Here is a 72,089-nt window from a genome sequence, read left to right as displayed (position 1 = left end):
TACAAGATGCATGAGTGTGCATAAAATAAGTTAGTTAGAATTTACTTTTTGTGGGTATGATTTGGTTAGAACCTATTTTTTGTGTCATTTAGATAGGGCATTTGTTTTGTCTGTTTGCTTTAGAAAAGGAAATTTGTAACTTTGGATATGAGGGAGTGAATGAAGCAGGGAATGGACTAACCAAACATATTCTCTTCAAACGTTTTAACAATGTGCCCAACAAACAGCTGTTAAAACACTATTTGATCTTTCACTTTTCAATGAAGAAAAAAGACTCTGGAAAATCTGATCCAGATGCCATTATAATTTAAGAGAGAGCAAAAGGGAAAAAGGGGTATGATTAATTTTAAAAGGAGGAACAGTCAGTACAATAGTATTTGTGTCATCATGGTAAAGATATCTTTTCTGAAGATTGTTCATTACATAATGTAGATTATAAGTCTGTACAGAAAAAGTTAAACAGATTTATAAGAAGCACTGATTTAATGTCAGACAAATGATCCCTGTTTTCAGGTTCTTTGAAATTACACTTGCATGATCATCAGTTAAACTGGTAGCCAATGTGGAATCTAAGCTGAATGAGGGAAATGTTCATCAACATATAGCACTGGATTTTTTATACCTCTTATATTACTGTTTCTTTTTCCTTAACATGGCATGGGTAATACCCTAGGGGACAGAATTTGGCTGTTTATAAAGGAAGTATTATTTAATATGCAAAACTGCTTTGTTAATCTAATATGCTGCTATAGAATTCTGTTGAGAGACACCTAATTTTTTTTTTCCCCTTCAAAGGCAAACACAATGATCCTAAAAGTCTATACAAGCCTTTTGCTTTTGTTCTTGGCCAATTCTGTATGGACTCGAACTGTGAGACAAGTTTATGATGATCTGGATCCTGAGCATTGGTCTCACTACACTTCTGAGTGTCCACAAGAGTGCTTTTGTCCTCCTAGTTTCCCCAATGCATTGTACTGTGATAACAAAGGACTTAAAGAAATACCTGCAATTCCAGCAAGAATTTGGTACCTCTATCTTCAAAACAATCTAATTGAAACACTTTCAGAGAAGCCTTTTGTGAATGCCACTCATCTGAGATGGATAAATCTGAACAAGAATAAGATCACAAACAATGGAATTGAGAGTGGTGCACTGAGCAAGCTGAAAAGACTGCTTTACTTATTCCTTGAAGATAATGAATTGGAAGAGGTGCCTGCCCCATTACCAGTGAGCCTGGAACAGCTAAGACTAGCTAGAAACAAAATCTCCAAAATACCAGAAGGAGTCTTCAGCAACTTGGAAAACCTTACTATGTTAGATCTCCACCAGAACAGTTTGCTGGACAGCGCTCTTCAAAGTGACACCTTCCAAGGACTCAACAATCTTATGCAACTCAACATAGCAAAAAATTCACTCAAGAAAATGCCTTTAAGCATTCCAGCTAATACACTACAGCTGTTTTTGGACAACAACTCCATTGAAGTTATACCAGAAAACTACTTCAGTGCAATACCCAAAGTCACTTTTCTTAGGCTGAACTACAATAAATTATCTGATGATGGTATCCCTCCAAATGGGTTTAATGTTTCATCTATTCTAGATCTACAGCTGTCTCACAATCAACTCACTAAAATTCCAGCAATCAATGCTCACCTCGAGCACCTTCATCTCGATCACAACAAAATCAAAAGTAAGTGCATATTGTTGGTGTGGGACCCTACCAAGACACAATTATTTTCAAGTGCCTACTTAACTACTGAAAATACTCTATGAAATAAAGTGATTAAAATCATAGAATCATTGAATAATTTGGGTTGGAAGGGATCTTTAAAGGTCATTTAGTCCAATCCTCCTACAATAAGCAGGAATGTCTTCAATAGATGAGGTTTCTCAGAGCCCTGTCCAACCTGACCTTGAAAGTTTTCAGGGGTGGGGCATCTACCAACTCACTGGGCAACATGTTTCAGGGTTTTACTGATTTTACAGAAGCTTTGTTCTGTGAATACGTGTCTCCTCAAATGTCTTCCAACATCTTCCACTTTGTGTAAATAAGGCAAGGTTTTGTAGCCAAGACAGCAGAAGCCTGTTGTCATGCTATAGTTCCATTCCTAGCACTGCTTCTGAATTCATCCAGGTATAGTGGGGATATGCTGGTTAGGAACATCACATATTTTATATATCAGAATTATCTGCTTAGTAAATCCTTTGTTTCATACCAAAAGCCAAAATAAAAGTGATGACTTTCTATTTATTACTTCACAGAAGGATGTAAAGCATTTATATTTATCTTCCTGTCATGGTGATTTAGTTGATTACACAGTCCCTTACCACTTCTTAGTGCCACTGTAGTTCACAAATATACTAAAAATTATGGTTTGGCTTTTGTATGAAACAAGGACCCATGAAAGGAGGATACTTATTCATAATTTAGGTTAATTTGCTGCATTTTACAAAATAAATGTATGAAATCTTGTTAAATTTATTTTTTTTTTTTTGTACAACTGCCATACATTTAAGTGGTCTGAAAGATTTCTAACAGTTAATTAGGAGTTAGGGCTTATGACATATGTTGTTTCTGAACATATTTAATTGCCCTCTGGTTATGAAGGGATTTATTTTCATTGCTTCACTACAGGGCCTCAAGTGCAGGTTTTATCCTGTCACATTAGGTGGACACTAGATTCAAATCATTGGAATGTGGCCTGTCTAGTTTAAGAAGGATTTTGTATCTAGGTAGCATTTAAGGAGCTGCCCAATTATCTTCCTTTGAAGTTTGATAGAGCTTAAAACCATGAAAATCAACTTGTGTAGTATGTGCAAGCTCAAGTCCTGCTTTCCAGTGATACATGGGTACCTGTGAAGCTAAATCACAGCAGCTTTCCACAAGCCTTATATTCCTTAGTGCCTTTGCCACTTCTCAAAATTCATTGTCACCTTAAGCTCAAAACTACTTTTAATTAAAATAATAAAAAAAGTTTTAAGTCTTAGTAAACTGCATATGAAGTAGTAGAAAAAATATTAAAAAAGTTAACTTGATACCTTAAATGAAAATCAGGTATTATGTAAAGCACATTCTACAACATAGCATAATTGTTCAAGAGGTAAGGGTTAATGATGTAGTCTTCATGGGACACTGCTCTAATAGGTGACATCTCAAAGGGCCTTTAATATTGCAAACAAGCAATGTAATTTCATCAGGCTGGAGTAACAAGATGTGTCATTACTGCATATTCATTTTGCCTTCTTAAATGTTGGAACTGATGATCAATCACTCCTTTAAGATAGCCAGTGTAAATTTTTGAAAGAAGAATAACTGTAATATCCTGGATCTGGTTTCTCCACAAAAGAGTCCTTATGAAGGTTTACTTTTATGTGTGCGGTACTAACCCTTTTTGTAATATTAATTCTCATATATTCCTGCACAACGGTAAGTCACTACTTCATTTTCTCTTGGTAATTCATAGTTATAATCCTGGCATTGCAAGAACTCAGTCATCAACATTTCTATGTAAATATAGTTTGCCTGTGTTTTGTTGTATGTTATTGTTTAATATCAGTTCTTCATATAAGTGCAAGGCCTTATTTCTCCAGAGACCATTTATGAAGATATAAGGCCTTCACTGCCATGGCACTCAGTGCCACATCCAGTCTCATCTTAAAAACCGCCAGGGATGGTGAATCCAACACCTCCCTGAGCAGCCCATTCCAATGCCCTCTGTAAAAAATTTCTTCATAATATCCAGCCTAAACCTCCCCTGGCACAGCTCAAGCCCGTGCCCTCTTGTCCTACTGCTGGTTGCCTGGGAGAAGAGACTGACCCCCACCTGGCTACAACCTCCTCTCAGGCAGTTGTAGAGAGTGATGAGGTCACCCCTGAGTGTCCTCTTCAGGTTTAACCCCAGCTCCCTCAGCCTCTCGAATCCCTTCACCATCACTAGTCTCAGTGGAACAAGAATTTCACCTGTGGTCCCTTCCCTAAGGATCTCAACACACAGATAAAAGAAGTACTCAAAAGTTGGAAGTAAAATCAACATAAAATCAAAACTAATTATGGCTCCAACATTTGCACAACTCTTGTTCCACAGTATTTTAAAACACACATGCTTACATATTTATCTAGGAGATACATCTTTGAGGCTCTGGGGAGATGTTAAATAGTGGAAAAGTGAGTGTTAAAAGAAGCAAAGAGAAGGCATGAAATGATGGTGTAGCAAGTGAGCAAGGACTACATGGTGGTATTACAGTGCTATCAAAGGACAGGTAAAAGGAAGTGAATATTAAGTTCTGCAGAAGAACACCAGGAGTTTGGGTGCTAAGCTAATGTTATTCCATATGCAGAGAAAGGGAGAAGTCCTTAGTAGCTAAATTATGAAGTCCAAGTAGCTAAATTATGTTTCTAAATTATGAGTTTTGCTGAAGAAGAAACAGGATCTTCTTCAGTTCTTCATCAGACATACAGCGTTAGACTTTAATAAGAACCTTTCTGCAGTTTTCCCTTACAGCAGCTCCAGAGTCTCTTCTTTAAATATTATACCACATAATAATACTGTTGACAAGCAGTGGAATTAATTTTCTTTAAAATAACTATTCTAGATTTTTATCTAGTTTGGGTTAGTTATACCGACCAGTTGCTCAATTAATGCAAAGAGATACAGAATTGCAGGGGGAAAACCATCCCATCTTAAGGAGCTGTAAATCACCTTTTGGAAACATTCATCTCTCAGTTTAAAAACAGTCCAAATGGTTTAGTTACACTGACAATCTCTACATGGATTAGTTTAGGTAGAGTGAATTGTACTTATGTAGATGCATAGGCCTGTCTCTCCTGCTTAAACAAAATTCAGTAATATACACATGAAGAGGTTTGAAAGAGAGGAAGAGGGAGAGGCTCTTACTCCTCTAATAGTTTGGGTAGGATTTACTGTTAATGGGATGAGAAAAATAAACCAAACCACTTCACATCACATATCATCAAGAAATAACTTCTTCATAGGTGGTCTGTGGTTAGATAACTGTTGTCTCACTTTAAGGCTAGAGTAATTAAACCAGTTAAAATAAGTGCAGTGAGATGATAGTTTCTAGGTCAGAAAAGACAAAGATTTAGAACACACTTGAAGCCTTCTTGTGTTCTACAGACAATAGTGCTGACCAGAAAAGGTGGATATTTTCTGCTACATAATGTTGATCCCTGTAAAACTTGTAATAGCTGCTTTCGTAATGAAAACTCTCAAGCTTTCTGCTTCACAAATAAAAATAAGCTGTAGCTTGTTTCTTCCAAGAATATCAAAAACTTTGCCAACATTAATCAAATTTCACAAGATAGATATCACAGATATGACAAAAGTTTCAGGCTCGGGCCAACTGGATGTATTTAACTAGTTTCCATGAGAAAGATAAAGTCCACTTCCAAGATGTTGCAAAAATCTGGGAAGTTGTTCAAAGTAGAGTGAAGGGTTTTCTTTTGAGAAAAAAAAAAAGTAATTTACATTGTGATATTTTACATCATAACAATTATCTGACTTGGGATACTGTAATCAGAAGACGTGTGCATATTATCGTTGTTAAATATAAAGGGAGACAAATTTTGCTAGAAATCTGAGTTGGTAAAAAAGTATTTTTCAAAAGATCTGTTACATACACATTCTCCATTCATTTTTTTTCATTTGTTTGGGAGCCAGGAAGATCCTCAGGCCATCAGACCAATCACTAAATACCATAATTTGATCAAAGGAATTTGACATCTTTGATAAACAAACACCACTTCAGTATTTTCTAGAATGAGTTCATTTTGAGCTGAAATAGGGCAGCAGCTGCCTGACTATTCAACAACTGAAGACAAAATAAGAAAGGTATCTTAACCAAGTGCAGATGTAACCTAGAGGAGACAATGTAGAGCCCAAGCCATTCAACACTTATGAATATAGGTAATGATTTAAACCACAGTTTCAAATTTTATCTGAACAGAAACAAACTATGTGTGATGTATAAAGAATGTTAAGGATTTGTTGGATTTCAGATTAGAAAGAAAAATAACCCATTGTAAAATTATATTCTTGCAACTGAAACCAACTCTACTGAAGAATGTGAGAGAACAGGAAAGTACAGATGTTAAAAGCTAAAAACACTAAATGAAAATTTCCTCTGATTCAATGCTGCTATTATTTTGAATGAAGGATCTTCATTAGGGAATTTTATCAGCCTAAAATTAATGTACTGTCATTGAAATAAGATGTTCAAAACCTCTCAGCATTAATCTCTTCCTGCTCTCTCAGAGGATAGAGAGCTATTTCTCAATGCTTATCATGTAGTGGCTTAAATTAGTGTACTCTCTGTCCAAGGCAAAATTATGCATCTAGTGACCTTTATTCATAATTGCAGCACAGTAAATATGTGATTCACTGATCAAGATTACATTATATTAAGATTTTTTTTGATTCATCAAAAAAATATTTAATTGTTGGCATTTTACAAATCTGGTAGAAACAACTGTCTCCCATACAAATATCAGTGGAAACCTGCTTTATTTGTTGCCTAAATGAATTTTGTTCTCATGAACCTTCCCCATAGAAATTACCTAAAATGTTGATTTACATTTTCAGGTGTCAATGGTACTCAAATGTGCCCAGTCTCAATTGCCCTAGAAGAAGACTATGGTTATTACGGTAACATCCCTCGCCTCCGATACCTTCGTCTGGATGGAAATGAAATTCAACCTCCAATCCCATTGGACATCATGATATGTTTCCGACTACTTCAAGCTGTTGTCATATAAAGATATTGTAGTGTCACTCTTGTACTGTAAGAGTGCTAAAATACAAGTTTTGCTGGAATGAAACTTGGTCTAACACAGAAATCAAGAAATAACAGCTTTATTGGACTTTAATTTTTTTCTTTGCTTTTATCTTTTCTATGGCTGACAAAGATGTTCTTCTTTCAGAAGAGATTTTGTACAGACCTGAAACATGTGCTTAACACTTTACCCTAGAATTTCTAGTGGGAATATATTGAAAATCATCTGCATAAGATCCCAAATATTCCAAAGAACCTACTACACGGTTCTTATCAAATGCAACATCTACCAAGTTAACATCATTGCTATAAACAAATTATATTTCCTTATTTTGTTATGTAGTAACTAACACAGTGAATTTGGGTGCACTTGGCCAAATACATATACTAGTAAAATCATGAGCTGCATGACTACTAGTAATCAGAACTGTCAGTGTCATTTAAGATAGTGACTAGTGGTGAACAACCACTTAATGTGTACAAAACTCATAAATTGTTGTCATCATTTGAAGATTGATACTTTTAAGGCAGAAAGTACATGAGTCTCAGCATCCAAAGCAATATACTGAATATATATTGTCATAGGGATTCATTCAGTGAGTGATTTCAGAATTGGAATAGACTGATCTAACTTAAATCCAGGTACAAGAGAAAATCCTGTTCTATCAAAGTACCAATTTTCTGCAATTTTGTTCTTCAGTATTCCATTTCTAGTTTTGACACTATTTCTTTCTGTAACTTTGGGATAGTCATTGAACATTTAGTTAATTTTAGTTTCCACAGAGATATAACCAACAGTAATGATTACATATTTCACAGACTAGGTACTTCACAAAAAATTCAATGGTTAGTTAGTGCTATGGTGAGAAATAGAAAATAAATAAGATATACATCTCTTCCGAGTTATTTACTGAACTAGCCAAATATTTGCATAGGAATTGTATCAGTTTAAGCAAATAAAATCAACTTAGGGCAGTATTTAGCTATCTGTTAACTGATATACATGCACAGAGTAAAACTGGATTTTAGAAAAGTCCAGGTATGTAAAACACAGTACATTAACAATTCATTAACAAGGGAGATATCATCAGGCAACTTTTTATGAAATCTGATAGATGTTTTTTCTATTTTATAAAAATGGGATTTCAATAAATTAATAGTAGAATCAGTTATTCAATGTGAAACTATGATATTATTATTTCTGACAATCAGCACAACAAACTATCCAGTCATATTATTTTAATCTTCTTGCATTCGTAGATAGAAGTAATTAGTTGCTCTTTGATATCTTGCACCTATTACTAACATTTTAAGACTGGCCTCAATAGCAAGCATTTAAAGACTATGCATGTGGTATAATTTTTACTTTGAAGGCAAGGTATTTTCTTAAAAATAGATTTTAAAAACAGTTGAGAACTGCAGTTCTAACATTCAATCTTTTTTTAATGTGAAAATCAGGCCTTATTCTGCTTCAGAGTACTTGTAGAAATAACCTAGTATAGAAATCCAGCATACAAATAACCATTTCAGAAATCCTATCACAAAAAAATTTATTTTTGCTCTTCCTTTTATGTGATTGCTGAGAAACCCCTGCCCTTCTAGCAATATATTTTCTGTACATCTGTGTTCACCCAATATGAAAAAATACAGATTTAAAAGGTCTCTGCAATATGTATGCATGTTTAGCTATGTTCTTTACTCAATAATAGCATATTAATTTATTTTTTGAAAAAAAGGTGACAATACTACTAATTAAATTATAACAATAATTATGTTTTTGTACTTGGAAATCAATCTCCACTTTAAACAAAGAACAAATATATGTAGTCCAAAATATTCACAAGCATATATGCATAATATTATCATTATTTATGTTTCTGATCATACAACAAAGTATCTTGAAATTCCTATAAAAAATTATGACTCTTTTAGGTCCCCTAAAGGTTCATATTAAAGGAGAAAAGACTAACCCTTCCGCAAAGAGATGTCTAACTTACATATGAAAAGGGTTCATATGTAAAATCATAAAGAGACACTAGATCATCAAGGTACTCCATTTTCTGGATAGAGGTATTATGCAATGAAATCAGGAGCACATGCAATCATTTTTAACAGTTATTTTCACCCGCTGGCCTGCTATTTTTCCAATACAGTGTAGTGTGGAAATCCTCATAAATTAGTTCTTCAAAGGTCAGTGTTACCTAACGGAACAATCTTAGAACACATGCAGATAGATGCTCAAGATTTATCTCTCTCAAATGCCATTTAATCTGAGTGAAGAGAAACATTCATGATATATCCTTGGACAAACTTCTATTGGGCTGAAGAGCTGCTGCTGCTAAGTGCTTGCTCTACACCTTTGGTTCAACCCATTGACTCCACGTCTGGGAACTATGTAATAAAGAGAAAATCCTAAGTATCTTCACTGAGGGTAATTTGTCCCATCTTGACTTTCTCTACCAGAAACAGCACTATGAATTAGAATACTAAGTAGTTATGTTTCTGTAGTGACTTTCACAAAGTAAAGCAACCCTGATTGAGGGTTGAGCTGCTTTACTGAATACACATCCATTTGCAACAGTCTTAATATTCTTAAACATCCTACTAAAGTTGGTGAAATTTCCCTACAGACTACAAAAGCAGGCCTGAATTTCATTCTTGTGTGGAACTAAACAATGTAGGCTTTCAGCCATTACACATTATTTTCATTCATTGTACCAGAAGACTACAAAGGAATATGTAAAACACAGTGTCTTTTTCCCAATGCAGAGGGTCGTTAATACAATGTAAAAAGCATCACTGTGCTTGCAAGTCTGATGTTAATTCTTCCTAATTCTAGATTGCTCTAAAACTCTCCACTGACTTTTCTTGGTTTAGAAAAAACATGTGGTCTCGTCTGCTGAAAGGAGTGAGGAACACACCTCTCAGCTGTCCTGTCTGAACCCCTAGCTCTGGTCATGAAACAGCCATTTGTTTTGCTTATTTGCCAAAACACATTGCAAACAGTTTTGAATAGAATACCATATACAGAAACAAAAACATTTACAAGTATGAGTAACTGAGAACAAAATAGGTCACCACAAGTGCAATACAGTCATGGTCAATCACTAGCCAAACCACAAACACCTAGTGCTTTTTGCACAAATCCACTTTACATATGAGTTAATTTTGAAATTGTTTGTTAACACAGATGTGCTATCACCTCAGTACAGAGTACACACAGTTGCTATGCAAAGAAAAGCGCTAAAGTGAGAGACTCAAGAACTGAAAAATACCCAGACCTTTCTGACATGTCTTCTGTGACTGGAGGCCGGACACTGGATTTATCAAAAGGCTGTGGGGTTTTATAAACAGGTTTGGCTCTGCAGGAAGAAAGTCCTTAATAGATGCTGCCAGCATAGTTAAAAATTCAGCCATATGCATGAATGCCCCTCCTCCATAATCCTTAGCATTTTCTCTTTCTTTCCCAATATCCAGTTTATTACCACTTTCTTCTTCGATATTTTTAAAGAAAAACATGACCATAACAATCATCTGTAGATACCAGTGACCACTGCAGGCTGTATGACACTTGAAGTAAGAAGTACAAACACTGAGAGGTACAAATTTGGAAGACAAGTAGAAAATCAATTCACATGTTTGCAGTTATAACTCCAACACATATCCTGTGTCATTGAAGGGATTTTCAGTCACCCTTGTTGCACTCAAATAGTTTCCAATGTTGGCCAAAAGTATTTGCTGTCATTTTTCCAGCCTGGGAAAGTTATTTGCTAATATCATATTGCATCTAGTTTCATTACCTACCCAGAATCAGATTATTGTAAACTCTATATTTCTGTGTTGGTTGTTAAACAGTTAATATCTCTATTCTGCCATGTGTGGCTGAGAATCTTTGACATGGTTAAGTCAGCAAATTAACATCCTTCTTTTGATTGAAACCTCCTTAGTAATTGCATTTTTTTACATGGAATTGCTTACCCATTTAAACATGAAGGGAAGCTCTACAGGGCACCCCACTGTCTCTATAGTGGTGTTCAGGAATAGTAGCAAACGTTTCCAGTCAAGTGTATGAAGCAGTATCCATCACTAGCATCATGTTCTGCCCTAGCTAATTTACTGTCTTAGTAGAAGTAATATTGTTTCCGAGTCCTGTGCTTGCTCTATCAGTGTTAGTTCCAACAATCCTATACTGTAATGAATTTCAAACCTTTGCCTGCACTGTTGCCTGAATGTTCTTCTTACTGTTTTTGTCTCAGTTTCTGTTGCATTAGAGTGCAGAGGGCCACTAAGTTGATCAGAAAGTTGGAATGTCTCTCCTACGAAGTCAGCCTTAGACAATTGGGTCATTCAGCCTGGAGAAGAGAAGGCTTCAGAGAAGCTGTGGATGCTTCATCCCTATAATTGCTCAAGGCCAGATTAGGTGGGGCTCTGAGACACCTGGTCTAGTAGGAGGTTCACTGTCTATGGCAGGGCAATTGAAACTAGATGATCTTCAAGGTCCCTTCCAATCTAAACCACTCTATTATTCTATATCTGTTTGATCAACCTGTCTGGCTATCAGTTTGATTTAGTTTTGCTTCTTCGGTATTTATTAGCTTATGCATGTTAGAATACACAGTGCTAATGTCTGCTTTGATGTCAACCCTTTTCTGGTAGTTCACCTACATATGGGTTTCTCTGGGGGACATTCTGACTGCCACACTTACTGCAACAAACAGCATGCCCACCTCCTCCCATGTATGTGCTCACACCCAGGCTGATGTTGTCACATAGGTAGAGTATAAGTGGAAATCTCTTCTCCAAGGCTTTCTCTCCCCACTCTCAGTCTTTTTTGTAGGGAAGTTGGCAAAGAATCTGGAATCACATCTTCCACAAAAAAAGCTGTTCTTAATTAGGATCTGGGGCAATGAAAGTGGCGTGGAATCAGTAACACTCAGTAAAGCTAGGGTTTTTCAATAAATCATTTATTCATTAAAATAGTCTATCACCATTTTTATTAAATGTTAGTGAAGCCAGAAAAAAAAAAATAAAAAGCAAATAATTTCAACTGCAGGAAAGGAAAGAAAAAAAATTAAAACAGTGTTCATCCTTCCTATTTCATGTTCTTGTTGCTAAGATGTCCATATAGCATGTAGTAAAATCCTGGAATTTGTCTGAAATCATGTTCCTACTACTAGGAAGCCTATTTCAAGGAGAGTAATCTCCTTCTGATGCTTTACTTTGTAACAGGACTTGAAATAATCACCAATTCTCCATCCTGGCAGTGAGGATAGGCTTCATGGTATTATAGGATCTAGGTCCAAATCCTTTTCTGAATCAGAAGCAGATTGAATTGGAGCGGAGATGTTTTTTTCTCTGAGGAAGCTGGTTTGAGCACCAAACTAAAGGTTCACTCTATTTTGTGAATCTTAAGATTTATTTTTTTTAATGACTGGAACTGCTTCCAGTGAAAAAGGTTGATGACAACTATTCCCAACACTGCTTATCAGCAGAATAGGTGGGAGTTACATCTTAAATATCTTCACTAAGAAAGCTGCCAGGTACAGGGCTCCCAAACTGCTTGTTTCTGAATTACTGGCCAAATGGGGAAGAGAAAGCTCTGTGTGAAGATTTTCTCTAACGGTCATGGTGTGAATCTTTTAAAAAGCTAGTTATTTATGTGTTTGATTTGGTTTGATGCAAGTTCATTACCATTCAATTTAAAATACAATATATAAACATGGTGTGAGGTTTATTTTCCATTACACTATAAGGAAGATTAAAATAATTAATTTTAACTCAAATAAATATAAATATTTTTATAATATTCTGACCATCAAATAAACAAACAGAAAAACCAGTTTTCTGTTCTCAAGCCAAGATTTCCATGCTTTCCCTTTTTCTCCATTGTTCTTTCTATACATCTGCATTTTGTCTGGGGTCAAGGTAGAAGACTTATCAGGTCCTGAAGAACATTGAGAATTATTTCAGCTGCAGTATTATTCATGCTTACCATTCTCCTCAAAGTGTTAATAAGACGTGCCTGTATTTTCCTACTTTTGTAGGGTCTGCATACAGGCCCTCTTTTTTTGTACTGTTTCAACCACAGTGGTGGTCAGTGCTTGTGCAAGATCTTTGTTCAGGAAAAAAAGTGCTCCCAGGGATTTAAGGTCTTCTGTGGTGCCTGCTTTCCCCGTATTTAGACATCCTTTTCTTATCTCCTGACACTCATGTGGGTTTTATTTCTGGTGGTTTAACACTACCTCCATACCATCATTTTTCCCAACGTTAGTACTGTGAGGCATGGAGTGGGATAAGTCCTGTTTCTGCTGGGCTGCTTTTGACATGGCCCATCTGGGCCTGATGGAGGAATGACAGCTGGTGTGTGTTGTGTCTGAGGAGCTGAAGCAAGTGACCAGCAGCTCAGGCTTATGAAGGCATTGAATTATGTAGTAGGAATCAATGCAAGAATGGGATACAATAACTAAAAGATGTCTGTTTTACCACAAACATGCAGAGCATAAAATCATCCAGTGCAAGAGAGATGGAGGAGGAAATGTAATCGAGGCAAACTGTCAGACTTAAAATTACATGCAACTACTTGTAGAGGTGAGAAAGAGAGAGAGAGGGAGAAACAGAACAATTAGTTCTGTCTGGCCAAGGATTAACAATGATGAGAAATAACACTATTTCTTGAAATTTGTTTCAAGCCTGAAGGATCCTAATACTGACTGAAGACCAAAAGCCCACCTGATGTATTCTACTTGACACATTAGCCCTATGCTGCTTCTGGTTTGGGTGGAGTTAATTTTCTTCACAGCAGCTACTATAGGATGTGTTTTGGATTTGTGTTGGAAACAGCATTGATAAGATAGAGATATTTCTGTTATTGCTGAGCAGTGCTTGCACAGCATCAAGGCCTTTTCTGCTTCCCAGCCCACCCCACCAGTGAGGAGGTTGGGGATGAGCAGGGAGCTGGGAGGGGACATGGCTGGGACAGCTGACCCTACTGACCAAAGGGACATTCCAGACCATGTGGTATCATACTCAGGATATGAAGCTGGATGAAGAAGAAGAAGGAGTGATAGTGTTTGTCTTCCCAAGTCACCATTACATGTGGTGAAACTCTGCATTCCTGGAGGTGGCTGAACACCTTCCTGTCCATGGGATTCCTTATATTCTTTCATAGAAAGAATATTGCTTTGCTTTCACATTGATCTGCTAAAAGACACATTTTGTATGGAATGTTTGTCTCCCACTGAAGTGAAACACTTGATATTTCTAAATTGTCCCTGCTTTGTTTGTGTGTAGAGACACATATAATAATTTTAAGAGTGTTTTTAAATTCAACAAAATGTCTAAAGAACTGGGAACCACCTGAGCTGCTATTCCAGTTTGTTTTCTTTCAAGGGTCTAAGCCCTTGGACTTAGGCCTTTTAACTTGTCTAAAGATGAGTTGAACATACTGAGGCCTTATGTTTTCTACAGCTGGAAAAAAAGCTGAAAGCAAATTATAGAGATCATGGAGATCTGTTGTCAGTGGCTGAACTGGGACCAGATACAAAGTATGCAGAAAGGGAAATGGTGTAGTATGAAAAAAATGAGAAATTAGTCAATAGATTACAGTCAAAATGGTTGTGGACTATATTTTTTACTTAGAAAAGTATATTAGCTTTATCCACATTGATGATCTTTTCCTCTTAAAAAAAAAAACCCTTTCCCATCATTATAATTGTGGAAAAATTGCCTGATTAGGAAGGAATTCTTAGAGATCTCAAAAATCCGTGCAGGAGCTTTAGTTGGTATCAATTTCACTCAGTACTTCCAGACATATGGAAAGGCTCTCATTGTAGCAAATATCTGAATAAGTAAAAAAATGACTTTATTTGGCATTTGTTGTCTCACCAATATAACCATAATTTGATAAGCAAGGAGAAAAACGAAGTCAAATACTAGAAGAGAGAAGATGAGAGATGTGAAAAAGATGACTAGGAAGGGGAGAGAAGAAATTTGGTCTGAAGGAATAAAGGAGAAAGAAGGAAAGATGTTTGGAAAACAAGGAAGATTGAGAGATGTCTTTTTGAGCATCCCTTTGCATGACAGTAAAAGAAGAGAGGATACACAAGGAGCTTAGATGCTTTTTGGGAGGAAAACTGAGAGCCTTGGAAACTACTGGTCCTCAATGCCTCTTATAGCACTGCTGTGGTCTTTCCTAAAGCCTGTGACTTATAATGCTTCAGCCTAATCTACTGTTACTTCTTTTGAGAACTGGCAGGACAACAAGTGTTCAGTATTTTTAATTCTGTCCAAAGTGCTGTGATTAATACAGAGTCCAAACACAAAGAAACTGTGCAGATGTGTGAATAACAATCATGAGCTTTCTTGAAATCATGCATTATTCTATTCTGCGCACAGTTCCATGCTGATGGGGAGTTGTCTTTTAGAATGAATTCCAGAGGGAATATGGTAATATACCACAACCATCAATTTTGTTAGTTGGAAACCACATGAAGGGGCAATGTCAGCTGGCAAATCAACTCTTGCAGCTTCTTAGGCTTAGCCTTTGTCCTGGAAACTATACGATCCTCCATGTTTTTCTCAGTTTATATGCTTAGTTTTATCAGCTGACATTCCAGACACTGGATGATATGAGATTCATGGTCTACTAACTTTCAGAGGCATGCTAACTTGTTGGGTTTTACAGAAGTGCTATGACCCCTTAAATACTTTCAGGCACTGAGTCATGGCTAAGATGTACCACAAGCTAAAAAGCAAAGTTTTTCTTCTTGCTAGCCTATATTTACTATCGTGTAATGAAAAAGTCTTATTTTTTTCTAGGAATACAAGAGAAAAGTTATCCATGCTGAGGGAGGAAAGTCACTGTTGGACAGTTATATAAAAAAATTTCAAAGAAATTCTAAGTGCCGTCCAAACACTGCTTCATCATAAAATCTTGGGCATCTATACATTTGTAAAATGGGATGGTTTTGTAAGGTAATCTTACTCATGATACTAGATACTTAATCTTGATTAATATGGGCCAAGGTTAAATACTGATTTCATAATATCAGAAATCCAACTTGCAGGATTTTTTTTCATCAGAAAATTGGTTTTACTTTTCAAGCTAAACATGTTTCAGTTGTTGGGTTTTGTGGGTTTTGGGTTTTTTTGTTGTTTGCTTGTGGTTGTTTTTTTAAGGCAGATGAATATCTGATCTTACTTTCTGTGGGATTCCAGGAATCCAAAAGTGAATTTCTTATTACAGAGATAGATTGGGTTACATGGGTCCCTAGTGCGTTTTGGTCAACAATTGAACAGTGAGAACAGCAGCACTGTTTTGAAATGGCCATGATAGCAAAAGCAACAAAATTCAGTAGTTCCCTCACCCTGGCTTATGAAGTCAGTGAAGCAGTCATTCCCAGGCAGTGGGGTGACCTTATGGGTTCTTAGTAAAGAAATTAAAGGAAAATGAAAGGTTAAAAGGAAAACTGTGTGAATTACCCAAAGTCCTTTTCTACTTTTACAGTATATGGAACAGTACAAAAAGTTATTAACTTTGAAGGTGAATTTCAGTGACAAAGAAGAGGAAAGGTTGAGAGGAAAGTATTCAAAAGCTCTCATATCAAATACCTCTACCCACAGTATCACTTTTTGGCTCAAACCTAACACATTTTTATTTCAATATATAATCAAGTTAAGGACAAAAATGTTGTTCTAGATCCCTCTCCACACCTACACATCTTTCCAGAATCCCATAGTAGCAAGATTGTTCTTTCTGTCAATAGCTCATGACTGAGTGATACATCTACTCGTTTCAGTAAGTTTTTTCCAATTAAATATGTGTAGCACACAAAAGAAACATATTGCATACACATATAAGACACAGGGTAGAAGAAGAGATAAAAAAGGGAATAAAAGATATTATGAAATGAAGGCTTTCATGAAACTGGTTTTAGTTACAGAAAAATGAAACTTTTAACCATAATCAATGCTTCAAGCTGTTCCAGAAATAATCCCAGAGAAATGAAATGAGAATCAGGTACATGAAAGCTTCTGGGTTTGAAATAGTAACAGCTGTGTCTAGAGAAGCTGGACAAGGGGGTTTCTTATTCAAATATGTTTTAAATGGTATTTTTCATTCAAGCACACATCTCTGTCCATTAAAACAAACAAACAAAAAAAAACAGGGTTAAGAACACAGAACAAACACCATACAATCTTCAATAAACAGCCTTATAATAAAACACCATGTAATTATTTCAAGAACTGAATGCCAAAAATATGTTGTGACTCCATGAAATATACCCTTAAGGATTTGTGGAAGATAATAGATATTCTAGGAGTTGTGCCCATTTATCCCATTTTGTTCCACATGAAAAAAATTATATTAAATCAAATGAATATCTGGAAATAATTAAATCATCATCTCTCATTGGCAAACCTAAAGGAAAAATTCACAAGAAAGCACAGTTTTATATAATAAAAGTTCTCATGTTTCATGGAGTAAAAGGGAAAAATCTAACTGCCAAAGGGAAAGTTTTTGTTGCCTTTGGTTATTCTTCTTCTCAGACAATATATTATGAAGTTCTTGTCTCCTCCCTTTTATTATCTTTCTGCAATGATATAAAATTCCAGACATAATGAAATAAAAGCATTTTGAACACTATTGCAGAAAGTCCTACAGGGCAGTAGCAGCTGACACAGTGACAGTCAGTGGCACTGTACAGTAACAACCAAAGCTGACCAGTCTCCTCAGCAGGATTCTTTTTAATGATAGAAATGTCTGACTTATTCACTGCCCTTGAATTCTATTTAAAGTGGACCAAAATCTGCCTTTGTTAATGGTGTTTCAGGGATGTAAATGAAAGCAAGAACTTTCTCAAAAGACTAAGCTCACTGCAGGCTTCAAGTGGTTTACCTCAGAGATGGCTTTAGTTCAGTAATGCAGTTTTACAAGTTATGCTGCACTGCTCTTTAATTTATAATTAGTTTTGGCATATCATGCCTGTGTGTTAGCTATCATTAAGCCACCATAAAATGTTCAGGGTTGAATTTTCATTTAATCTGCACTCTGAAAGGAAAATCTGATGATTTTCGCCAGCTGAGGCTGTGTTCTTCAGAATTTACTAAGGCGAAGACAATCTATGAATACTAGAGATTACAAATAAGAGGCACACTTAAATCTCTGCATAACGGAGATAAACTAAAATGTCTGTTTTCCTTCCAGGATTGTGTGAAAAGACGTGTTTAGCTGCAACAGCAGTAGCTGGGTGTCCTCTTATATCTCAGGCCGCTGTTCAGTAACTCTTAGTCCTTCCCTCAATTTCTTCCACTCCCTGCTGACCTCCTAGTGCTCATTTTCCTTAGACAAGTTTATTGATTCACACTACTTGATCTTTAACCTCTGTGGTAGGCATTCTCCAGTTTCCTGCTGAAGATTATATTAAAGAAACTGGAATTCTGAATGGGAAAAACGTAGCTTACTCTTTTTCTTCTGTAATTCTCCACAATGCAATCTATGTGTTTTTCTTACTGATATTAATTTCTCACTCACTCTCGTTTGTACTCCTTCTTCCTTCTGAGGTCGAGATTTTGTCACTACCTGCTATGCTGTTTCATATGCCTGAAATGTTATTTCTATGCATGGATTTTGTCAGTATTTTTTATATAGCTCAGTTATTAGAAAATTTTCTTTCTGGTCTTTAGTACAGAAATTATTGTTTTTTCCTCTGCTCCTCACACATAGTCATTCAGGTACATTCCACACATAAAAAATACAGTTTCAAGTACTCCTCCTTGCCTACTATCTTGACCACATCAGGCTATAGCTGAACATTTCTACTTACTCCCTTTCCTCAGATGATAAAACTCAAGCTTCTGATCTTCATGTAGAACTTGTTCATTTGGAGCAAAAATCTCCATTGCTTGTCCTCACATAATCTAATTCATTCATCTCTGTGATCTTGCACTAACACTACCAAAGGCTCTTTATCATCATGGGACAATCGTTCTATTGCTCTTACAGTTAAAAAGCTTTTAAGTTCCCACCTGATTTTATACATGGCTGACATAAAAACGTTTGCCCTGGTGCCAGCAGATAATTTTTTCCCTGGTTACTTACAGTGGACCAATTTACCACCAAAATGAATCAGCAAAATAACTGTGGGCATCTGGGCAAACAACGCTATAATCACTGCATTGCTCATCAAAGGACAGAAACAAAAAGAAAGTAACATTTATATAATGATATTTAAGACTGTGTTGCTTGTGCCTAGATGGGGAATTTTTCTCTCCACTAGAGCTGTAGTTATTCCCTCAGTCTAAAGATGGATGCATCTGGATTAATCTGGGTTTCCTGACTTCAGGAAACTTGAACAAGTTGAAAACTTTCCCATGAATGAGTCTCTCACACATTCACCAGCACAGCTTTGTGTGAAAACAGTACATAAGCAGTCTTGAAATAGCACCAAGACACATTATGTTTGCAGTTATGTGGAACCATAACTAACACTTTCCTTTTCCCTTCTGTGTGTCATCCAGTCCCTGGGTATTTTCCCAATACTTGCTTAGATCAGATGCTCAATTTTTGCTCAATTTTTTATCTCTTCTGTGTGATATACAATAGTGAAATTTCACTCAGTGAATCATTTTACCATCATTATAGCTATGTTGACTGTGCTAGATAAAAGGCCTTTCATCAGCCTATTCTAATCATATTTCTCTTAGCAGCAACATAGAGATGACAGAGATTACAGAGCTGAGACCACACGGTAATTTGAGGCAGATGGTGAGCTAAGTAAATGCTGATTCCAGTTCAGTTTTAAGCAATGAGGATCAATGACACATTGTGCAGTCAATGAAGAAAAACAAACAAAACCCCCTAAAAGACAATCCTGCAAATCAGAAGTTTAAAGGCCATTTGATTACACTATCTTGAGATTCTTTGAACCTATCTGGATCTGTGTGTGTGTATAAATTAGAAAAACACTTTTAGAAAACACCACATACATTTCAAATAGAACTTAAATCCAATATTTTAATACTTCTTTTCAACCACAAATAAGCACAGAGTATTAACTTAGGTATTTTTCTTGGATATTTGGATTTTAAAAATATGTCTAATTTTTTGCCTGTAAAATAGTAGAGAAATTCACATCCTATTCATCAACCAATTATAGTTTCCTTTATTGTCATGCTAATAGCAATCTGCACTTTTGCTGAACTGCTGTGTTGATATTTTTTAAAAACTTTTAAAACATGTTTTCCAAACATTTAATTGGTATAAGTAAAGACCTGGCTAAAACCATGTTTAATTCTTTCTCACAGGCACATTTTATAGGTAATAGATAAATCCATAGTCATTCTAAGAGCTAAAGCAAATTAATATTTTTCCTTAAAGCCTATGAGAGAGATCAAGGTTCTCACATTCTTTCTGCATTAGTGTCTCAAAGGCCGTGTTCCCAACTCTATTCAGAAAAGAAACAGCTTAAAGAAGAAATTCAAAACAAATAAACAGAACTTTTGGCTGAAGGATTATGTGTCTCTTATTTACAGTGTCAGAGGTCCTGGAGTCAGGCTGTGGTTAGCTCTGGCATAGACCAGCTATGTCTGTCTCACTCTCTGCAACTGCCTCACTCACTTCTGCCCCACATTCCCTCACTACAGCACCCACATTCCATGCTCCCCACTAAGTGCCACAGCTCCTTCTGTACCTCTCAGCTATGTTAGTCAAAGCTTGCTGGCTGCTGTCAAAAAAGCTGGATAGAGCCCAGAATCCTGTGCTGTAGTCAAGGTTGGATCATCCAACAGGACTCATACCCGCACTACTTGTAAATACACCTTTGGTTTTGGTCTGGTAGTTCACCCGTCAGATGGCATAGTGCTGGTGTGGATATAGCCATTGTAGCACTCAAGCTACCTGCATTCATCTGTGAAGCAGGATGGTCTTTCTTCTGTCACATGAAAAAACCTTTGAAGGCTGTCTTTTGATAGAAGGGGAAGTAAGGAGGGCTACTAAAGCTGGTGTACCTACTAAAACAGGTTTACCTTCTCCCATCCCCATCTCATGGACCATGGTGGTGAAACTGCTTCCCTCCTCTACAGCTTATCCAAAATTCTTGGTGCTGTCCCACCCACTACAGAGCAACCACGGACCACAGCCTCTTTTTTTTGAATATCAAGTATTTCAAAGTCAGAAACTGCTATTAAAAGAAAACTTCCTATAGAATGGAGACTGTTATGGAAAAATCTGTGTTAAAAGAAAACTCAACATCTTACTCTATGAAAACACCTATAATTTAAAAATAATAAAACCCCACATTTTTATTAGAGTAACAGGAAGAAAACAAACTGTAGACAGTCAGTTGTACCAGCCACAGCAATTCTTCTGAGATTCAGCAGTGACAGATAATTTGCAGCTCTGTTTTGCAGTGTATTTACTTTGATTAAATAATTAGAAAAATAATCTACTTGTCAGACATTCATATTTTGAAAACCCTACATGTAGGGTTGCAATTTTAATATTTTATAAAATCCTACAAAATATATTCCAATACTCTACACATATTTTAAGACTGGTTTTTGTAATAGGATGACTTTTATTTGAAAATAACTTCTAATATGAAAACCTAAGTTTTCTTTGAAAACATCTGAAAAAATAATTGGGTGAAAAAGGGAGCTATTTTACCCTTTACAAAGTGAGGGTTTGTTTGGTTGGTTGGTTGATTTTTCTTCTTCCAGGGAAAGACCCTCTTATATTCAATCCTTGATTCCATAAGAGATTAAGAGAATTAATATATTTCCAGAATACTGGACTAGACCAATCTAGTTTAAGATTAGTAGAGCTTCCCTTGAGATCAGTGCTCTCAGAGCAACTACCTTGGCTACTACTAGAAGAAACAATCAAAAGGAGACAGTGCATATATGCCACTGAAGGATGTAACTGGTGTTATGAGAACACAAATGCCACCTGCATGTCTGACACCCTGGTGCCTGAGCAAAGTCTGAAAATGACTGGTTTATACACCATACAAATAATTCCCAGATTATATTCTGCAGTTTGGAGTAATTATAATTTTTTGGATCACTGTAGGTGAGAATTACTTACTAGTGAGTTGTACTGCTGTTGTAAAATTTAAGTTACTACAAGTAATTAATAGCCATGTATTTTGTAACAAATTCAATGAAAGTAGAGAACGCCTTTATGTTACAACTGTAGGAATACTGGAAGGGACTCAAATGTAAGTAATCATACTATCTTCTTTATAAACTTTTTAACATTTTGTAAACATATATAGAGGGTATAAAACATTGCAATATGTGCAATACAAAATACAAAAGCAAACCTAAGAACACACATAAAATTTAATATTCAAAATTCATAGGAAATTCATCTTTTAGCAATAAATATGATAACCTATGGTATCATATGTACTTGCTGTACTTGCTTAGCTAAGCAAAACCACTCAGAAGTCTCCCATCTCTGGAGCCAGGAACTGCATTTTTCTGAAAGGATCTAACACCACCAGTCCTCTGGCTGGGCTGGAACAGCAGACAATAACTCTGTATGCTAATAAAAGCCATTCTGCAACACCACATGCTTGCACACTCAGCAGTGCTATCTTGTATTCAACTATGTTTAAAGAAAGAACAGAGATTTCTTTCCCTACTTCTTTTCAAAATTGATGCAAATTATACCTCTTAAAAAGCAAACTGTAAACTTGGTTTTAGAAGAATGACAGTCTGTCTAGTGTGAGTGGAATATAACCCAAATGTGTGAGTCTGAAGCTCTGACTCCCGTCTTTGGATTCAGTGGGAATTCCTGAACTCACCTTCATTAATGAGCTACAGTATAACCTGCATGTGTGTGCATGCATGTACCTGATAGACCAATCCACATTCGTTGTAACCCAATAAATTATGAAAAGAGTAATTACAAGGTAGAAAAAACCTGACCGTTTATGATTTCTCCAGCAAAATTTCAGAAAATCCGTTTCTCTTTCTCTTTTATGCATGTTTACATAGAACAAGGAAAATTTTTGTTGTAGGAACCAAACTCAATTTAGATTATATTTCAGTATCACTTGTCCGTTGTTTCCAAACTAAAATTACTAAATACTCTTAGAAAAAAACATATTCTCCTGAGACTTTTTAATAAAATAAAAAGAAGTGAAATGAACAGAATTTATTATAGAGGATATTTCAAACCTGATTTAGTAAATTTTGTGTAAATAAAGTATAGAGCATATATAGTAGCAATCTGATGAGCTTTTCATCTGCTTTAAAATTTATAACACACAGAGAGGGTGAACAGCATGCACTGATGGATTTAACTTGTGGGCTGACGATACCAACAAATGTCAGAGATGTAAAATTAGAAATATATTTAAGGAGATTCTTTGAATTTTGCAGAACAGTAATACCAGCAAGCCTGCCTTAAGATGATTAAAAGCAGTAGGTTTGGATCTTGCTTATAGTTTGCAACAAAGTTTAATAATTTCAGAAGCAGATATTCAAGATTCTAAATCACCCTTTCTGAAAGAAAACTGGGATCTATCCATTCCTATTGCTGTAACTATAGATTTGTTATTTGATTTTGCTGTAAATGGTCTTTGTTAAAGTTAATGCTTTTTTTCTTGACAGCTAAGAAATTCCAAGTAGACTGAAAGCAATGGTGAACCACAGACTATATAGATATGGTGGGGTTTTCTTATATTTTTTACATATGCAAGAAAACAATATTCTATTTTCATTTAGAAAAGCATGATATCCTGATAGACCAGACTGCATGAAAATATTCAGAAATTTCACTGTTAGTAATCAGTATTAAGCAGATCCAGAATATATCTGACAAATTTTAAATAGCCATGTTGTTTTTTCCTGGAATATTCAAAGAAACCTATCCAAATAAAACAATCAAGAAACCCCACAAAAACCCCAAACCAACCAGCTGGACAGGCAGTACCAAAAAACCAAAAAATATTTGAATGACAGGGGAAAAAATCATACTAAAAAATTTGACACTTTAATTGGCCTACATCAACCATGGAAGTAAGAAGTGACAATAAACGTAAAGGAAAAGTGTATGTGACTTGAAAGGAGAATACTTCAACAAAAAACAAAAATCAGGCAAATGTGAGAAATAAGACACTTGAGTTGATCCATACATAATGGGTAGTTATTTCTGTGATTCTTTAAAAATATTTTTTTATTCCTTGTGTTCACTGTTTATGCAGAAATAATTAAATCTAAACAAGACTTTGCTAGTAAAAACAACTGCAGTTGTCTCACATTTTCTGTTTAACTCTCTTTTCCCTTCTGTTTATGGTGATTTGCACAGGGGATGGAATAGTTGGAGCACTCTAAATCCCTCTTTTGTACTTCTCTTAACTTTGATGAGCAAAATGGAAATGCTAATCCCTTCTGCAGACACGTGGTTTCCTTCCTTTCTCCTTCTCTCTGAGACATTTGTTTTTCTGTTCTCCAGCCTTTGTTCCCTAGTCCCAGCGAGGTTCATGTGATGCTCCCCTTTTCCCAGGGCCCTAGGGTGAACAAGGTTCCACAATCCAGCAATTCATGAAATACAAGTGATACTGAAACACGCAAAGGATCTATCAAAGCAGTTTCCTACCTTTCCATCCTCTCACTCTGCCTTTAGAACAAACAAACAAAAAGAATCAGAGTGTTCAGTATCACAGAAGGAAACATTCTACACTGGTCTGAATTTTAGCCCTGAAACTCATTGTAGTAATTTCAATGATATCAGGATTTCACATCCTGCTTTCTCCTTGTTCAATATAATTCTGATAACATATTTAGAATTGGAAAATGAATAATAAATAATGATTCAGGAAATAATAAGGTCTTAGACCAAAAACAAGGTGAGAAAAACTTTTATCTGGACATGAAGCAGACTCGTTAGTCCAGTATATAATATTCATGAAAATGTTGGAGGATTCTAGTATTAAAGGCCTGGGAGAAGTAGGATTTCAAAGAAGGGTAATCCAAGTGCAAAAAGGGAATGCTCTTTGCTATGCACCTTAGTAAAATTCTGCAAGAACATTCAATGGACATAGTTTGGAACACTAAATACTACTTTTATTTAGAAAACTTAACCAAATCTATTTGGATTAGGTGGATGTACACAAGTTCAAGTTAGAGGATATTGTTTGAAAAATCATATTTTAAATTCTAAAATATTTTTTTTTAAAATTCACAATAATATCTTTCCAAAGAATCATGAGTGTCAGTCAAAGGAGTTACATCTACTTTGTGGCAATTCTCCACAATAAAGAAAACAAACATTCATTGTGGGATTTTTTTTTTAGTAAATGGTACATGTTTGCCACCAAAGAATTTGAAACCTAAAATAAATAGATAAGAGTTTATAGGCACTCAAAAAGAAGCAAAGATTTCAAAAATTAAATAGCATATATATAAATTAGCAACCAAACTGACAAAATATATGACTTATTACTTCAGCTATAATTCTCTCCTAGAATATGAAAAATAAACTACATCTTACACAAGGTTTTTAGGAAAGCAATAAAAACTTGCTTTTTCTAGAAATAATCTTTGCATAAATTAAAATACATAAGGAACCTGCCAAAAAGTATAGATTTTAAAGTTTAAGAACAATGTTTTCTACACCCAGTGAGGTAACATTCTCTTAACAACTTTATTTGGAATAGATGACTCTTGCATATGCTTGGTGAGCATATAGTCCCTGGTTTATGCCCAGTGCTTGGTACCAGTTCAACCTGACTAATTTGCACCATTTTCTTTTTTAAGTGTCCTACATTTCTGTCCTCATACTAACATTAACAAGTTCATAAGGCATAGCATATCTTGAGATATGAATACTCACAGACCTCCCACTTCTGAATAAAACACAATTGTCCCTGTCACACAACATGAGTGAATCCAATTTGTTCATCTGACAGATGCTTTTCTGATCACAGAATGTGGAAGAGTTGGAGAAAACCAAATGTGACTTTTTGAGAGACTGTGTAGCCCAAGCAGCTGAACTTATATGTCACCATTACTGGAACACTCATGTATTACTTCCACTTTTGTAGAATTACTTCCGCTTTTGTAGACTGGCCCTTGGACCAGGAGAAGGTGATCTTTTATTTTGTTACTACTGCTTTATATGAAAATGCATAAACATCTTCAATATTTTGCTTTATTGCTCTTACTCTACAGTTTCAGACCAGGAACATCTTTTAGCCAGGTGCCAAGGTGAAAAAACAAAATGAATGAGTCATTCTGGGGCTCCCCTGTCACTCCTTCCAAAACTGGATATTATCTTGTTCTCCTTGTAAAAATCAGTTCTAGAACTTTCCAGAGCTGACACAGCTCACTGAAGACCTCTACGACCTCTACTTCTGTTCAGGCAGACTGAGAAGTTGACAAGAGGGAAACTTGTTACTATATTCAAACTGTTCTGAGGGTCAGACAGGATTTTTCATTTTATGGTAAAGCTAGCATTTATCCCATACATTCTTTCTTATAAAAATTCCCGGGGATGAATCTGTGAGGACCAAAAGAAAAGAAAGTAAAGAAAAAATTTTATTTATATCAAGTGAAAGCTGACAGTCTGAATCAAAGGCTCAGTGCTTTATAATCAAGGTTTTAGAAAAACAAGAATAAGACAACCCTGAGGCTTTGGCACTGAGTTCAAGAACACAGTTAGGAGTCACTGCACCTCCAAGAACTAGAAGAACTGAAATGGAAACAAAGCTGTCTCAGAAAACAGGGAAATAAATTAATTCATTTACTACTGCCAGAAATTATGCAGTGGGAATGCATTTTAGCTAGGAATGAGTTAGGCAATGGTCAACAGCTGGATATGCTTACAGCTGAAGTAGCGCTCCAAAAAGCCACCGAATGAGATAGAACTCTCCATTAACTCCAGTGAGCTTTTAATCAAGACCAAGTAAGTAAGACAGCAGGATTTAGAGACAATTGAGGAAGTTCACAAGACAGTAACTTAAACTGCACAAGGCCAGAGGATCTGGAAAAAAACCAAGCGTCAGTGGAGGGACTAATTAGAGGATGTAAGAAACTCACTACCAAGTGTCCTTTAGTCAGACTCAGGAATTTCATTATCTTCTGTGATAACAGGACTCAGAAAATGCAAGCAGTGATCTGAATAAGTTTCTAGCTCAAACACAGGTTTTCTGTGAACTTTTTTTAAATGCTTGGGTTTTTTCTCAGCAATACCACAATGCCTATAAGTAGTCTTCTTTTTTTTTTTTTTTTTTGTGTGTGTGTGTGTGTGTGTGTGTGTGTCTGTCTGTCTGTCTCTTGGGTCTCTAGCTTGTCCAGGATTGCTAGCATCAGACCTTCCAGCAGCCAAAATCAAAAATGCCAAACATTAATTTAAGCATCAACTAAGGCATGTCCCCTACAGATATACCGCTAAGTCTCCAAGCTCTGGTTCCTTAAAGCATAAATTGAAACAAACTAAGCTGTTTCCTTATTTGTGTGCAATATGAAACATCATGCTCATAAGCTTGTAAAATTCTTTATGTAAAACATATTCTTTTCAGATAAGTTCCCATAGCCCTAACAAAAAATAGAAGACATTTGAATGTTTTTAAGTCAACATTTGCCTTCAATTAATTCTACTTGCTTATTGTTTCTGGAAAACAGGACCAGCAAAGCATTTGTAGTCTGACAGGAATACAGTAAACCATTAATATTAAGATCTAGAGACAAAATGGTTTGAACTTCATTGGTCTTACAAAACAAAAAAACCCCATACCCAGAGACCAAAAGATACAAAGGTTTCAGGCCCTAGGTCTTGGTACATCTGAATCAAGTCATTTTTGTAAGAATGAGGAACATTAATAGATATATGAATAAGTTGTTGTAGATCAGAATTTTCCTTAAATAAAGAATTGAGGTCTTTTGTACAGATGAAAGCAATGAATAGTGGACCCGCTGAGAGAAAATATGTTTTGTAAATAAAGGAGATGTTGACAGGGAGGATTTAGCACAGTAAATCCTAAATTAGCAAGAGTAGAAGAAAATAATATACCTAAAAGTGAACTAATGTTAATTAATTACAAATGAAGCAGCATAACCATTACCAACAGCAGTAAGAAAGTGAAATGATGAATTTTGCTGCAGAAGACACAGCTATTTGCTTTCTTGTCATGAAGGAATATATACAGACATTGCAAGCAACTAGGTCACTAACTTAAGGAGTAGACTGAAGGACTGACCTGAAGGAAAAGAAGAGCAACAGGACACAATAGTGTGGTGTTTCCATCTTACTTATTGCCTTTCAGAGAAGAAGATGCATTTTCCAATGGGAAAGGACAGTGAATAAGGAAATTAAAAATATCAGATTTAAGGATTCAAGATGCCTATCTTTATAGAAGCGATTCATGCTGAATCTTCCTTAGAAAGAAGTATGTCATCCAGGAGTGGTCATAGTACTGTAAGTCACTGCACTCTTGACTCAGCTGCCAAAATAGCACGACACCTAGCTCCACTTGATATGTCCTGCAGTACCCTACCCTCTACCTATCTGCTAACAGAGCTGTTGTTCTTCTACCCATTGACTTACTTGCCAAACCCAATCAAACATCTTGAATTCCATAGTCTGTCACTAGAAATTTGATGTTGGATATTCAAATTTTTGACAAGTGGCTTAAAATTCTTATTGCACTTTCAGTGTCTCATGCAAATTTGGTTTTCTAGGATGGTCTTCTTATTGGAATAAAAATTAATGTGTAACTTGCATAAAGCAAAGGGAATAAAGTGTCTTTAGCACATTTTAACCTTAAACTTGAATCTTATATTACCTCCATAGATACAGAATTGGTTATGTTGTTCCCTAACTGTTAATACAGGATGTTGACAGTATTAAGAGGTATATTACATTTAAGAGTTGGAAAAATGATGAGAACATTTAGAGGAATAGCTGCATGTGGTACAGATACTGCTAATGTAAAGGTAAGCACAGAATTAAGTAGGAACTGATAATAAAGAAAGTATGATCAATTAGGAAAAGAGCTAGTTTGACTTGTGCAAAACTTATTGCTTGACTTATAGTAAAACCTATTTCTGTTGTAGTAGAGCACATGACACTACAGTTTATGCTTATCATTTGCAGCATATGATAAATGTTCATATCTATTATGGAACTGGTATTTCCTCTAGAAGAAAAACATCCTGGAAAGAGTATATTCTATGAGTATTGCCTCATAAATATTTATAGAAAAGTAAAGGGGAAAAAAGTACCTCTGAATGCATACTAGATAATACCAACAGTAGATGAAAATTCATTAAACATCATTATATATAATAAGCCACGAAATAGAAATGTTACACATCAGAAAAATTTTAATATATAATATGTATAAACAAATTATATAACTATAATTTGTTTAGGCCTTGATTTTGAACACTGGGAAATTTAAATCTCTAAGTTATCAGGCCACCCAAAAGTTTGTTTCCAGAATGCAACTGAAAATGTTACTGGTATATCGGTAGCAGTAAGTAACAGTAAGAAATTTGAGGTGGTGGTGGGGGTGTAAAATATTGTAATGTGAATGAAATGTCATTTTCTTACATTAAAGCTTTGTTTGACCTTCCTAAAATTCAGTTCAAGAGAATCACTTATAAAGGTGTTTGAAGTCTGAGAAACTCCCTGGGATGAGGCCTCCAGTTGAGGGTAGAAGCTGTACTACCTCCCACAACCCCAGAATGCCACTGCCATTGGTCGGGGTCTAATACCACTGGCTCTGCATTCCGAGTAAATTCATCCCATTTGAGAGAGCAGAAGCTAAAGGTAAGTTTTGGTACTTCTCTCTTAATTCAATTTTTATCGCAGGAAATATTTTTATAGCGTTAGTTTTATTTTATCATGCATAATACTGATTCAAAGTCTTGCAGATTGTGGAGACTATTTATTTTTCCCTGGATATGTCTTAGTTCCTTCCTATGAGAGGTGTACATAATCTTCGTCAAAATATTTGATCTTACAGCTACTGCAGATGCCAATATCATTACAGTGTGTTCCAACGTATTACACGTAAGAGAAATAGAGATATGCAAAGCCTGCAAGTAAATGTAGATACTATAGCCGTAGGTAAATGATTTTTTTTCAACAGATACTATGTTTGCTGTTTTTGTCTATATACATATATAACATTAAATACTTATCAAGCTATATACCCTTTAAAAACCTTTCTTTGCTACGCAATTTGACATGAAAATAATTTTGAATAATGAGCAATTTTTCGTTTAAGGTTTGTTTATTTGGAGGAAAAAGTACAACAGATATATTAGTACTACTTTTTGGGTTAATGGATAACGTCTTTTATAGTTGAATCATCTGGGATAAATGACTCACAAAAGAAAAGCAAGACCAAAATCAATGTTGTCAAAAACAGGCAGAAGAAAACATAAAGACAGAAAAAAACCCCAAGCTATAGCGTACTTGTTTATTTCAGAGATTGAGTGCATATTTATTTTATTTTGTTTCATTTTTGTAATGAAGTAGAATATCTTGGTAATATTGAAAGCTAATACTGAAAGGTGTAATTCATCTAAGCCTTCTCAAAGAGAAGCCCCAGTGACTACAGCTTCTTCCTGAAGCGGCTGAAGTCTTTCTGAATAAAGCAAATGAGAGAAAAATGAATGCCTTGTATTCCTGACCATCCCCAGAGGAATTTCATATCCTCATGCCTAAACCAGTTTCATAAAGACCTCTTTTCATGAAGCTAAAATTCAGCCTGTTTCTCAACCCATATATTCAAAAAAAGTTCATTACTTCTTATATTTAATCTATTATAGTAGCTATATTTTTTAAATTAAATATTTAAGTGTATGTCTTATGGTATCACATCAGGAGTACAATTTTTTAGACATCTGCACTGCCCATTATCACTATGCTTTTGGTAACACTAATGTGAGCTGTAACTAAATCAGGGTGTAAGTAAAGAAGTCTGAATAGAGCCTTGTGTCAGGCATCTTATATGATAATAGTGAATGCATCACTTACAAGGAAAAGGGAATGCATAAACACTGATGTTCAAGCCTAGTATGAATTTTCAACTATTTTAAAAAATTCTGGAACTCTAAATGGGTTCTATTCTCCAAGAAGAACAGGTGACTGTACTACACTACCATTTCTAACTACTTTAAAAATGGTGTTGATTGAATAATGAACGAATTCAGAGTACTGTCACTTAAGGGGCTGTAAAGGACACACTTTTTAGTTTGCTCCCCAGACCTTTGCGAAAGTGTGGTCCAAATATGCCACACTATTTAACCAATTAAAATTATATTCTGACAAAACAACAAGTGGGTGTAAAGTGTTTTGATTACACTCATCCAGAGACAACAAAGAAAGAGTTTCTAATGTTTTCTAATAAACTTTTTTTTGTTTTCTTTTGATTTTTTTTATGGTGTAGGAGAAAGATAAAATTACTTTGTTGTACATATCGAAAGATTATTTATTGTGATAGAGACAAATAATATAGTAATTTACCTTTTCTCTAGTTTCTCAAAAGTTCTTTTCAAATGGTGCAGTGGAAAGAGGTAAAGCTAGAAGAACGGGGAAAAACACAGTTAAGATACTTTCTCATTAAGGTAAATTTATTTTTATACCAATAAAATTCAATGGGTCTTTTCCATATTCTCTGAATGTTAACATTGGCAAAAGTCTCCGGTCTCCAGAAATTCTCAGACTCAGGGACTCTTCATGAAGCAATGCAGACTAAACCACTGAGTCATCATGAATAAACATGAGTTATTCATCAGAAATACTGTGTCATATATATAAGTACTCTATTTGTGACATTACATTTTCATGGATGTCTTGCGAATACCAGATTACCTATAATCTGTCCATTTTCTTCTCTTTCAGAAAAAAAACAGAATGCAGACCTTTGTAAATGCTTTTCTGGGATTCTTTATCTTTGAGTCTGTTGGAGCTGCACATATCACTGATACCATAATTTATGATTCTGAGTTCTATGACGTACCACTTGAAGAGCTGCCTCACCCATTTGTCTATGATGAAAACAAGCAGTTTGATGAAGTAAAGGTAATTAGAACTTCATTCTGTCTTTCCAAAGTGCACAAACGCAGTGGCAACTGATCAGTTTTTTCTGGCCATGAAAACATTTATCAGATAAATCTACTCATGTGACTTCTATTTTGCTTTTTCAGTTCATTCACTTTTTCCCCTAATCTACAAACACAGTCAAAATATATCCTGATCTTTTTTGGTATTTTTTTGTGGCAATCCTTGAAAGAAGGTGAAAGGTACCATGCTTTCCTCAGGTCTCCATTCTTTGCCAAAAATTCTGTTCAAGATTGTTGTGATTTATTTATCTGGATGACAAATGGAGGTTGCTGAGACATGACATACAGCATTTCCCAATAAAAGAGGTAGTAAAATGCTATTTTCTTAGGTTATTTCTTATTGTAATAGATTTGTTCAGTACAAGTATTTTAGTCTATAAAAGCTAATGTTTTCTATTTCTGTTAAGAAAATGAGTAGAAGGAACTAAAAAGAAATGAAAAGCACTTGAATTTAAAAACAGGAAAGTAAGAAAAATTATTGAAGAAAAACGCTTGAAATTATTTTACAGTATGAGTTATTAAAATATCTTACCTGTACAAGTAAGGGACTCCACTTGTTGACTTCAGCACTTCCTTCCTCTCCTACACTCTATTTCTCTACAATTATTAAAAGGCTACATTAATTTTATTCTCACTGTTGATTAGACATGGACACAACTTCCCTGAAGGTAATACATGAACTCTGTGATTAAGGATTGAGTGCGATAGGAGTTGAGTGAAAAATATAATATTTAAATAATAATATGGAGTTTTTATTTTTATACATTTTTAGTACTTTTTCACATAACAATACATAATTCATGAAAATACATTCCTTTGAAATATTCATGATTACAGCAGGAGGGACAGGAGCTAGTTTTTCATTAATGTGAGATTGAAATTGGATAGCAGATTTGAAATCAAAGGACAGAGACAATTTAAGAATAAATATATATGCCAAAACTGGAGAACTGAAGTGATAAAAATAATCTCAAGTTTGCACAAAATCAGAAATTTGCAGTTTGTAGGAAATAAATTTTCAATCTAAGGAGGACTGAGAAGAACTTTGCTGTAAAGAAATTACTTTGCCTTAGGCCTGCTTCCTTTGTGACACACAGAATCAAAGCTCTTTATTTACTCATGTGCTTGAACTCTCATCCCTGGTGAAGTCCTCACCAATTTTAGTTGCTGTGCCCTCTCTATTTCATATTTACTAAGAAATCACAGATTATGTCTCTTTTTTTGTCTTAAGAATGAAGACTTTATCATTCTCACAAAGACAGTTTCCTTCTAGAAATGTGTATCTGCCTCACCATGGAGGTTTTTCTCATTCAAACAGTAGATTTCTAAGAAATGCATTGAATGGTAGGTGGAATTCTCCTGTGCTGTGTTCTCTGTGCATGGTCCTAGGATACCAAAGCATGGGGTGCCCTTTTCCAAGTTTCTGAATGAAGGACAGAGACAAGGCAAGGCTTCTGTGTCCTTTTCCAGATGAAAGGAAATTCAGGATGATCGAAGTGGCACCCAACAGGAAAAGATACAAGAGGTATCATCACAGGTTGCTTTTTTTAAGAAAGCATGGAATAAGCAGAGTTCAGAAAGATTATTCATATTGTCTGTTAAGCTTCTTTTCCAGAGCAGGATTATCTCCCATTACTGAGCTCTTCAGTAAGCCCTTTTAAAATTCATCAGATGAAGGTCATCTATCATAGCAGTCAAACAGAATTTTTCTTTACACATGGATGGACCTCCCTGTGAGAAACTTGTTTTTCCTAGATGTTTAGCCAGTTGAGTTTTTTTTTTTTTTTTTGGCTTACATTCCTCATACCACCCAAGAGAAACCTAAACATTCACAATTCCTCATATCCCAGGAGAGATGAGTGGTCAGTAGAAATCAAGTAGCTTTTATAGATATGTCAGTGCACTATTTGATAGTGAATGTCAGTCTTGCAAGTTATACTTTAGTCACTGAATGTTATTGATGTTGCTCAAGTTTTAAACAGAATACATTTGATTTCTTGACCATGGTTACAATTTTCCTGCCTGCAATCTTGTTTTCATAAAGATGAGAAACACACAAGTGTGTCTATGTGTAAAACCCAATATTTATGCAAGGTCACAGGTTAGTTTTTATTATGCATAGCTTACACAATGAGCAATACCAAAGAGATACACACAAACAGGAAGTACTTTCTGTTGTTACTGTCTTCAATTTAAGATTTTAAAATTCAGTTAAGTGAAAATAGAAATCATTCTGTTTATCATGTTTTTAGACTCACTGGCAAAATACAAACTTTACCCAAGTCAAGTGTCTTTTCAGCAGGTCAGGAGACTTACTGGTTCTAGGACTTCAGTGTGCTGTCCCTGTTAATTTCAATGTGAATGAAGTACATGTGCAACTTAAGGAGTCAAGCTAAAGCACCTATGTAGTATGTCCTTTTCAGAATATTACCCATTATGTGCTATGATCACTCATTCAATGTGTAATTACCAAAATGAGGAAAGACCTAGAGGTAACTAGGGAGGGATTTTTCCCACTCACTCTATCTGACTAAAGTTCTTCTTTGCATCCCAAGATTATCCTCCAAGACAAGTATGGCTCCTTCTCTCAGGATATCTGTTGAGGGGGGTTGACCCAGATGACCATCAAGATGCTTTCTTGCTCCCCTTTCTCAGAGAAACAGGAGAAGAAATTAAGATAAAAACTCGTGAGCTGACATATAGGCAGTTTAATGAAGAAAAGCAAAAGTTGCATGTAGAAGCAAAGGAAAAAAACCAAAAAATATTCATTCTCTACTTCCCATAGATAGGTGATGTCCAAACACTTCCAGGGAAGTAGGGCTTGAGTATGGGTAGCAGTTGCTCCTGAAGACAAACACCTAAATAATAAAGCCACCCCCCATGCCTTCACTACCTCCTTTCTCTTAGCTTTTATTGCTGAGCAGATGCCATTGGAATATTCCTTTGCTCAGCTGGGTCAGCTATCCCAGCTGTGTTCCCTCCTGAGATCTTAACCACGCCGTACCTTCTGGTGAGGGAGTAATGTTGCAGAGACAGCCTTGGTGCTGTGCCAGCACTGCCCACCACTAGCTAAAACACACCTTTGTAGCTACTAACACAAAGCACAGCACTATGAGGGATGCTATGGGGAAAATTAACTCCATCGCAGCCTGACCTCACAAACCTATCTACCTCAGGTAACTTTTGATGAACCCTAGGCACCTGTCTCAGGTTTAGTACCAAAATGTCATCTTAATATAGTTAATCAAGAGTGACAAAGTCCAAAGTTCATGATTTTGCTACTTCTCATACTCTGGAAATATTTTTTCTTGTGAAGTGTGTACGCAGATATATACACACAGACTTCATTGGGTTGTGAACATTTTTCTGAAAACATTTTGTCTAGATAATGACTGTTGATATTTTTCCACTTGAAGTGTATTTTTCTCATAGATTTTAAGATAACTTTAAGATTCAGAAAAGGTACTTAAAAATGTATACACTGAATACATTTTTTAATGCAAATATTTTACATGGGGAAAGTAATTATAGCTGGGAATAATTTCTGAGAATTGCACTGAATCCTTAGTTAAAGCTTTACATTTTCAGGTGTTAGGTGGGTCAAATTTGGGCTATAAATTCTGTGGTTTCCAAGATCCTGTTAGTGACACATGAAGACCTAGCCAGAGCTTTACATCCAAAGGAAAAGTCTTACTGGAAAAACCTTAAGCAATATACACTCAGAAATAAAATGTGTGTACAGACATTACAGAGAGCAGTATAAACTCTTTCACAGATAGTGACTAAAAGAAGACAATGTAAGAGAAAAGTCGATTACCAAGGAATGAATTCCAAGGTTCTAAAGGAGAAAGATACTGCAAAGGAATGTCACCGTAAGTGTACATTCTTTGTGTTGGACTTATCTTCTGAAACTGACAGTAACAACAGTATAAACTTGAGGTGCTGTATCTTCCCTTTTCTTCACTGTATATTCATAAGTATTTTCAATTATTATTTATATCATGATATGGTCTAGAGGGCCCAGTCAAGACTAGGTCTCCATTGTCCCAACTGCTCTGCAAACATACAAAGACAGATTTACATCTTCAAAATGGATGCAATCAAACCAGACTTTCAAATGTGTTCTTGTGTAAGCTTCTCACTTTTTCCCTCTTTGAAACTAAAACTTTGTTTGGAAACAAATTTTGGAGAGGGATTCTTACATATATCAGCTACTAATGTTTAATAAAATGGCATTGAAATTTTATTACAGTGCCTGTTAAACATAATCAGTCTATTTTCCTTCAGGTAGGAAAAGCTAAGTTAAAAAAAAAAAGTGAAAATATAGGAACATCAGAAAAATATTTTCATGGCTAAGATAGGTTATCAGTGAGGCTGAAAAGCAAAGGAGCACTTAATTCACAGTAGTTATGCTAGCACCGAATAAGTAGTAAAACAAGGGAGTTAAATACAGGTTGGTTTGTGTACACAACAGAGGTGAGCTGTAAAGTACAATCCACAAAATAATCAGAAAGAAGCACTGTGAAAGGGTAATATTTGATGCTGCATTAGCTTGTTGAATTCAAATCAGTGATAATAAGAAATTCAGGTGCCTGCACAAACCTCAAAACTTCAGTTGCACACACACATTCACTCATGTGTGCAGATACACACAAACCATATCTGCTGTTGCCATAACAAACATGTTCAAGAACTCCCTCCTGCCATTCTACAGAGTTGAGAGGCTTACACTGCTGTTTCTGTCTTTGTGCCAAGTATCTGATTAAATAAGAGACTTCAAGGTGGATATACAATGGCTTTTCAGAACGTGTCACATACATTTTTAAAACACTTATTAATTGGTATGAGTAATGTAGAAGTCAGATAGCTACATGGTTGGTAAGAGAATTAAATTTATCATTTGAAGCTTTATCCTAAAAAAAATTTTCTACTTTTTCAGTCAGGCTTTGGTTACAGCTCTGAATATTCACTTGGCTGTTCATAACTGATTCCATTTACTTCTGTACAGATGTCTTCACAAGAGGTGAACATTTCTGTGGATTAAAAAGTCATCATGAAATACCCGAGCTATGTTTTAACTACTTTGTCATAGAGCAAAAGTAAATAACACAAGACAAAAAGGAAGAACTTGAAACAGCAGTTAATCCCTAAATTCTAGTACAACCCACTTAGTTATCTGAAATGTTTTACAGGCTAAGTGTACTGGCTAAGACATTCTTGAGCAACTAAAACTGATATTCGGCACAGTAACAGAGTAACTACATCTTTCCTCTTTCCTCAGACTGGATGAGATTCTGTAGGTAGTTATCCTGGTCCAAAACCACCTAAATTGGTCTATCTGGAGCTCAATGTTTAAGAATAACTATTGCAATGTTTGAAAAACCTGCGAAAGAGGAAACAGCTGAAACTCCAGTGAACTTACATACACCTTTTACAGTAGATGCTTGCTACTTTGATTTCCCTGGTCCCTTAAACCTTTATTTCTTTTCACCCAAGACTTCCAGTTTTGTGGCTTCTTCTACTGATGTGGGATATGAAACCAAGATACAGACATTTTAGAAAGTTATCTCAAATTCTTAAATTGTACCCATGGTTATATTTTTTTGAACACTGAAGTTAAATAATGTGCACTTCTGTCCCATTTAAAAATAATTTAAGATAAGAATAACTTTAGAGCAAATCAAAACACAGTCCAGAGCATGGTTTGTTATGCAGCTCAAAGGCCGAAGTGCTATGGTTCTGCTCTGAGTAATTTCTATCTTTGTTCATGGTTAGTGATTATCTAATGCAGGGAACATTAATAATTCTTTGGAAAAAGTCATGGGTCTCAGTTGCTTTCATATTCAGCTACAAAATAACATTTCCTGTGACTTGTTTTCCTTCTCCTGCCATGAGTTTTGCCTCTTTAGATGTATTCCAGTTTTGTTTCAACATTTCATCCAAACTCCCTTCTGGACCCCACTTGATGATTAGGATGTCTTCTGGAACAGAGATCTTTGGGCTATCAGCCTCCTCAGGGTAGCAACTTGCATCTCAGCCCTCTTGCTTGGACATGTGGAGAACCAGCACCTCTGTTTCGTCTGAACTGAAATGGAGTAAACCAACCTTTTATTAAATTTTTTTCTTACTTAAAAAAAACCCAACAACACCAAACCAAAACCAAAAACAAAAACCCTCAAACAAACAAACAACAAACAGTAACAAATAAGAAGCATCTGCTGTAATTTAACTTAGATATTAATTATCCCTGAAAGCAGAATGTTAGAAATAAAATCTGTACTTTCAAATACAGTGCTGGAATGAGCCTTTGACTTTTTTTTCATTCTCTGACAACAGAATTAATAAATAAAACCTCTACAGCAGTGCAGTGCAGCACAAATGTTTTTACTCAGCTGAAATCGGATATGACATAAATACACGGGTTTTGAAATAAAAAAATTTAGGATATTCTGAGGTCAAGATGCTAAAAAGACTGTTTCTCTTTCAAAGACTCTTTGAAAAAACCTCATAATCTACCTATATTTTCCAAGGGAGAAACCACAGACATTGATTTCTAGAGAATTGTACTACAACGCCAGAGCTCTGAAACTTAAATATTAAGGTTGGTCTGACTGAAGTACAAATGGAAATTTATGCATGTATGTCTGTGTAAGACCCAGCAGAAACAACTAAATAAATTAAAAAAAATTAGAAGACTGAAAGGGTTGGAATAATGGTCTGTGTTTGTAGTAATGGGTACTGCACTCGACTGCACCACTTCCAGAACACTGTTTCCATCAGTAAAACTGAGGAATGTGTTGTTTATGTGAAAATCAAAGTTCCTGCACCCTGATAACATTGCAGCACAGATAACTTCTCAGGGAAGACTATTCATCCTTCCACCAGCAGACAGGAAATAGGTTGTACAATGCAATATATATAATTTCTTTCCACATGAGCCATCAGGAAATCATATTCCTGATGAGTAAAAGGAGGTAATGAACAGCAACCTAGCATAAGATTGATGGATGCTGAAGTATCCAAGACTCTAAGGAAAAAGATGGTCCCATAACAGCTGGTGAAACTTAAGGAGATAAAAAACTGTCCAAATGTTAGTTTTCAGTCTGTTAAAAAGAATCCCAGAGACACTAAAAGGACTCAGTAGCTTCTTTTCCTTGTTTTAGATGTGGAACAGAGGTGATGCTGGACAGATAACTTGATCATACACATTTAGGGATGTGGGAGTGTATGGATGTAAATGTGCAAGGGTTTAAAATCTGAGAGAAAGAGTGTGAGTAGGTAAAATCAGTAAATTAGAAACTCTGTAACAAACTATCACTTTCTCCAAGATTTCACTGAGTTTTATTGCACTAACTTCTCCATACAACTTATTGATGTAGCTTTGTAATAAAAAAATGACAATTTATCTGAGCTGTATAATTTGCAGTATAAGTAATTATTGCATTAGCGTACAATGGCTAGCAGATCTATTTCTCTTAAAGATAGAGCAATAGGGGGGAAAAAAACTCTTTAAATACAAAATTCAAGCAAGTATAAGCCATTTTTACAAAGGAAAACATAGGCAGGGAGGTTGGAATGATATGGTCTTTATGGTCCCTTCTAACCCAAACCATTCTGTGATTCTATGAATAACCTCTACCATAATTAGATATATACTTGTAAGCCTTTGGTAGCTTTGGAATAGCTACACCAGAAACCAGTTGCTCTTGATGGGTCAGTGTGTGAAACAACTGTCCCTTCAATTTCATGCTTATTTTTAAATTTTGAATTTTTATTTGTGTTTTAAAGTGTATATTTTTTCATTAAAGGAAACACTGAAACAGCACACACTTCAGATTCTCCTGTGGATTTAAACTTATCACATGTAATGTATCAACTTTGATCCTAAAGATGTAGACATTAAACAGACAAAACATGTGCCAATGGAATTACACCACCTGAGAAGAAAAAAGTAGCATCTAATGGCTTCTAGTCTTGTTACTTGCCTCTTTATTTATTTTCTGTATTTTATTTCTTTGCATAGATTATGTGAACCCATAATCCTCATAGGTTCCTCTTATATACATTTCTGTTCTGCTCCAGTCCTATTGACTCCTAGCCTCCAGGTATTCTTTCATATTCCTTTCCTTTTCCCCTACAGCTCAGACTCCTGAGCCATTTCTAACCTTTCATTTGCCTTGCCTTCTTTACAGTCAATGGTGAGAGATAGATACCTAAAGACCCCACCCTAAAAGGAGCATCTGTGGCCATAGCTGCAACTGCTTTTCAGAAGTTTTGTCTCATTCTGTACTGACTGTGAAAGGATGATAGTACAGACTTATGTCCAGCCTATGGATGGCAAGCTGGGAACTGGCTTTTACCAATTGCATTTTACTGCCCACTGATACATTCTGATTTCTGTGTTCTTGACTTTCAGAACTTCCAGGGGGGACCTCTAAATTGGCCCTCCACACTAAGTAGTTTCATTTGAAACTGGAGTCACACTGGATAAATACAGAATGGGGAAAAAATAGATATGTCATGTAAACTTAGAAAGATATCATTCTTGTTTGGCATGCTCTATGGCTAACATTCTACACTGGTATTCTCCAAGACTCTTGATTGATTCCATAGACAGAGTAGGGTAACTGTTAACCATAAGGTTAGATGGCTAAATGTAGCATAACCAGACCCCATAGCTAAAAACAGGTGATACCATACTTTTTCTTTTTCTTTCTTATGCTCTGTATTAAATCTGTCCTTAAAGGCTGATTATTATTCTATGACTTGCAATTATTGTCCAAGAGAAACATACTTTACTGTATTTCTCTACAATGTTCTTCCTGCTTTGTGATTTTTCATAAAGAATATTTCTTAAATTAGCAAAGGAAATACTGCGCCACCCCCCTCAAATGAACCCCCTCCAAAAGCCCTATGGAAAATAATGCTATTAAGTGATACATAATCATTTCTGCTTCCTTTTTTTTTTTTAAACTAAAGTGCATGTTGCCAAAAATAAAGAAACATCTGGAAGACAAGGGATCATTCTGTACAGTGTGCAATCCAAGAGACATCTTTGTCTTGTTACAGTCTTGCATGATTTATCAAGATATATAAAGATAGAAAGCTGCATGGATCAGATAACCAATAATGGGAAACAGACTTTTACCTTTAGGTTACTGGTTCAAGTCCAAGCTATGTAAGTAGCAAGAAAATACTTCTCATGCTTTAGGGTTGATATGTAATGCACATATCAGTGAACTCCTACTCTCTTACCAGTATAAAAATGGCAACATCATTAAGTTAACTGTAATAATTTTTATTTTTTTATGACTGCCACAACTGGTGCAGGGGACTGAATAGATAATGCTAACTACTTGGAACAGTTTCCCTAGAACCCAGGCCTAATGCACCAGTAAGGAAACTTACAACTGTGCGTTTACAAAACTAGATAACATCCTACAGTAAGAGAGAGATAACAGTCTAGAAATAGAAATACTAGGAGTTAATACCTCTACTTTGGTATTCAACAGCTACAGTGATTAATCAACAAAGAACACCTCAAAAGGATAGAGTAAATCAAAAATCCCAAGATAGTAAGTTCCATAAAGTATACCCTCAAATATTCAGAGAGATGGTAGTTAGGGTATATGACCCAAATCCCATAACAAGTGAAAATTATGTATGGTCTGAAGCCTATTTGCAAACTCTATCTTGAAAATACACTTTTCCAAAATATTATTTTCAGTAGAACTGACACAAAAGCTGCATATGAAGCAAACAACAGGTCTCAAAATCTCTGAATTTTATTCCAAAATTTAGGAGAGAGACTTTTATCTGATTTCCACAAAACTGGTGAAGTAGACACCATACGCAAGAACTTAAGTGCAACACTAACCTGGGTCAATAAAAGTCTGGAATGCATCTCTCTCCCTCTGGGCTTCCTCCATTCAGAGAACAGCTGTCCCATTTCCTTTGTTCCCAAAGTCTTCTTTTGATTTGTCCCCAAGTCCATTCCTGGTTAAGCTGTCTATTGTCAGTGCTGCAGATGGGAACACTGTGTATTTATCTGCACAAAACTCTTACTTACACCAACTCAGGTTACTCAGTTATAGTTCATCTGAAGGTCATCTTGCTCACTTGATCACCTTGTATTTTGCAAAGTTATGACCCTTGAACTGTATCAGGCCATTTTTGTCCATAAACTCTAATTAGTAATAGAATTTGTGGTGCATTGGAATACAGTTAAAGAATATAAGAGAACCTGAATTTGCGTAGTCAAAATCTGAGCCTGTGAAGTTCCAAGTGCTTATTGGTTTCTCATTGCTTCCATATTCTCTGTCTTCAGTGAAACTCATTGCTGGAAAATATTTGAACCTGTGGCCATTATATAACTTAAACCAAATAATATCTGTGCAAAAAATTAGATTTTAGATAGTTGTTTGGATGTTCTCAGGCAGTCCATGATCATAATGTTTAATACTGCTTGTAATGAATATATGGCTACACTGCAAGATTCAGTGAGTCTATTATAAAGTGTAAAGTATTTTCTTCCAAAAATTTTCAAATGATTTGTGTTGGAAGGGAGCTTGAAGGATCCCATTTTCAGGGACACCTTTCATGAGACCAGGTGGCTCAAAGCCCCATCCAACTTGGCCTTGAACACTTCCAGGGATGAGGCATCCATAGCTTCTCTGGACAACCACTTCCAATGCCTCACCACACTCACAATAAAGAATTTCTTCACAATATCTAAAACTTTCAACTTCAAGCCATTCCCACGTGTCCTGTCACTACATTTCCTCATAAAAAGCCTCTCTCCAGCTTCCCTGTAAGCTCCCTTTAGGTACTGAAAAGCTGCTATAAGATCTTCCTGGAGCCTTCTCTTCTCCAGGCTGAACAACCTCAACTGTCTCAGCCTGTATTCATCTTCTTGGCCTTTCTCTGGACTTGCTCCCACAGGCCCATTCCTGTGCTGGATGCAGTATTCCAGGTGGGGTCTCATGAGAGACAGACAGAATCATCTCCTTGATCTGCTGGTCACAACTAAAATTTATGTACACATACAAAGAGATCCAAATAGGGATCAGATTACAGTAAAAGCTTTGCCTGTGCTTGGGGCACAGATCTCAGACGTGTTAGTTCCTTTAACGTGTGTAGTTTATATAGAAAATATAATTTAAAAAATTCCTAAACACTTTGCCAGTTTGGATGCAATTACTTTTTACCTGTCCTTTACAATTAGAATTAAAAACAGTACTGTGATTGATTTCAACAACTGGTTCCCCATGGAGACAGCAAATCCAGCAGTAGGTGAAGGATGTTCTCAGAAAAGGAGGTGCTTGGTTAGGTGAAAGATTCAGGATTCAATATTTTTATGGTAGTGGTGTGCTAGAAAGCTGCAGTGGAGGAAAATTTTTATTGAAGCAGAATTTTAGACTTTGGTGCCTTCTCACTTGGGATAATGATATTGTGAAAAGATTCCTGCATTTGGTCATGCCTTACAAAAAGGTAAGGAGTGTTAAGCAAAGTGCAGGGGTGCAGCACCCACAGGGGTCGATATATTACCTAAGTTTTAAATGGTACCTCAGATGTGCAAAGCCCTATAAGGACACTAATTCATTGTCTTGGATTTAAAGAATAAAGTGTATTTTCAAAAGAAACCCTGGTATAATCAAACAATATTATTACACAAGAGGAAATGAAGATACAGTAGTATAGTAACTTGCAAAGGTCACACAACTAGAGTGGATACTCCATGTCTGGGTGATTACAGAAAACCACTCTGCCTCTTTACACACATAGGTCCCTTTGCAACAAGCCTGGTAAGTCTGCAATACTCTTTTTATGAGCTATGTGATGCGAGAAAATTGTTACATCTTAATTTTTATCCTGAATTTTTCGCATAGGAAAGCCAACAGAATGGCAAAATTTACTGGTTTGACTAATTATTTTGAGTGCAGGACAAAAGAAACATTTTGTAGTTCTATGTAAGGATCTTACAAATTTATAGTTTGTTTTTTTAAAATCAAGATTTTATCTAATATTTTTATATATATTTAATTTTTCATACCACATAATACAGCTACTGATAAATGAAACTAACCAGAGTCTTTTGGTGTTTAGATTTAGACAAAAAAAAGTGAAAAAAACACTGCCAACATATTTAAAGTAGCATGGGAAGTCAGAGTTCAAAAATCTTCAATAATAAGATTTTTAAAGCATGTTAATGTTCTTAAAAGAGACCCTGCACAGCTATATCAGATTTAGATTTATGCTGGTACAATTTAATGGTAAATGACTTACATCTTTTTGATGTTTCACAGCAAATTTTCATTTGTCACACACAATATGTCAGATTTTATCACAAATCTAATTTATCCTTAGGTGTGAAAAACTAATTTTATTAGTATATATTCTCACTATATTCTCACTAGTGAAGTATATACATGTGTGTGTAAAAAAAGCATTCAAAATACTGAGATAAAAAGTGAATAAGTATGTTGGATTTTCATGAATTGTTTATACATCATCAGAATTCATTAAAGCTGCTGAGTAAAATGCAGCTCAGGCACTAAATCTCAGAAAACATGTGACCTCTAGTGGGAGAATATGGATAACTGGAAGAGAAACAGTTGTCAGTGGAAGTAAATACTAATATTTTCTCTTTGTTTTTCCTAGGCAGAGATTGGGACAGCATTGCCCTCTACAATTCAAGAGATTTATTCTTCTGCAACGTTGACAGAAGAAACTGAGGACGAAGCACCAATACCAAAATTAATTGATGGGTCTTCAGCACAGGGATCTGGGGTTCTTGGACTCCAAACTCAAGATGGTTAGTAAGAAAGAGCAATGAGTTTTGTGAGCGTAGCTTTGATTTTGAGTAAGCACACTTTATTTGCTTATGAATGTCAATCTTTTTTACTGAAGAGGAAGTTCATAATTTCTGTACTTCTCTTACTGAAGAAAGATATAACATACTTATCTTGAGTACTCTGAATTCTTACAGTGCCTAGTCAAAATGTTTCCACACTATTTTACTATGAAAAAAACTGCGTCAGTGAGGATTTACAACTTAAAAATTTGCTGATGGTTGGCAAATTCTACCAGTACTTGTTTTGTGGGTTTCTTTTTGTCTTAGATTTCAATGTCATTATCAACTATCTTTGTTTTATAATTATTTACTACATCTTTTTTGTAAATATGGTCATACAACATATAATTAAAATGTTGAAGAATTTTTTACCGTAAAAATGAGAAACTGTTAAACTTAAGGAAAGGTAACTATTTAGAAACTTGGGATGAAGATGATTTTCAGTGCTTCTGACTATGGATAATAAAATAAGGATTTTATACATCTTGCAGGGCAATTAAAATTGCAAAACATAATCTGTTCTTCTCCCACACAAACTTTGCAATGTTAATAATTGGCATTTGTCAGAAGGTCCTCTAAGCTCTTGTAGCTGAAGCTCACTAAGTTGTCCATTGCTTTGATGGATCTTAGTGTTGTATGGTGACCAACATACAAAGATAGGAAAATCCCACATTTTACTATGCCTAACTCTACAGCTGAGTGCAATAGAAGAAAAATGAAATTATTAAAAAAAAAAAACAAACAAACTACAAAAAATCCTAACCAACCAAAAAAAAACCTCCAAAACAACAACAAAAAACACCAAACCGAAACCCCAGAGTTCCTATTTCCAAAATTGGGTGTTCAGTGGAGTTAATAATTCATAGTCCTTTTTTTATACATATTACAAGAAAACCTTGAATAGACAAAAAATACACTGATGTCAAAACAAATAAAAATTGAATGACAATTTCACAGGACATTTCAGAAAATAAAAAAAAGCCCACTTTTTTTTTTTTTTCAATTTTGAAAACTACAGGATGTTACAAAATGTCATGTAAACAGTATATAAGATGAATTCTCTGTGTGTCAACATTTTCAAGCACTGGATGCAAACCAACTAGTGTTTTAACTAGAGACACTCATGGGAAGCTCAAGGCTGTAACATATCAAATCAGATTGCTTTTGTGTCTTTTTTTTTTTAACAACATATTTTCCTGTCAGATGTTATTGCTGTTAGTGGCCTGATACTGAATAGAAGACTATAAGGCTCAGGAACATCAAGTCAAGTTCATTTTTCTTTCTGATGTCTTTTTGAACCCTTCCCCTACTTCTGTTCTTTTTCAATATGCACCATCCATAGGTGACAAATACCACTCCTCCAAGATCAAAAATAGGACAGAAGGGGAAACCCTTTTCCTGTACTATGTTGCAATATTATGAAAAAGTGTCAGCCATCCTTAACTCTACATTCATTTAGGCCTAGATTTCCTGGAATATTTCAAGGTGTGGCAATTTATTTTTTTCCCTGTGTCAGGCTTGCTCCTTGTAGCCAGTGTAAGCTGTCCTGTGGAGAAAATTAGGGAAAGTATGAAAAGAGTCTTATCTCTCCATAAATGTTATTCCTGAATATCCAAGTAGAGATTCTCAAATAAAAGAATACTCTAGTTATTCATTCTTTAATCTTGCCTGAAGAGGCACCTCAATTAGCTATTGGTATTTCATATGGACTAAGAAGGCACATCTGTCATGTAGCCACAACTGATCTAGAGAAAAAACTAATCTGCAAGAGAAACATTTCATACTCATGAATTATGTTACTTTTCTGTAAGTAACCAGAACAAATAACCAGATATCTGCTAAAAGAAAGGGGAAAACATGAAACAGAAAAGTGTTTCTATGGGATTAAAAGCTGATAAAGAGATATGCTGGTTTATACCCATAATCAAAGAAAAGATGTATCAAAATGTCAGTCTCACAAGTCTCACAAAATTTGAATAGTTCCATCAAAAGAAACTTCTGAATTCATAGTATTCACGCAGCTTGGTGATTGAGATGAAATGGCTTCATTTTTCACTTTCACAAACTTGTGGTGGCAACCAAATATTTTGTTAACATGGTCTCCAAGTTACCTTAGAAGGATAGAGAGATTTTTCATTACTCTGAATTTCTGAATCGGAAAAGGTAACTAAACAACATGCAAAGGAAACCGAGGTTCTACTCCGTAGCTCTGTAGGAAAATACTAATTTCCCTACAAAATATTCAGACGCACTATTTAGATAATAAAACAGGAATTATAACAAGTTTCAGTCATTAGCTCTGAGTCCTCTGTCTAGAGGGAAGTACACACTTGCTAGCTTAGGGGGAAACTGACCTTTGGCTGGTTGCTGTCACCAGACATTTTACAGTTATAGTCTGAGAAACACTGTATTAGAACAAGTTAATTTTTCTTTTAGGAATAAAGAGAAAAATAAATGTTAAGAATTTAAATCACTTTATTGTTGCAATTATATGATGTGGTTATCAAAATGTAATGGGAGCAAACTTTACTATAGACAAAGTCTAATTGTTACGTGCTTAGGTGAGCATTTCATTGTAGTAATTTACATTTGTACATTTTCTTTCTAACAAACTGTTTTCTTTTAAATTCCTTCATAGGCCTTCCCACTTGCCTTTTGTGTACATGCCTAGGAACTACAGTCTACTGTGACGATCGTGAGCTTGATGCTGTTCCACCATTGCCTAAGAAAACCACGCATTTCTATTCACGCTACAACAGAATCAGGAAGATCAGCAGAAATGACTTTGCTAACTTAAGTATGGATAGCAGTATTCTTGCAATTAGCTTTAATTTTTATCATTTCTGGTTTATCCTAATCTAGAACACAGTGATACATTTTCTATAATGTTTGATGATGGTAGAATTTTATACACAAATGCACACACAGAAAAGCAGTTTGTTACTTTGGAGCATAAAGGTCATTACTTTAGATGTAGATTCTCTGTCAAATTTTTGAATTATTAGAAATAGCAATGATCACTGATTGTTTTTCTGTTACTTACAATCATCTTTAGAAGGGTAGAAAAAAAACCCCAAATGTTCAATTTAATTTTGTTTGGGTTGTTTTTAATTAGAAAAGTGCTTGAGTGTACAAATTTCTTATATATACGAAAATGTTAAAATAAAGAAGCATGGAACAAGGCAGTAGAGAATATGTTTATTTCCCTGTACGTGTTATTTTTTTCAAAAGATAGTAATATAAAAGATTTCCAGAGCACACAGAAACCTTAAAGCTGTTAACTTTGAAGTCTTTCACTGAAAGATTCCTTAGGAGAACTGTTCAAATATGGATTATTGCATTATATACTGAGAACACTGTCACATTGTGGGCCAGGAATGAATATGATTCAAGACACTTCACCTGTAATTTAAATGACCCATTTGCCTTTTTTTTTCTGAAATTTCAGGAAATACATTCTTACATACCTCTTATATCTTATTTCTCTGCCAGACAGCTTAAAGAAGATTGATTTGACGGCAAACTTTATATCAGATATTCACAAGGATGCCTTCCGAAGATTGCCCCAGCTTCAGGAGCTGGTGCTCCATGACAACAGGATAAGGCAACTCCCTGAGTTACCATCTACCTTAACATTCCTTGATGTTAGTAAGAACAGGCTTGGTCACAAAGGAATACGTAATGAGGCATTTAAAGTAAGTCTCGATTGTATGGGAAAATCTTTTTTCCTGTCTCTGGGATGTGGTCAGAAATGCAGTCTGTCCTCATAAGATAGATGCTCCAGTCCCTTAATCATCTCTGTCACACTCCACTGGACCCGCTCCAGAAGCTCCATGTCTCTCTTGTACTGAGGAGTCCAGAAGTGGATGTACCACTCCAGAAGTGGCCACACTAGGGCAGAGTAAAGGGGCAGGATCACCTCGTTTGACCTGCTTGCAATGCTTTTCCTAATGTAACCAACAATACCATTGGCCTTCTTGGCAACAGGGGAACACTGCTGGCTCATGGACAGTTTGTTGTCCACCAGGACACCCAGGTCCTTTTTCAAAGAGCTGTTTTCCTGGTGTGTTCTTCTCCAGGTGCAGGACCCTGCACTAGCCTTTGTTGAACTTCAGGTGGTTCCTCTCTGCCCATGTCTCCAGCCTGTTGAGGTCCTTCTATATGTCTGCACAGCACTCTGGGGTGTTGGTCACCATTCCCAGATTTGCACTGTCGGTGAACATGCTGAGGAGGCATCTGCCCCTCCATCCAAATCATTGATGAATAAGTGAAACAATACTGGGTCCAGTATAGAACCCTGGGGGACAGCCTTAGTGACAGGCCTCCCACTAGACCCTATGCCATTGATTATGACCCTTTGGGATCTGCAATTCAGTCAGTTATCAGTCCACCTCGCTATCCACTCATCCAGTCCATACTTCCTGAGTTTGCCTATGAGCATGTTGTGAGACAGTGTCGAAAACCTTACTGAAATCAATGTATACATTATCCAGTGCTCTCCTCTCTACCACCCTGGTAGCTGTTTCATTTTAGAAGGCAATCAGGTTGGGTAAGCATGATTTACCTTTAGGGAATCCATGCTGACTACTCCTGATCCCCTTCTTGTCATCCATGTGGATAGAGATGGCCTCTAGAATGAAGCCATCAGCTCTCCAGGGCCTGAGGTGAGGCTGATTGGCTGATAATTCCCTGGATTCTCCTTCTTGCCCTTTTTGAAGATGAGGGTGACACTGGCTTGACTCAGGACCCTCTCCTGGTTGCTGTGAGCTTTCAAAGATGATTGTGAGTAACCTAGTTATGGTGTCTGTCAGTCATTTATCCACTAAGAGAGAATATTATTTACCTTTCAAAATGGAATGAGAAATGTATTTTTAACTCAGTAATTTCTTTTGCAGTTTTTATTTGCTTTAACACCAAAACACTTCTACAAAACTGAGTAAGCTTGTCACAAAAGAAAGCAGACAGAACAAGAAGCCTTTCTATATAATGACCATAAGAGGAAGTATTTTCTTTTTAAAACATAATCACTGAAATTACATCTCTAATAATTAAGTCTGTAGATAGTTCAGAAACATTTTCCCCCTTCATTTTAATCCAAACACCCAATTCTTAACAAAAACATTCTCAGCATATGCAAATGAAAGTTCATTACTGTCTTCGAGTTTCTGTGTTTTCACCCATATCATGCTAAAACAAAATGTTACTATCCTGCAGTGCTCATTGCAGTGATAGATTTCAAACTTACTTGCTAGAGATTTTCAAATATGTCTGTCATTTCCCCCTGCCTTTTTCCTTTATCCTCTAGGATCTGAATGAACTGCAGCATCTTTACATCACTGACAATAACTTGGATCATATTCCCTTGCCGCTCCCTGAAAGCCTCCAAGCTCTCCATCTTCAGGTAGGCTATAAAAGTAGCAGCTCAAATAGTAAAACTGAAAAGGCAACTATTGCCATGTACTGTTTCTCCTGTTTCTCCAGAAGTGTTCTTACTCGACTAAACAAGCTATTGGAAATATACAATTAATTAATGAATGCAGTCTTTCAAACAATTAAAATTTAGCTCAGATAAACATTAATTTTTAGAATTTGTAATACAATATTTTTCAAACATTAAATTCTAGACTTATTATTAGTACAGGTGAAAGTTATGGTCACAGCTGTCCAGACCATCATTAGTCTTAGAACCTTCAATGACAGAAATCCCTCACACTGCTTACGCAAATCTTCCAACGGGAATACTTTCAGACACCCAGAGGAAGTAATTTTACATATTGTTTGTATCTATATTCAGTGCATTTCATTCTTAATAAAGGTAATTCTCAGTAAACATTTTTCAACAAAATGTTTCCATTTGATTATTTTGGAACATCGCATCCATCATCTTTCTGCAATTCCTTTATCTAACACTTTCTTTCTGAATTCTTTCTTTTAACTTTTTCCAGCTCTGCTTCTTTCCATTTATCTCCTCTTGTATCGATGCACACTTTGTATTATCAGATGTTACATAATACAGAAAAAAACCCACTTTTAATAATCAAACTAACATATCACATATTATTTAACCCTTATCTTTCAATAAGTAAATCTATAGAAACTCTCCGCCTGTTAGCTGATCTTTTTTATGCCCGTTTGTGGCTGTAAATTAAATATTCAGTGATATGTGCTACAGAACAAAGTTAGTGAGTTGTACTTTTTCCACACTAATTTCTGACTAGCAAGAGAATGGAGAAGAGAAGAATTTTCAGACAGCCCTCACTTTAGAAGATGAACTTTTAGTCCCAGTTTTCTGATAATATTGTATTCTAGCAATTCATTGTTTAAATGGTTCACTTCAAGAACAAAAGATCAGTGAATATAAGGTATATGAGAGGAATTTAATTCAATTTTCCCAGTATATATATAGATATGGGGTAAACTAATGTGGGAGGGACTACAGGAAAGAAATTTGTCACAGATCAAATTTCAGATTTGTGTCTTTGCAGGTACATCAAGTTGTTTCTATGATTTTTGGACTGGCTTACGCTGGTTCCAATTTGTCAAAAAGTCTCTTCAATATGATCTAGAAAGGAAAATGCTCTATACTTCTACCAGGCTCCTCCTGCAAAGCCTGTTTCTTCTACATGATTTGAGTTACCTAGTTTTGAAGCTTTGCATTGGCCAAGGAAATTTCCCCCCTGCTTGGAGGATTTCTCTGTTGATGACTTGCTGCCACAATTTGGGTCCTTGAGTTCAAACGAGTATCTCTCTAGGCACCGAAAAACATCCTAAAATGGTTCTTCAAAGAGTTAAAAATTACTTTCAGGTAACTATTCTGATAGCTTTTTTTTTCTTTTAGAACAACAACATTCAAGAGATGCACGAAGATACTTTCTGCAAAATGAGAGATTTTACTTATGTACGTAGGGCTCTTGAAGACATCAGACTGGATGGTAATCCCATCAACCTGAGCAAAACACCTTATGCATACATGTGTCTACCCCGTTTGCCAGTTGGTAACCTCATCTAAGCTTTGACAGCAGCCTATACTGTCATATGCTATAAGAATCTCAAAAGACAAATCATTAACGAGCTGCTATATTAAGATGATTTTTTCAAATCTCATTAATGGTTGCAAATAATTATTATGACACAGAGAAGATTATTAAATGCTAGAAGACAAATCCATTATTTACCAAACTACAAGTTATTTAGCAATACAAATACAAATATTTTACTACAAAAACAATGTAAATGCCAATTTTTATGCTGAATTATTCAGATTTAATGTATGAATTCTAAAGCTAAATAATTTTATATATTAAAGTTTAACTATTACATGGTAAAAAAAGAAATAAAAATAAATTTGTGTACACAATTGAATATTTATTGCCTTTGATTTCAATGAAATATTTTTCTCCCAGAGACACATCCATTTTTCTACTTCTACTTCTTTCTTCTAAAGGTCCCCTCATTTTGAAAAATATTACCAATATTCCAAAACACATGTGTTCTTTAGGACAGAGAATCTTTCCTTGAATCAATAGTGACATAGAGAGCTTAAACTTGTATCAGATTACCCCACATAAACTATTAATGCATAATTTTGCAGCAATAATTTATCTTTGCAATGCTGATGAAGCCTAAAGTAGTATTCTTTATCTTTGATAAGCTTGGCTGACAGATTATCTGGCTAAAAAAAAAAAAATCTCATGTAAAGTATTCTATTTGAGAAATACTGAATTTTATTCTGCATAGGAAGTGAAAAAAACTCCCCTTGGCATATTAACACAGTCACACAAAATTTTGGATTCCAATACACTAAGGACTAGATTTCAGAGACCAAAGTCACAAATAACCTTGTGGAGCTCAATTTCCAATTACTTGAAACAATTTCACTGAGCTTTTCTGCTTTACTGTTTAAGAGCCTTAGCAGTTAAAGACTAGAAAATTCCCTCTCTTTGGATTGTTTGAATAACTCTCCTCCATTTGTGGGGGTATTTATTACATTTTTCTAATGAGAAAGCTCCCCTGAAAGATCTACTAGATACAACATAGGTACTTGCTCATTCTATTCTACAGTGACAAATATCAAATAACAGTTGCACATCTTCAGTAATAAAGGTTTGATGGAAGACTTTGGAAAAAAAAATCCCCTTTAAAACATACCAAATCAACCTAGGCAATCTGAAATTTGTTCAATATTGAAGCTTCCTTTCATCTAACTGAACATATATGCTCATTTAAAATGTAAATCATGAATTTCTGTTGGACCAGGGGATGGAAACTCTTCACAGAGACCTCACTCTTCCCCCTTATTGCCATTTTCCAGAAGTGAACATACAGGGAACAACCTCAGACAGACTAAAAGCAGAGTTGATTGAGCTGGGAGGAAGGAGGTGAGGTGAGGTGAGGTGCGGTGAGGTGAAGTAGGGACAGGATATGGAGTGGTACATTGAAGCCAGAGAGGAAGGAAACAGAGCTAAAAGCAGAGACAGATTATTCTTTTTCTCCCTGTCTTGCTAAAAGGCAGAGGGAGAGCAACAAAATTCCAAAAGTCTTAGACCTTAGATGCCTTTAGCTTTATGTTCAAGAGGTTCTAGCCTCTCCCTTCCATTCACACATCACCTCTAATGCCATCATCAGCTTGTCATGTTTCCAGTAGAACACACGTTCTCTGGGAAAGAAAAAAATTCAAAGATGGAGGGGGAAGTGAGAGAGACCACTAAAGCCCCTTTCACAATTGCTGTAGTAGGTTGAATTAGCCCCAGAGCACTGGTATAGAGGTCAAGCTCCATGCTGTTGTGACAGATTTGCTGCCCATACCACATTTGTTTCAGAAAAGATGCATTTCAGTGGGAGAGGGCAAACCTTGCTAATCATATTGAGTATAGTGCACCAAAAACATATGAAGGAAGGTGGATGTTTGGATGTCTAGTCCCCAAGCATATTCTATAGTGCATACCTGCAATGTGAAGAGTGTTTTGCAAGTTGCTTTCAGATCAAGGACAGTGATGGAAGGATACATTGTAGATAAAAGTCAACTATAGTGTTCCAGAAGTCAAGAAATACAGAACGGAATATTAACTCACTGCCTTGGAAGAAACCTCCAAAACCACAGACCAGAGCTCAATCCCTTGTATAGTGGTCAGTTGTAGTAATCTACTGAGGACTTTGTCCAATTGTGGAAATCTAACCAAGGAGTTTACAGGTTTTGTGTATATATTTTCCTTTTGTTTCTCTGTGTGTGTGTGTGTGTTTCCCCTTACAGCATGATAGTGTTATCAGAGGTAATACAGTTGATGCTTCTCCCACTTCTGAAAACAGCACAGAGGTTAGTGCTAATATTGCCAAGGTTACAAGTTTGAGTCATATATGGGTCAATCTGCTATTGTTTTCTACCATTCCTACATGTCCAGACAAGTTGTAAAGTTATGGAAGTGGAGAGAGCCAGTCTCTTCAGGAGTAATTTCTGCCAGTTGCTCTCTGCTGGGAAGTCAATGCTCTTAGACAAGCTCTGTTAGTAAATCACGAAAGTAAAACCATTGTGATTTTAAAAGAAAAAAAAATTGCAATCACATTTTATAGACCCTTCAGTGCAGCAGTTGTGTGCTTGACATCTTTTGAGAACGTCAGCTAGGACTGTCACAGGAGAAATTAATAACTTGTAAAATATTTCTTGGCTTGGGGGACTGCAGTCTGATGGGAGAATATAAGGTGTCTGAAACAGTGGAGCTATTTTACCCTTGAGATCTTCTCTGTAAATCCTGCTAACTCAGGCTTTTTGTAGCGATGTAGCTATTTCTACTGCTAGTTCTGGAGCTGGTAAGGATAGAGGGTTATCTCAATAGCACAGTCCATTGACCAGTACAAATATTCCTTCAGCCACAGCACCAGCCAGACTCAGATTAGAAGACTGATGAGAATCTCAATATGCAATTACTTTAAGTTACAGGGAGTTGATGTTAAATGTCTAGTTTCTGTTAAAGTTCTCATCCAAAAGGAAATCCAAGAAGACATACTGTAGAAAGACTGAAGCTGTCAGTGTCCAACAAGGAGAGAAGTAATGACATTAGATCAAATCAAACATCTAGAAGACTTTTTCTTGACTGACTGAAAATGAAGTGGCAATGCAGTTTGGAAGAAGTTGTGTTTGCTTAGTCCTTTACAGTATTATTTACATGTCTCCAGTAAGCACCTTTGATACCTCACTCAAAATTGATCACAGATAAAGGAACATTATTAGCTAAATGGGTTGCTAAAGAAATCTTTGATTTGAGAAGGTCCCCAAAGTGCTACAGTCTGACCAGAAGACAAAGAATGACTGACAAAGTTAATGTGATAAGACAGACAAAGTTTTCCAAAAAGTCATCATGGTTAATGAAAACACCAGACTGCCACTTCATATATGTGGCAGTCTGGTTTGAGATCACAAATTTAATGTGGGATAACAGCAAGGGTGACCTTGATTAAGAAAAGACTGTGAACCTTCCTTTTTTTTTTTTTTTTTTTATTCCCTGGTGGAGCTGAGCTTGGAAACTGTCAATATTCATTAGCCAAAACTTCAGCTATCTCTAGAAAAAAGGCCCAGAACAGATTTTGTTTTACAAATGTACAGCCTCAGTTAATCATTTCATAGACCACTACTGCCATCGTGTGTTGATAAATAGTGACACTTGATATCATACCAAAGCCTAACACTAAGGGTTAATGTGAGTTGCTTTTATTTGTTTGTTAAACTTAATCCTATGCAATTTTTTTCTTTTTATCTCCAATGAAAGCTGAAGGAAGGGAAAACTCTTTCAAGATAAAACCAAAGGAACAATTATGTGGATTCTTTTTTGTTTTGGTGGGGGGAGGAGAATTGTTTGTTTAGATTTGGGTTTACTTCTGCTTTTTTGTTTGTTTTGGGTTTTTTTTAAATCAACCTAGAAAATTAAAAGATAAGTTTCCTTTTTTAAAATATTCTACTATTTTTCCCATTTTGTATTTAAATAAGTAGACTATAAATGCCATCAGAACAATTTATGTCTCAGGGCATGATACTATAATGTATGTTCTTATCTTTAAGTATGAAAATTCAGGGTCCTCATTATCTCTCAGCAAAAGATAGACACAGATTCTGGTCTAAATGTGAATATGCATCATTTACTATGAAACCATAAGCCTTATCTGACAGTATCATTGTATGGAGAGGGAGTCTAAACAATAAATACCCACATTCCCAGCTACACAAGCTGTGCAAACTTCCAGAGACAAGCACAGCCACAGTCCAGAGACAAACTTCCAGAGACAATCCCACTCTTATCTTTGTGTAGTAAGAATGAGGACACACTTGTCTTCAACTTATCTGTCTTCTATAAAGTTTTTTCTCTCATCATAGAAGACAAATTTGTTTATTTATTTATTCCCATCCCTGAAGTGTTCAAGGCCAGGTCTGGTGGGGCTTTTGAGCAACCTGGTCTAGTGGAAGGTGGTCCTGCAGTAGAGTTGGAACTAGATGATCCTTAAGGTCCCTTCCAACCCAAACCACTCTGTGATTCTACAAATAACATTTGGTGTTATGTAAATACGTTATGTACAGAAAATTAATTCTGAGATAGTCCTGCTATCTATCTTTCTACTTTCCACACTAAAAAGGTAGGAATTCATTTCCACAGTTGACATAAAGGGCTGAATGCAAGATTTCGAGTCAGGAGAGCGGCAAAGGCTTTTTGAAAGTGCTGACTTTCTGTGCCAGCTCGTGACAGCTGCTTAGTCCTTTTGCATGCTTCTCTGCCAGGTGACCAGGACAACTTTCCCTGCCTTGTGGGACAAGGTGTTCTGAGGGAAGCAGGAGTCAGGGCTGGCAATCGTTACAGCCAGGCCTGTCCTGGGGCCTGCTGGGCCCCACCCGGGAGGGAGCCCCCTGCTGACCGATGGCTGGTGTCCTTGTCACCAGCGCCATGTTGCCCCCACGGGCCGCTGGCTCCTCCTGGCAGGGGAGCAAGGCAATCTGTCACTCTGTCCCCATGAGAAGAGCCTCTCTGGGATGGCAGGGTGTCAGTATGGGGAGGGCAAGCTCAAGGCTCAAGGCTCCCTCACAAGCCTCCAAGCTAAGCACCCCGCACGGAGCCAGGGGCACTGCCATCACTGCAGGGCCAGGCCTCAGCCGCAGGGGAGAGTACCCCCAGCACAGTCCCCCAGGAAGTGCCATGCCACTGGCTGCCGTCACTCCTGGGCAGCACAAGAAGGCGTGGAGAGGTGAGGGCAGGGGCAGGAGGCAAAAACAGTGGCAGCAGGCAGACGACATGCTCATCATGCTCCTGTGTAGCAACAGGGCTGGCAGAGGCAGAAGACGACAGCAGCAATGGAAGCACAGAGGTAGAAGGCATGTTAGCAGAGACAATGAGCAAGGGCAACAGGAGAGAAAGAAGGGTCTCATGGAGCAGGACCCCTGTGCATCTTTCTTAAATGTCTCTGGGAGCCAGGGTGACCAGCGCAGGGCTCCTGTGCATAGGCCACACTGGAAGCAGCCTGGGAAGGCACAGTGGTGGAGTCACAACTGGAGGAAGAATTGGAAACAGCAACAACAATCACAATGCAATGAGCCCATCCACCAAGACCAGGCAGGTGGGCAGAGCAGCAGTGGTCAGAGGAGAGCACTGTTCTGGAATGCGAAGAAGCGCTGCTGGGTCCCAACCTTGCGTGTGCCAGCAGCAACCTGGCGAGAGGCAAGAGTGCTCCTGCGCCCCATGAACATGGCAGGACACCGCCCGCCAGGGATGTGCACACCCCACAACACCAGCCAGTACATCATGGACCAGCACAAGTACGTGGAGGGAGACAAAAAGAAAGAGGCAGCGGTGGGGTCTGGAGAAAGGGGTAACTGCAGCACTGCAGGTGAGGATTTCCCTCTCATGTTCTCTTTCCCTTCCACAGCCCAGTAGGTTGAAGGTACATGAGCAGAAGAGGAAGAGGAGAGCGCACAGCCTGCACATCGAGATTGCAAGTGCCGAGACGATATCTACTGTTAAATCTAAATTGGAGTGACAGCACAAGGCAAGCATCTGACTTGCAAAATCATAAGCTATTAAGAGCAGGGAATCTCTTAAAATTCAGCTTCCTAAATAAATATGTATATGCACTTCTAACTTTGCTGCCTAATGTCTAATGATTCACATACACTAAGAGAGGCTTGGCAGAATAAGAACCAGAAAAAGAAAAATGTTAGCATTGCATATGCCAAAGTGGTCAAAACTGCTACCCCAGAGATTTATCTTTAGAGACTCTCTGTTCCCCTCAGGTACATATGTCCCATTCAGGAAGGTTTTTGCTATTACTATGGTATTCCGGTATTTTTACTAGTGCTATGGTATTCTGGAAACAGAAGGCCCAACTAGATGACTGAAATAAGAAAAAAACACACATTAGAATCGATGCTTTTTTTGAACATTAGAAAAAAGAAAGGTACTTAGATAAATACACTTTTTTATATCAACAGACACTACACCCTGTTTATCAATGGCTAAAGTGTGTATTTGCGTATCATGTAAGCAAAATAGATGAAGCTTAAAAATAGAAAAAAAAGGAACAAAAAAATCCTGTTTGGGTCACAGATCATTCACTGTGGCCTGTCAAAAATGCTTGTGAAGGACTGTCTCCTGTGGGAGGGACCCCAGGGGAGCAGGGGAAGGACTCCTCTCCCTGAGTGGTAGTGGAAACAAATGACCATAACCCCCATTTCCTGTCTACCTGCACTGGTGAGGGAAGAAGGTAGAACTTGGAAGGAGGGAGTGGTGGTGGGAAGGTGTTTTTAAGATATATTTTGCTTCTCATTCTACTGCTCTAATTCTGCTAATAATAAGCCTAATTAATATCCCCACTTTGAGTCTGTTTTGCCCATGATGGTGATTAGTAAGTGATCTCTCCCAGTCCTTATCCCAACTCATGAGCTATTCATTAGTGAGAGAGCAGCTTTAGTGGGTACCTGACATCCAGCCAGGGTCAACCCACTGCAAGGGCTTTAAAAACATGGTCCAGATACATAAGAAAACAAAAATGATCTTCAGCCCTGAAAGTGTAAGATAAATTCTTTAGGTCACACCGAGCTCAGCTCCATGCCTCATCCACAGCATGGCTAGCTTTAACCTCAGGTGCAAAAGGTGATTTCTGAGGCATTATAGGAGTTCACATTAGTGTAACATTTTGGCAGACTAACACATGCATTATGGAAATATTAGCAGGATTCAGTATTTACCTATCTACTACTTCAGATGCCCATGAAAAATTTTTGTATTCTAGGTAAGAACAAGCTATCCAGAGCTGTGAGTCATGTTTTCAGTTAGAGGGTTGGATGGGTTGTGATACTCAGCTATGACAAATTTCAGATCCCAGTACTGTACCATTTCTTCAAAACTGTGGCTTATATTACCTACTTATCCTTTAAACTCCTTTTGAGTGTGAAAAACTTTGATGGAAATCCATAAGTAATTGTGGAGCCAGCATGATACAAAAAGGGAGGGTGCATTTACTGAATTAAATGCGGCATGTTTGGGGGGCCGGTTGTTGTGGGGTTGTGTTGTCGTTTCTTTTGTTTTGGAGGGGGGCTTGTTTGTTGGTTTGTTTTTCATCTGAATATAAACACTTTCCAGCCTCTAGATTTTGCTCTTGCTTCTCAGAAAGAGATGTGCCAGATTCCTAGGCAAAGAGCCGGTGAGCCAGAGCAGCTCCCGGCCGGCGGCGCTGCGCACTCGGGGAGCCGGGGAGGCGGAGGCGGCGTGGGGAGGAAAATTGCTCCTGCTCCTTCTGCCAGCTCCAGCAGCACCGCCGCGCCTGGCGCTCTCTTACAGCCAGGCCACCGGTCCTTTCCAACAGAGGCACAATCCCAGTGCATTCAGGAAGCTGCAAAACAGAGGAGCAGCGGCATTTAAGCACTGTCAGTAAAACGGGTATTTCTCACGACAAAAATGGAAGGCTCTCTGCAGAAAAAGGTTTTGTTTATGTTTGTAGCTTTTTGTAAGTTCCAGGCTTTATTCCTTGCACTGAAATCCTTCTCTGTTCAGCAGGGCTTTTAGCACCAAGTGACTACAGCCTGAAAAGAACAGATTACAGCTCAAAATATCCTTCCAATTTCCCTAACAAATGACACCTGGACACTAAGGCACTACATTATTGGGCATAGAAGAGACAGTCATCTTAGGACAAGTCCATAATAGTTTAATAGCATTAATATTTAAGAGACAAAATACTTCAAGCAAGCATGAATAATCTGCCCTCAGCAATGTAAAACCTGAATTTCTATCTCCACTCCAGTCTTGGCACGCTGAATGGTGATAAGTGAGTTGCCAAACTAACTTAAACTTTGATTTTTGTACAGATAAAATAGCAGTCTTTTACTGTTTAGAAAGCTCTGGATGCATACTACAAAAGAAATACGTGTGTTTGTGTATCCTGGGGTCAATCCTAGCTCTTCTTTCAGATGGGGAGTATTTTTAACTATTACTAAGAAGCAAGAACTAAAAAACAGGAGGGAAGGCTGGTTTCATCCCCAAAGAGGATTGAGGGTTGAGAGTGGGAGGAGAAAAATTTTAAGCCAGTAAAAATTCCTGAGAACTGAAAAGCATCAACCCCCTGAATCTCACTGCTGGTGGGAGTAGTATAAGTAGCTTTCCATCTGCTCATCTCTAGTATGCAGAACTAGTCAGAGTCCAACAGAACATTTTGCTCCTTGAGAACACAGTTTGTCAAAATTAAAGCACAGTTCAGAGTCACAGTGAAAAATTGTTATTGTTTAGAAAGTAACAATGGGGACGGAGGGAAGATTCTGCTAAAAGCAAAATGGAATATGTTATGGTTTTGTTTCCAAATAACTTTTCATTTCTGTTACCATAAGTTTGGGGAAACTAAATTATCTATACATGGTAAGAGTAGGATCAAGGTACATCATACACCCCAAAAGACTGCTCAAAATGATCATTATATTCCATTGCCACGTTTTCTGGGTACACCACAAATAATGCATAAAAAGCTACTTTAGAAATGTTTTGGATACTTAAAAGAAAAAATCCACACAGTGATTTTTTTAATGTCATTACCTCTATAAAAAAGACTTGAGAGCACAAAACGTCTTGAATTCATGAAATATAGTGATTATTTTATGTCCATAGCCTGAAAAAATGAGAGAGAGTCGTTTATAGAGATGCCTATAGCTGGTGTGATATGCCACTGAATTTGATGATGTTTCAAACAACAAAAAAAAAGTTTTATCATTCTAGGGCTGATTCTTCTTCCTTTTAGGCCCAGCAAAATAAAGGCTAGGGATGTCATTGCTCTTAAATGTAGAAGAAAACCTGCTTATAATTGTCTGAGGAGACAGATGTGTATCAAAATATGAGTAACCTGCAGAAAAGGAGGTGCTTGGCCAGAAAATGTCTGAAATTCAGGAATACTCGTGAGGATTTCCCACTCTGGTAGAGTAAAAGAAGAAAAGAACATTCTCCTTAGAAGTCTGTATCTTCATAATTTTGCTTCTTTTGTAGGTAATCAAGTTTATGTAGACTTTTTAAAGGCTAGCAAATTGTCCAGTTTGCTGTAGATTTTCAGCCTAATGGAAAGTTCAAACAAAATTATTCTACTCTTTCAGTGACTCTATGGGAAGACCCTCTAACTGCCTGGGGAACTAAACTGCTTGACTATATTTTATCTTCTCTCCTTGCCTCCAGCACCCAGTTCATGATAGCAGGCAGCTACGTAGTTTGCTAGATAAATTACAATAACCCAGAACACATCAAGCTTAATTTCCAGGCTGTATTAATAAGGATATCATTTCTATCAGTGGAACTCTATCATTTCATACAAGATATACATGTCATCCGTGTTATTTAAAATGCTGAGAGATTTGTCTTGATCTTGTTTTCACCAACTTTTTCTGTCTTGCCTAATTATCACAGTGATGTCTTGCCTCTAGAGAGAAAGTAAATTGATATGTTTTTCTAGTTGCTGCAGTAGCTGAGTCATAATACGTGGTTTATGAAATTACATCCTTTCTTTAGTGATGACAATAAGATAGAGGGAGCTGCATGAATTAGTATATACATAGGAGAGTTTCAGAGAACAGATGTATTTTGGCAAGGTAAAGTCTACTTTTAATCCACAGAAGTATCTCTACTGTAGAAAAGAGCACTGAAAAACCCACTGGCAAACTAATGGTTTTGACAGAATATTTCTCCAGAAAGCATACTTCAGTGTGAGTTGTGTCTAAAAAAACCCCTCAGCTAATATATTAAAGTAGCATGAAAGTAATTCTTGTGCATTTTTATATCCCTAAGCAGGTACTTTCAGGGAATCGTGTTTTAAAAAAACAGGACTTCTTTAATAAGAAGATGGCTAATTAGAACAGACATGACCAGAAATCACATATCTGCTGTAACATACTGAAAAGAGAAATCTTCAAGAGGAATTTTATGTCCTTCTTTTTTAGCAATTAATCTTTTAAATAAATGCCTATACTGATTAAGATAACTATCTTGGCCAGAAAATTAATTAAGAAAGCAATCAAACAGAAGGCACAAGCAAAGAAAGCCCTGTGACTGGAGGGCTTTCTAATGTATCACATGTTCCTACCAGTCAGCATTTCCTTTGAATAGCTGGAATACCCTTGTTTGCTCTTTAGTGCCAGATTAAACACAGATGGCAATTCAACAGTCTTGTCTCTGCTTGTTGGCCTAGAGAACGTGACCTGCATCTTTTTTAAGCAAGAGACAAATGTGTTTGCTCAAGACACCAGAAGCCATTGCTGAGTAATCCTTGGATTCCCACAAGAGCTTCTTTTCTTGCCTTTGAGCCTTTTAATATGTGGAAAAGCAGATGTTCATGTGTGCTTGTTCTAGGTTGAAAGATGGCTTTCTGGAACATGGATGAAATTTCTATTTTGACAGATTTTTGTGGAGAACATGAAAGTTAGCACATTATGTTTCAGAGAAAAGTTAGTGGAGTGCTATGCCACTAAAATTTTGTTCTTAATATGTTAAGGAAGCAAGCCATGATTCAAATGTGCATTTTAAATAAAAATCAAAATATTTGTCTCAAGTCTAGGAGTATTTACTATGTAGGTGTATAGTACTTTTTGCAGACCAGCACTTTTTTGTGAAGTAAATACAAATCTACATGTAGCAAGTTTGTAATCTGTATTCCTACCTCTAAAAAAAACTTCTGAAGACAGCATATGCCTTCAAGCTAAAACTCAAAGATGTGCTGAACCACCAGAAATTAAGACAGTATCTAGAATGTCCTAGTATCTATAATTGACCGAGCTAGGGACAGACCAAAACCCAGGACAATCCCAAATGTTGCCCCCACCCCCATATTGATCTAATTTTTCTTTGCTGTTTAAGTTAGGCTGTTGCAAAATCCTAATTTTCTTTTGAAAAGAGCCTGACAAAGTACACTACCCACTGTAATTTTCCAGTTGGACACAACTCTGGGGATATCACTTTGAGGGCAGATGGTTAGAGGTCAGGCCAATATATGCTGGGGCCCATCTGTACTACACTTGTGAACATAAATACAGTAAAGCTGAGATGACAGATTTTCTTACACTCACAGCTCTGTGTGAGACCATGCCTCATAAACCATTCTGTACTAGAGTCAAATGTTTAATCTGTTTTAAAATATCAGGTATTCTCAAAATACTTCTTTTAATTTTAATAAGAATGTTTCTTAGTCCAACAAACAAAACCCCTGTAAGAATTTCCTTGCTGTGTAAATGTCTCTGCAACACTGGGTAAAACTCAGCATATATTTTATCCTTTTTTCACAAAACTGGTAAGATATAATTAACATGGAAAATAGAATTCTTTCAAGGAAATCCACAAAATCTTAAGGTACTACCCCAGAGAGGTCAGAAAATACTGAGGTCCTAACGGTCAATACTAGCTTTATTTGGTTTTGTTTGCTTGTTTGTTTTTCAAACTTAAATGAAATCTTCAGTTTGTGTATAACATCTAAACAATTACTATTTCTAAAAAAAAAAGTGCAGTCAAGTTTTGAAGACTTGCTTAAACTTCGTATTAGTAGGACTGTCTATCTGGTTGTGTCACAGGGTACTTTTTTCCAAAATGAGTTTTATTCCTTCTTTTTCCACTGTGATAATATTGCATCAGACCAGAATATAATCACAAAGTGTAAATTTAGAGGTGTTATGGCAGAAAGACTGAGGACTGCATAACAGCAAAAAGAAGAAACTGTTCATAATCTAGGGACAATGGTAGTTTTTAGACACTTTTATTGTCACCTTATGTGCATTTCTTTCAAGAAAAATAGGTTTCATAGTTCTCAGACAATTTGTTTAGCATGACCTGCAATTCAGCTGTTAATTTTAATACCAATAACTTTGCTTTTAAAATCAGTTCATATAACTCTTTAAACTCACAAATAGAATTAACTTGAAGTTCAGTCCAAAAAGACATAATTTAACAGGTTTTTCCAATCCTTCTAGCTCTTTTTGCAATATTGTTTTTACTGCTGCTTTACAAGGAAGACAGGATATAAATTCTACAATTTTAAGGAACTAAGAATTGCAGACTTTGGAATTAGAATATTAAATCTTTTCTTGATGTAAAACTCCTTGCATTCTAATAAATATCTAATTCACAGTACTACTCAAAACAAGATAGATAATTTTGTATGTCAATTTTCAGCACTAAAAACTTGTAACTTCATGGAAAGTCATTATTTTTTTCCTAGAGATGGTGGTTGAATCAAGTAATATTTTTCCTCTGAAATCAAACTCTTGAGCCAAGTGGCAAGACCCAATGAATATGACTAAAGAAAACCCATGACCACTTTTTCTACTCTCCTTGGAAGATATTTTTTGGGAAAAAATATAAGGAAAGAGTCTTTTTTTTTTTTTACATCGAACTTGCTCTTCAGTAAAAAGTGTCAGAAATTAAAATTTAAATTTAAAGATCACATCACTGGCTAACATATTTTAAAAGAAATACAAGTAATAATCACTGAAAGTGTCTGCAGTTTCCTTACCTTAATGAATCAAGTAATCTTCATCTAATAAATACTGTTACTTGGAACAGTTGGAACAAATAATTAGACTTTTTTAATTTTATTTTTTTAATGAAGACAAAAATAAAGAACTAATGGGGTCATATGTAAATATTTTTCCCTGGAAGTGTTAGGTTTTGTGAATTGGAACCACTGTTTGAGTTACCAAAGCTATTAAGAATTATTTTCATGCTAATTTAAAGCCTGTATTCCATTTCACCCCAAGGAGTTTAATTTACTTTTTCATTACCTTAAGGAGAAAACTGTGTTATACATTAAGTGAAAAATAACACCTGCTCTAGTAAATGATTTTTGCAACTGGTACCTATACATTACTAACATGTGTATCAGGGATATTTCTTAGCTAATACAAACTGTCATATCCAATCAACTCAATGTTGCCAGAACTATTTTTTTCACCTGAGGACCTGGATTCCACTGAGGTTTCTGCTTTTAAGTAATCAATGTCACACTAAATACACTGATTAGTTATTAGAGTTTTAACAAAGACTGCTATTTCTCCAACTACCAAACCAAGCACACTGAAAAAAAAAAATCAAACAAACAACCCTCCCCCCCAAAAAACCCACAAAAAACCCAAAATGAAAAACCCAAACAAAAACAAACAAAATCCAAGAAACAAACAAAAACCAACAGATAACATTGACCATAACTACCATAATTGTGATATCCTTTTTTGTCTGCTTTTTTTGTCAAGAATGTAAATAAAATAAATTCTGGTCAAATTCAGCCCCAGGCACACCAGGCTCACCAAAGCAAATTGCTTTGAAACATTCTATTTAAGGTCCTGTCCTACTATTCTTTTCAAGTCTGTGCTACTCGTAAGCCACTGTGTTTATAATACAGGAGTTTTCCAGAACAAGTTATAGGTTGTGTGTAACTCCTCCCAACTGTATGTCCTGTCTGGTCTCAGCCAAGAGCTGTCCCTAAACTAGGGTAGAGAAGACAGATATGTCCAGGACCTGCCACCCAGGAAGCCTGTTGGTCTGGTCCTCCACTAAGCCTTCTAGTATCTATGATGGTGCTGAGTCTTACAGTAGAGCATTATCAAGTGGTTCAGATGAGGACCTGTGTGTGTTGAGGTGTGTGTGTGTGAGGTCATTTATTATTGCCAGAACTCCCACAGCTTCCACAGATCTGTCAGTTTGCTCTGGCCCTCAGACAGCAGACATGTAACCATTTCCAACACCACAATCTGTCCTTGTGCAGGATATTATGATGCTGATGCAGCAGGATCTAGAACTTGCTTTCAGAAAGCAAGAAACAGGACTCCAGGGTTGTGCTATAGCCAGCACTTTGGTATCCCAAAATACATTACATTCCTTCATGTTAAACCTTTCCTAAGACAAGATTTATGATAGTGAAGAGGGTCCTATAGGTAGAGCCTTCACCATTTGGAATTCAGAAACCTTAAAATATGAAACATAAAAGGAAGGCCGGGGGAAATGTGGGCCCATTGCTCAATGAGTTGGGGACCTGGTTACTCAGGACTCAGGACACAGAAAAGGGGAAAATACTGAATACCTTCTTTGTCTCAGTCTTTTCTAGCAAGACTAGCCTTCAGGAATCCCAGGGGTAAAGGTTAGAGCTAGAAAGCTGGATCCTTGGGGGAAAAAGATCAGGTCAGGGAATACTTAAGAAACTGGGAATTGATCATGGTGGCTGAGAGAAGTACATGAAGACAGGACAAAAGCAAATGTCCCCAGCATCTTCCAGAAGGGAAAGAGGTAGGACCTGAGAAACTACAGCTGGTCAGTTTCACTTTGATCTCTGGGAAGGTAATTCTGGAAACTAATTCCATGTGCATTAAGAATGAGAAAATAATCAGAAGTAATCCATGTGGCTTCACTAAGGCAAAGTCAGAGGTGGATGAGCAGACAGTAAAGTGGATTGAAATCTGCCATAATGTCTGGTCCCAGAGGATAATGGACAGTGGCATAAAGTCTTGTTGGAAGCCAGTGACTAGTGGTGTACTAGCCAGTGACTAGTAGTGGCTCACAACTGCATCCAGTCCTGTTTAACATTCTTCACTGGTGATCTGGATGATAGGACAGACTGCAACTTTTCAAATGCCAAACTGGGAGGAGTGGCCAATACTCCAGAGGGTCGTGCTGCCATCTGGTGGGACCTTGACAGGCTGGAGAAATGGGCTGCCAGGAACTTCATGAAGTTCAACAGAGGGAACTGTGAAGGCCTACAGCTAGGGAAGAACTACCCCTTGTACCCATATGTGCCATGGGTCACACAGAAGGAAAACAGCCTGGTAGAAAATGGCCTAGGAGTCCTGGTGGATACCAGGTTGAATGTGAGCCAGCCATGTATCCTTGTAGCAAGGAAGGCGAATGTTTCCTCAGGTGCATGAGACAGTATCGTCATTAGGTCAAGGGAGAGGATCTTTCCCCTTTATTCAGTACTGTGAGGACATCCTGAAAGTATTGGATCCTGTTCTGGGCTTCTCAGTACAAGACAGACATGGACATATTGGAGAGAGTCCACATGGATGATTAGGGGACTGGAGCACCTCACGTATAAGGAAAGGCTGAGAGAGTTGGGACTATTCAACGTGGAGAAGAGAAGACTTGGAGGAGATCTTATCAATGTGCATGAGAAAACCAAAGAGTGGGTTCAAAGTCGATGCAACCTCACTCTTCTGTGGTGCCCCATGATAGGACCAGAGGCAATGGAGACAAACACAGGAGTTTTCTCTGAACATCAAAGAAACACTTTTTTTACTGTGGGGGTGAGAGAGTACTGTCACAAATTGCTCAGGGAGGTAGTGGAGTGCTTTATATTGGAGATATTTAAAAGCTATCAAGAAATGGTCCTGGGTAACTGGCTTTAGGTGACTCTGCTTGAAAAGGGAGCATGGACAAGATGACCTCCAGAGATCCCTTCCAACTTCGACCATTCTATTACCCTGATTTTGTGACAGACATTCTCCCCCCTTAGCATTAAGATCTTGCTCAAGTTCCTGCAGAAGTACACTTAAAATATGCAGGAAAGAAAAAGAAAATCTGGATAGGGAATGTTGACAGATATCTATTCAACACACAAACTGAAAGTGCAGCAAGTTTTAATTACTTTAGTTCAGGAGGACAGAAATAGACAATACTAAGTATCTTCCAACTAAGTACAACTTGAAAAATAAAGTATTAAAAGAGTTTTGAAAAGACAATTCAAACCAATCAAATGAGGAGGCACATGAGCATTAAAAAATAACTAATATGAAAAATTTTATAAATTAAATTCCTGACATTACTGGATATTTTAAAAGGAAAATTCAGTTCAAAATTATGCATATATCAGGCATCTTCTATTTCTCATCAGTTTAGGACTATAGAGAGAACTGTGTCATAGCAGTGCTATCGTGACTTTGCTGAAGTCACTGAACTTTAGATATTTTCCAAGATCTTTCCTTCAGAACTCTGTTGCCTGGTCTCTTTGTAACTTTAATCCTTATCTGCAGCATTCTTCTATAATATTTAATCTTGTACATCTTAATAGGGTCTCAAAATTACTCATTTTCTTTAAAGAGTATCTGAAGTATCTATCAGTGTGCTCGTTTTATTGCATCCAAATATGTCTTCAACAATAGCATAGGAAAACTCATGATTTTATATATTGCTATAAATACATTGCTAGAGAAACACATAAGCTGTATTTATAGTAATAAACTGATGTGTACAAAGATATATTCCCAAGTCCTGAAGCAACCAGTTTATAAAACTAAATTGTTAGAACAGGTCCTGTGGAGATTTGGCCCAACTCAGCTAGCGCTGCTCCAAAAAATTCCTGAGTGCTATTCATGGGCTAGCAAGGATTGAATACTGGGCAGTTACAAGGCTGCTCTTGTTAGAAGAGTTTAATAGTATGGTGAAAGGGCTCAAATATATTCAACTCATTACTCTAGATCAATACTGTCTATAGTCTTTCAATAGCTGAAGTCTGAAAGTCTGATATATAGCCTGAAAGCCAGCCCTTCCTCAATACCCAAACCCTTTGTTAATTACTTTTCTCTCTTCTTGGTCACAGAAAAAATAAAGTAAGCAAATCTCATGACAGCCAAAAATTACTAAATTCAACCTCGGAGAGATCAGCACAAGAACCTCATGAAACCTTTTTTTATTTCCCCTTTCGTCAATGAACCAGAGACTTTTTGCACGACCGTCTCAAAAGATCACATAAATAAACTCCATAAAACAGCATCGCTAGAATTTATCTGAAAGATTAGGACACCTAAATTTTATGCTCACACTGTTACCTAAGCTCTCAATATAGCACAGATTTTCCCAGTGTAATGACAGCCTACACACCTTGTTCAATGTAGGTCTGAAAGTCCACTTAGTAAAGATCCTTTCACTAGGTGCCATAATCTACAAACTGAACCTCATTTCCTCCTATATCACTAAATCTCATTTCCTCCTATATCACTACAAATCCAAACTAAATTCTAAAACTAATTCAGGGTTGCTTTGTTGTTTCTTTTTCCTTTTCTTACAATGGAGATATAACCATTTTTGTTTACTGACTAACATAGCTAAATGGCAGCTGAGCTACCCCAAAAAATGTATCTATGAATTAAAGCTCAAACTAAAGGAAACTAAAAATAAAGGTCTTTCCTCTACTTTAATGTGGCAATCAGTAATGACTTTGTCATCTTCATATTTCAAATTCTAGTTACTTTAATGTTTTATTTCAGTTTTGGTTTCTCTTCAAAGATATTCTGTCAACATTTTGGAGCATCTAAATTGGTCTTCCTGGTAGAGATCAAATATGACAGAAAACAATTGATTTTTGGTCTCATCATTAAAACAGTTTTCTCCTATTTCTTGTAACTCTAAAGTATTGATCCATAACATAGATAAGGCTTTAAACATATACCTTAGAAACAGTGCATATTAGGAGCTCATTAGTTCCACTATGTCTTCAGGGAGATCTGAATTGTTTTTGCAGATAATTCACATGAAATTTGCCATAAATTTTTCTTACTGCATCTCCCCACACTAAAGGATTAAATATTAACTACCACCGTACCTTAACCCAGTGCAGGTTTAAACGTCAACCCAAAAAATAGAAAGGATGGTGACCTGGAATATACATATATAATGACAGAAAAATAACTGTTTTTCTTCGAGAAGACGCTTTCAAACTAGCAAAATATCAAATAAAGCATGTGTATGCTAAGAAATCACAATGAACAATGAAATGGCTGTAAAAGCATCCATATACAAAACTGTGGGACCTGATGGGATTCATCCCAGAATCCAAAAGGCTGTTATCATTGCAAAACCTCTCTCAATGTTTTTTGAGAACTCTTGGGAATCCGGAGAGGTCCCAGCTAACTGGAAGCTGGCAAATGTTGTTCCCATTTTCAAGAAGGACAAGAAGGAGGGCCCTTTAAACTACAGGCCTGTCGGTCTCACGTCAGTGCCTGCTAAAAGTTATGAAGATTATTCTGGGAGGTATTTAAAAGGAAGGACAATGCAGTCATTGGTCACAGCCAACACGGCTTCCTGAAAGTCCTGCTTATCAAACCTGATTTCCTTTTATACCAAAGGTAACACCCCTAGTTGATCAGGGGAAGCCAGTTGATGTCATCTTCTTGCATTTCAGTAAAGTTTTCAGTACAGGATCCATCTGGACAAAATGTCCAGCACACAGCTGGATAAACACATCATGGAATGGGAGAGCAATTGGCTCATGGGTCAAGCACAGGTGGTAAGAATGAATGGGGTGACATCAGACCGGTGACCTGTCACTAGTGGGGTTTCACAGGGCTCCATCTTAGGCCCTGTGCTCTTCAGCTTCTTCATAAATGACTTGGACTCAGGACTGGAAGGAATACTAAGCAAGTTTGCAGATGACACAAAACAGGGAGGAGCTGTTGACTCCCTGGAAGGTAGAGAGGCCCTGCAGAGAGACCTCGGCAAATTGGAGGACTGGGAAATCACCAACCATATGAAGTTCAAGAAGGGAAAATGCTGGATTCTGCACCTAGGATGGGGTAACACCAAATGTTCATGCAGACTGGGGAATGAGATGCTGGAAAGCAGTGCTGCAGAAAGAGTATTTTCCAGGAATGCCAAATAAAATTACTTTAAAATCTGTAATCAACAGGAGACAGATGAAGAGAAGACAGACATCAACAGTACTTCAGTGTAATTAAATGTAATACAATTAAATCTATGATTGTAAATAGGAAAAGCATCTACATGAATCTCTGATATTTCTTCTTAGAGTTGACAGCAATAAGCTGGGTTTTTAAGCCTGTCAAGAAAGAGAGGTATTTATCTAAGGTGGTCCAGCAGTCATGGTATGCATTCTTGGCCAAGAGATTTGAAAATTTCCATGTACCATTTTCAAAATTACATCATCAGTGTAACCACTTCCAGCCCTCAATCAGAGAGCTGCCTCCTTCACTGTCTCTTTGCACTCAAGTCAGAATTCACTGCTCTAACACGACTGCTGCAGACTTCTGTTGTAGTCATATGGCTTAAGAAGATTGAACTTTTCAAGAAACTGCTAAAACTGAAATAATTTTAAATATTGAACTGTTGTTGTGAAGGAAGGCTGTAACAACTGCAGCCCCAAACTTACGGATACACATCTAAATTCTAATTTATTTCCTTACAGGTTCCTCCAGAAGATCTGTTAGAAGTGGAAAATAGCATCATCCTCAGTCTATGCAAGAGAGGAACACTTTTAGGTTACTGTGTTCTGTGCTATTAATGATTAAAAGGGAAAAAAAAAAGGGAAGAATTCAGTCTTTCACCTGTGCAAAATGTGACTATCAGTAATTTAAGACACATTGTGTGAGATAGAACATCCCTGCACTGTCCTTTATAGATATTTCTGTGATATGCTATATTGCTTAACTGAGAGCCATCATGTTGCATCACATCCCTTGACTACCTTTAACAGTGGGGTTTAAATGTCACAAATATCAAGCAATATTCCTCAGAGGATAATGGATTTGGTCCCTTATTTTTTGAGGAATGCTTGTTGTCATCTTGATACGTATTAGGGTTAGCAAAAGGAAATTAAGTTAATGCAGAACTGATAGTTTGCTTAATACTTATATTTATACTTCCCTCAAAACAAACAAGGAGAGACACTTTCGACTTGGATATGTAGGGGGAAAGTGAATAACTTAAGAACTTTGAAAATCATCTTCTTTATGATCGCCTGTATTTTTAGACAGGCATGTACTTCCAGTGAACAGGCAGCAATTCTTCAATAGCACTGAGAGCTCTTTGACAGATACTATCTCACACTTCAGGAGCATTACCATGACTTTCTAACCCATCCTTTTATTTCTGCTGCA

The 72,089-nt window shown here is 36.6% G+C and overlaps 2 protein-coding genes across 2 annotated transcripts; both read left to right on the top strand.

Moving 5' to 3' along the window:
• The first annotated feature begins 804 nt into the window (after nt 1–804).
• KERA (keratocan) lies at nt 805–6,772 on the top strand. Its single transcript, XM_050324162.1, has 2 exons — nt 805–1,690; nt 6,600–6,772. Exons 1-2 carry the CDS (start codon nt 805–807, stop codon nt 6,770–6,772), a joined length of 1,059 nt encoding a protein of 352 aa, XP_050180119.1.
• Nucleotides 6,773–29,547: 22,775 nt separating this feature from the next.
• On the top strand, nt 29,548–51,795 carry EPYC (epiphycan). The gene is made up of 7 exons (XM_050324165.1): nt 29,548–29,576; nt 31,655–31,834; nt 44,536–44,689; nt 47,367–47,525; nt 48,221–48,423; nt 50,034–50,129; nt 51,567–51,795. The coding sequence occupies exons 2-7, from the start codon at nt 31,667–31,669 to the stop codon at nt 51,735–51,737; spliced, it is 951 nt and encodes a 316-aa protein (XP_050180122.1). The 5' UTR covers nt 29,548–29,576; nt 31,655–31,666; the 3' UTR covers nt 51,738–51,795.
• The last annotated feature ends 20,294 nt before the right edge of the window (nt 51,796–72,089 follow it).

This window comes from Myiozetetes cayanensis, unplaced genomic scaffold, assembly GCF_022539395.1.
Source record: "Myiozetetes cayanensis isolate MyiCay16 unplaced genomic scaffold, myiCay2020 scf3, whole genome shotgun sequence".
Taxonomy (NCBI): domain Eukaryota; kingdom Metazoa; phylum Chordata; class Aves; order Passeriformes; family Tyrannidae; genus Myiozetetes; species Myiozetetes cayanensis.
This window is presented reverse-complemented; position numbering and strand designations above follow the sequence as displayed.

Bases quoted from the DNA above. Each gene is read 5' to 3' on its own strand.
- EPYC (XM_050324165.1), top strand. From the start codon at position 31,667: ATGCAGACCTTTGTAAATGCTTTTCTGGGATTCTTTATCTTTGAGTCT. The intron at 44,690-47,366 runs GTTAGTAAGAAA...ATTCCTTCATAG, and splicing joins TGGACTCCAAACTCAAGATG to GCCTTCCCACTTGCCTTTTG. The intron at 48,424-50,033 runs GTAAGTCTCGAT...TTTATCCTCTAG, and splicing joins TACGTAATGAGGCATTTAAA to GATCTGAATGAACTGCAGCA.
- KERA (XM_050324162.1), top strand. From the start codon at position 805: ATGATCCTAAAAGTCTATACAAGCCTTTTGCTTTTGTTCTTGGCCAAT. The intron at 1,691-6,599 runs GTAAGTGCATAT...TTACATTTTCAG, and splicing joins CGATCACAACAAAATCAAAA to GTGTCAATGGTACTCAAATG.